Genomic DNA, 72,089 nt, shown 5'->3' on the forward strand with positions numbered 1-72,089 from the left:
ATGCTACTTAGTTTGTTACATTGCATTATTACTTCAAGTGATTTAAAAAAATATATATTTGAGGCATATTTAAGAGGCGCTAGTGTTCTAAACTGCTTCTTGCAAGAACTGACGCATCGATGCATCAGATTTCTTGCACCTGACGCAAATCCCCTAATGACACCATGGATGCACTGCATTTACAATACAGTGCTCTATGGCGCAAGGATTCACAGATCCGTCAGAAATTCTGACTCGTCTTCTGGCACTAAAGTGACACATTGCTGAAGTTAGTCGTAAGACTGACGCAACTCCAGCAATGCATCAGAACACATAGGCGAGTCCCATGTTAAAAGCCCTGCATCAATTTTTACTCCTGGTTCGAGAAGGCGTAGGTATTTTTGACGCAATCAAGTTGTACAGTCACACAATGAAAAGCTGTATATTTATGTGTCAGTCTTACATGGCTATGGCTTTTAACATGGGAACACCTACCCTGCATACATTATACCTGGCACAGGTATAATGTGATGCAGGCCTCTACAAACTGTCACATTGGGCACAATGTAAATGTGGAGCAGTGTGGAGCTGTAATGAAAGGTCTCAGATCTCCCCTGGACCAAGGTATGTACCGTCACTTTCCCAGGGAGAGAATATCAGTTTCAAACTTACGGAACATATACACAGCACTTCCTAAGGTGGGCAAACTTTCAACACTCCCCCAAAGGCAAGGCAAGAAAACAATCCCTTCTCTAGAGCAAGATATAGTTTGCACATCACTTGCCAGGAGTAGAACAACTTCCTATAACACAATTACCTGCTAGAAGGGAATTCACCCATCCTTCTACAACAGAATACTTGGCCAAGAAGACTCCACACCTCCTGCTTCAAGGAAAAGACGAATTCAAACATATGGAATATATAAATTTATTAACACAATACTTCAATCACGGGCAGGCCGAATATATATTGATCATGGCAGACTCTCACATATCAAATAACCGATTGAAATACACAATCAAAGCAAACATATATGTATGGATATAAGAATCAGAAAATAAGAAGGAAAGGAGAGAATCAGTAAAGAATCAAGAGACAGTTAGTGGCAGAGACACCTCACCTACTGCTCCATCATTTCACCCCACTTCGCTCAAGGGGAGTCCATTGCTTGAACCGGGTGAAGCTCAGAGGTGACACCAGCCTCCACTCTTCCGTGACAACACGTCTGCTCCACGGCGTGAACTTCCACCAGGCCAGTGTAGGCTCCCATTTTTAATACAAATTCAAACACAACAAAGCTTCTAGCAAGCCTCGCCCCCTCGTTCTCATGAGAGCCCGTACCAGCCTGCTCCAAGGCCACTGCATCGGTTGATCAGGCCTTTGCTATGACTCCGAGACAAACCATGTACATTCCTCTGATAAGAACCAGTTCTCTCTAGTCAGTAAAGTGCGAAAAAAACAGGAGAAGAGCAAAACATGTCCTTCCCACCTACTGCTGCTTCGTGCAGGCACAGAAAATAGCTTCAGTCATGAAAATGGAGTTAGTTAAGCCATGCACACAAAGGCCCAAAGCAAGATGGAATCAGAAAAGCAAGGATGACATGAAACCATGTCAAAGGCAATAGTCAGCACTGCCATAAAGCAAGGTAAAGTCAGAAATCAGAATGACATGAAGCCATGTCAAAGGCAATAGCTCAACACATAATTCACATAACCCAAATAACACTATAGACTTCATCCCTCAGTATACAACATTGAGCACATGTGTGCACCACCAACCACAACACTGCACCTCAACATCCCATGCCTTCTATTCTTGGACAGCAAGATTACAGGACAGAAGAGAAGCAGGCATATGCAAACCCATCCTACATTAAGGCTAGGGTAACATAACACACTTAAGTCAGTACAAAATGGTGGTGGTCGAGGGTCATCATAGGGTGTCAGACCACAAAAGTGGCTCATTCACTACAGGAGCACTGATTGTGTTGCGGCTGCACCAAACAAAATGACACTGTGGCGGCGCTATCTCCATGTAAATATGCCCCTTAGTTTTTAAACAAGAATTTAGAAACTTTTAAGAATTTCCCACTTACCAAGGACGTTGCCATGTGTGTGTGTTGAGAGACAATTAAATCGTGTGTAGAGTAAATAACCAACCAGTATAGTATTTTACCATGACTCCCATCTCATAGACCCTGTGCTATGATGCCACGTAGGCTGCTCGTGCAGCATCAGTAAACGCTTTCTGAGACTTGAGCCTCCAAGTGCCCAAGCACCTCACCAATACGCGTTGCAAGGTATTGCTTCTCTAAGGTTCTATCTCACCCTCTATCTGCATCACAGCAAAATTGCACTCTTCGCTCCTGCCTCGCACCCAAGCAATTTCACATGTATATTGGCTTTTTAGGCTTCCCAAAGCACAGCTGACAACTGTACCAAGCCCTGATTCAGTTGGACATACGCTCTTCCCTAATGTGAACAGTCAAGTTGCTATCTTGGAACTGCCAGGAACTCAAGCACCATGTTCCCTCTTAAACCCTCATGTGTATAATTAAACTTAATTTCTATCGGGGAGTGGTCAGAGAGACCATGTGGGAGAATTTCTACCTTAGACACATACCAGATCAGATGCTGACAGAAAAGTAGTCCAACCAAGAGGATTGGTATCAGACTGAACAGAACACGTGCATCCGATCTCCCTGGTGCCACAGATGGCACACATCAAGGAAGCCATCTGCCATGGTCCAGTCAGAGATGGCAGCAGAATTCCATGTACTGGCGGGTTCATTCCCCTCTGCATCTTTGTCCATAACTTTGTTGAAATCCCAACTGTGATCATCGAACCCCTGAGTGCTTTTAGCAACAGGTTAGTAAGGGATTGCAGTATATATTGAGCGTATGTGGGCAGTCGATAGACACTTTAAAAAGTCCATGTTTTCCCCTCGATGGAGCCAGAGATCTTTATGTATATCATGTCTTGCGTCTGCTCCGGACCCCACGGAGTACACCAGGACACAGGTAGGGATCGTCACTTACTTTATCTAGTTTCTTTGTTGCTATGCTCGCAGGCACATCCTGCTCTTCCCTTATCTCCTCCTACTGCTCCATCCCCCTTTCCTGACCGGAAGTGGTGTCCCGTGGCTGGCCCCTCCCTTCACCTTTGTGCAGGGTTCTAGTGCCCTCTGCACCTTGCTCCGACATCTCCCCCTTTTGTGGAAACGAAAAGAAGGACAGAAAAAGAGAGAAAGAAAGAAAGAAAAACAAAGGCAGGACACGGGACAGAAAGAAAACACTGTCATTACTGACACACTCTCATCGTCCTTGTTTGCTTTGTCGCTAGTGGTGGTGGCTTGCTGCCCCCATCACTGTAGTTCCTCAATAAGTCTCTTTGGCTTTCTGCTTACTCTCGTTGGACAGGACATTTCCGTTCCCTCGTTTGGTATCTCTTCAACCTGGTCTCATCCCTCATTGCTGTGTGGTATCCCTTCTATGCTGTCCACAGCTTCCTCTTTGACAGATGTTGCATTGCTCTTTGGCGCTACCTCTCCATTTTCCTAATCTGGTGTCCTGAGTCCCTTGAAGTGTGAGCTGTTTCTGGTGCTACGGTAAGGGCCTGCTGCAGCCGTTATCATGGGCCCCTTGAGGATTTTTATTGTTAGTGGTTCACTTGAGAAGTGTTTGTCCGATTTTCTTGCTTGCCCCGTTGACGCACTAGCTCTAAATCTCCATGCTTCAGCTTAGATGCTGTGGCATGTCGCCGTGCATCTGTGTACTGTTTAATTTCCCCCTTTGACGCTTGATCTCTTTCAGCGATGCTGCTGTGTTCAGGTGGCGCTTTCGCATCCAGCTGGGGCAATCTCGTCCTGCTTGTTCTACCCAACACCAGTTCTGCTGGGCATCGTCCTGTGGAATTATGTGATGTGTTTCGGTAGTCTCGCAATCTTTGGCACAGTGCTTGGCCCACTGAGATCTGCGCCAGTTTGGCACATTGGGCAGCCTTCTTGACGTTTCCCATGAATCTTTCAACTATGCCGTTTGTTTGTGGCCACAGAGGTGTTATTTTCCTGTGATGTATTCCCAGGTATGCCATGAATCTGCAGAAACTCTTCTCCAGAGAACGGTGGCCCATTGTCTGTCTTCATTGTTTGTGGGGAGCCCCACGCTGCAAATATGTCATCTAGTATCGGCAAGGTGGCTGTGGCTAACGTTGATGACACTTGTCATACTATGGGGAATCTGGAGTACTCATCAATGACTACTAGGAAGTAGTTTCCAGTGGCTCATAGAGGTCAGCTGCCAATGTCATCCACACAGCCCCGGGAAGGTCGGACATGTGTAGTTGTTCTGGCTTTGGTGGCCTTCCCGTTATTTGGCATAGGTGACAGTTCATTATTGTGTCTTTCATCAGACGACCCAGACCCGGGAACCATACTTTTTTCCTTAGCCTCTTTTTGGTTGCCACTATGCCCCTGTGTGACTCGTGGGCTGGATTCAACATCTGCCGCTGTAGCGTTTTTGGTAGTATTAGCCTTGTTCCTTGAAGTTTCTGACCACTCCTCTTGCATTTGTTTGAACGCTAATATTTCCTTCCTTCTTACTCCATTGCCCATTGGGCTGCTGTTGTTTACATGTCTCCACCTCTGATGTTGTGTTGTTGTTTTGACTGCTTGTAGTGTGCCATTGCCTTCTCTTGCTCCAGTTCCTCAATTGTTATTGGAACAGGGGTGTTTTGTCATAACACAAAGTTTAGGTACTCCTCCGCCATGGACGTGAACTTTTGGTTCCCGTGGTAGAAGATGCCGTGACATGTAGTCTGCGGGGTTGTGCTCCTTTCTTGGTTTAGGCATTATCTTGAAGTCATAGTCCATGAAGTGTATCCCCACCTCTCAATGTGTTGTGAAATTCTTGTGTTGGGGTTTCCGTATAATGGTACTAGTGCCTGGTGGTCAGTCACAATGGTGAATGTTTTCCCATATATGAACATGTGGTAGTGCTCACCCGCCCATACTAATGCTAAACTTTCCTTCTCTGGTTGCGAGTATGCCCTTTCTATGTCTGATAGGCTCTTGCTTGCATATGCGACAGTTTGCCTGGGCGAATTTCTTCCTGGTGTATGTTGTGCAAGAATGGCCACCGTGTTGGCATCAACAGTGAGCTCGGTGCATAGCAAAGGATTGAAGTAGGCAAGGTGGTCCACTGCTGTGAATGCATGTTGGATGGCTTCAAACGCCCGGTCACATTCAGTTGTCCAGAGAAATTGCTGGCCCTGCTTTATTAGTTCCCAAAGTGGGGTGCTCAGTGTGGCAAAGTCCTTGATGTAGCAACCGCAGTAGCTCACTAAATGACCTCACTTCTGCTACGTCTGCTGGAGGTCTTGTGTTTTGCAGCGTTTCCACTTTGCTAGGATATGGCCTCATTCCTTTCTGTGAAAATATGTGCCCAAAGAACACTAGTTCTCCCTTTCCAAGCTCGCATTTATCCTCATTGAGGGTCAGACTGACGTGTTCCAGCTGGCTGCAGACTTCTCATAGGGCCTTTGTCATGCTCCTCATCTGAGCCTCCGAATACCAGAATATCATCGCTGTAATTTAGGTTGTTCTTCGCGGGCCTTATCACCTGTCTCATTGTCTCTTGGAAGATTACTGCTGCAGATGATATTCCGAAACTGAGTCGCTTGTAGCAAAAGAGACCCATGTGAGTGAAGAATGTTGTGATGTATTGTGATCGCAGATCAAGCTCCAGTTAATGGTACCCTTTGCATAGGTGTCTAGCTTTGAGAATCTACATGCTCCAGTGAGACAGCTGTTCATGTCATTCAAGTGAGGCCCTGGGTGTCTTTCCCACTTAATTGCCATGTTTGGGATGCGCATGTCGACGGAGATGCAAATTATTTTGTTCTTTTTAGGTACAACTACTACTATTGAAGATACCCATGGAGTTGGTCCATCTGCTGGCTCTATGATGTCTTGCGCCAGTAGGCTCTTTATCTCTTCTTCCACTTGTGGTTGCAAGTGTACAGGTACTCTTATGTGATGCTGAGCTACTGGCTTGATTGCTTCATTGATGTGCAGTGTTATTTGCGTGTCTTTCAGTTTCCCTAGTCCTTGTAGAATTGATGGGTGTTCTCCCAGAATGTTGTGTTGCTCTGACATGTGATATGTCAAGACTAGGAGACCCATCACCTGCGCAGTGACTTTGCTTAGGTGATACAGTGCTGGGATGTCTCCGCGTAGGACATGCACTTATTCATTTATCAACATTTCTTTGTATGTTAGTGTCCCTACGAACTTCCCATGTTTTCCACCGGTTTCCTTGAGCCCCATGTGAAGACATCAACAGTGGATGGTGATAGCGGCAGCTTGTGTCTCATCTTTTCCTATTCTGACATGCACATGATGTTGCACATGGCACCAGTGTCTAGTACGAAGCTTTTGGTGTGGTTGCCTACCACAATGTCCACCGTCGCTATTTTCTTTATCTGTTGTTTGTCCATTAGTTGGATGTGCTCGGGGTGTGACCCTTTGTTGGTACGTCTGACATCAGATACAGTTGTTCTGTGACCTCGTGTGTATTTGCTCCATCTTAATTAGCTGACGGACTGTGGTTTTGTGTGTCCATGTGCCGTGCGTATCTGCTTGTCGTTGTTCATTGTTTTGCTGGTCTTCTTCTCTCCTTGTTGAATTGCCCACTCATGCAGGCACTCACAAAGTGAAATTTCCCTGTTGCATTTCCTACACTTGTGACCCATGGCAGGGCAGGCATCAGTTTCAGCGCTCCGTCCATCATCTCCTTGTGTTTGCTTTTTTCGCCCTAAGTTGGCAGCGTATGCCCAGACGTGGGTCCATTGCTCACTTTGCCAGGGAAACATCCTTAACATTGCAGTCAGTACACCGTGATGCTGTTACATCGCGGTTGTAACAACGAACGCGATGTAACCACGCTATGCCATTACAACGCAAGTCTTTACATCGACTTGCGCTAGATGGCGTGCTAACATTACAAATAGTGTAGTTTACTATCCCAACACCTTCCCTACTGTTAAGTGGACTGGATTTGGAATAGTAAATTACACTTTTCTAATGTTAGCACGCCATCTAGCGCAAGTCGATATAAAGAATTGCGTTGTAATGGCATAGCGTGGTAACATCGCAGTTGTTGTAACGACCGCGATGTAACGGCACGTGTTGTACTGACTCGCGTTGTTACGTCATACATCCACTTTGCCACTGGATTCAAGCTAGTCTGGCTTATGAAGGGTGTTACCCAGAAACCGGTCCCAGGATGCTTGTTTCTAGTTCAGGGAAGACCTGGCTTGGCAGTTCGGGCTGGAATGTTGCCATGCGGCACAGGGTCAAGACTGATTTGCATATAGCTGGGTCTGAACTGAGGTGGCGAAGTGAGCTAAAGAACAATGATGGATTCAACCCAGATCTGAGACTGGGGGTGAGTGTCTGAAAAGTTTCAGCGGTCCGTCCATCATCTCCTTGAGTTTGCTTTGTTCGCCTTAAGTTGACAGGGTATGCCCAGACGTGGGTCCCTTGCTCACTTTGCCACTGGATTCAAGCTAACCTGGCTGATGATGGGTGTTACCCTGAAACTGGTCCCAGGATGCTTGTTTCTAGTTCAGGGAAGACCTGGCTTGGCAGTTCGGGCTGGAATGTTGCCATGCGGCACAGGGTCAAGACTGATTTGCATATAGCTGGGTCTGAACTGAGGTGCCGAAGTGAGCTAAAGAATGATGATGGATTCAACGCAGATCTGTGACTGGAGGTGAGTGTCTGAAAAGGTTTAGCACTCCGTCCATCATCTCCCTGTTTTTGCTTTGTTCCCTTCCTATCTTAAAGCATCTGTATAGGTCTCTCTGTTGGACCCATGATTTGGACCAGTTCATAAAACAATAAACAGATTTAGGACCTTCTCCCACCCAATATACTATTTCTGTGTGCTCCCCCTCTCTGTGTCCTCCACCCTTTCTGCTAAGTATCTGGTGCTCTTCATTTTGTTCACCATGTGTCTCATGGACCAGATAGAGTATTTGACTGTTGAGGCATGCCCTTCCACTTCTGTAATGCAGTTCACATTATTGCAGAGGCCCAAGCAGATCATGGAGACATCTAGGCAAACTTCTTTGTTCCTGTTTTCTAGAAAATTGTGTGACCTTCTGATGGCTTGTAGGATATTGTCCATTGTTACTCTAGCAGTATCCATACCATCAGCTAGTGCAGCCTCAGAGGGTTTTATTGGTATGACTGCTTACATCTTGGTGTCAATTTCGGTTCAATCTAAGTCTGCGTTGTGAAGGTGGCCACATCATTCTTGACTAGAGAGGCTAATTAGAGGAATTAAAATTTTGCCAACAAGGCAGTATTAGCACTGATAGGAGAGAAGGAAAAGCATTCAGCAGCTGGGGCTCAAAGGGGACTCCTGTCACTTCCCTCCGGTAATGAAACAATAACTCAAGTAGGCCTAGTCCAAGTGAGATAGCATTTCAGGTTAGAGCAGGATGAGTCCCAAAAGCACCATAGTGACATCTGTGCAGTATTCCAGGTGATGGCCCGGTCATGAAGTTTTTGGACAGTTACGCCCTTTGTTGAACCCCCCCCCCCCCCTAGAGTCACATTCATGTATTTCAGTACATACCTCTTCTTCCTGCTCAGTCGAGACAGAGAGGGGCCTCATCCTGTCTCACCAGGGGCTACCACCCTGTGGAATTCAAGTAAGTACCTCTTGTTCTCAGGGGACAGCAACATGAGACCGCATCACTTCCGGGCGATAACATCACAACTGTACTTGTAGTGCCACCCCATAGTCCAGGAGCAGCTCACCTCTCAAATGGCTTCTCTAGTATATAATTGTTCACTGAAGTCAGGCCGGTGCAGATGGCTTCCTCCAGCAGTTTGATGGCCAGACCACTGATGCAGCAATTTTGTCCCAGATGTTAGACGGACATCTGCATTTCTTACAATTACCACTTTGTCCCACACATGCCTCCACTCCAGGTCATCCACATTAAGCCCCCTTCAGATCTGGGTCTGCCACTTGGGGAGAGTCCCCGCTGCTGGCGCTCTCCTTTTCCCTCTACCACTCCTGGTGGTGATGTGCACAGGGCTCGCTCCACATAGAGGAGGGCTCCAAGCACCACCAAGGCACTCCACAAAGGGCCTGAGTCTTGTTGCTCCTCAGTGTATTGTGCAGCAATTGTCTGCGCCTACTGCCTCAAGGCCTATGTTGCTTGTCTGTGGCTTGGGCAGCACCCAGCCTCCAGGGCTATGTGAATCTGCTGGGTTGTGGAGGCCCCTACTGCCCTAATGTAAATGTGACATCTCTCTTTGACAGATAGTGACAGACCCCTTATCTCTCCTCTGGCATCATTACCACCCCATCTTCAATCTATGTTGGCACTGGGCATGCCAGGTTGAGTCAAAACATTTTCTGCTGAGCAGGTAACGGATCGGGCACAACCCAGGATTAAATTGTCCCTTATGATGCAATCCAGGCACCACCAGTGCAGATTGCACATTTTTGATGTTGTAAAAGCAGGATAATTATGGATGTGGGGAGCTTTGGGATTGGACCCACTAAAGCAGGTTCGCCATGTCAAAATACTGTGGTATGATCATATTCTGCCATGTGCCCACAGTGATTTAGTACAAAACCACTCAGCTTGTACTTTGGCTTTTATGCAAGCCAACCATCTGGCTTGGCGTAGTCCTAGGCAGTCTACCTCCTTCTCAGCAAGACTGAACAGCAAAGATGATCTACCCAGTCCTACAGTATTGGTCCTAACCTTTCTCTAATGTTTAATGAAGGATAGCTGACACGTATCCCACTTGGGGACTGTGTTTCCTGGGAAGCCACGCAACATCCCATGAACCCTGGCACATAAGAGCTGTTTTCATATGAATCTACTGTCTCCCCAAGGAACCAACTCATACAGGATTCACAACTGGGATGCTTGGTGGTACTTAATAATGTTAGGAAGGATCCTTTCCTGGATTTCTTTGCAGTAAACATTACAGACAAAGAAATCCCAAGCTTCCTACAAGCCCAAATTAAGGAATTAATTGACCCCCAAAACGTGGTCATATCTTCTTTGAGTATGAGTGGGAAGGGCCTGAAATTGGTATCCCAACCTGGGCAGCACATTCATTTTAATGGTGGCTATCACACCCTGATAGCGGAGAAGTGTCTTGGGTAGTTAGCATTATACATTTTCCTCAGGGAGGACTAATATATATTCCTATATATTTGATCTTATCCTTTATCCTGGAGACTTTGGAATTAAGCCACCTGCCCCTTTACTGTCGGGCTCAGGCTAATGTTTAACATCTCAGATTTATTCAGGTTCACTTTAAATCCAGAGATGGTACCATAATGTTGTATAATGCCTAAGCCAGCCGCCACAGATTATTCTGGTTCTATCATTGTTGTAAGATATTATCCACAAAGAGAAGGATTTTGTGCTATTCTCATCCAAAGGATGCCCTCTATTTCCCCACATTATCTAATCCCGATTGCCAGTAATTCCACTGCTAGAACAAATAACAAGGTGAATAGATGACATCCCTGTCATGTTCCCATCGCAAGATAAAATGTGTCTGTCTTGACCCCATTGATTATAGTTTTTGCTGATGAAGATTTGTAGTTGGTGTCTACTAAAGTTTTCATATTTGGTCCCAGACCCACAGTGTTGAGCATAGGGCTCATGAAAGACCAACTGATGAAATACCTTTTTGTCATCCTGGGTCAAAAAGGCAGTGGAGACCTTCCTTCTACCTGACTTTTCAATCAGAAAGAAGACGCATCTAACATTTTCCAATGGCCGTCTCGCTGGTATAAAACTCAATTGGTCTGGCTGGATAAAATAGGGTAGGCGGTGGGCTTTTCTATTTGCTAACGCTTTTGTGATAATCTTCACATCAGTATTTAGCAGCGTCATTGCCCTATAGAAGGTGCATGAATCAATGGGATAATTTAATACGTATAACAGGGTAATTCTCTCTTCTGTCATGGACAGCATGAACATTTTGGACTGTAGAAAGAGTTCAACAGTTTCACATATTGAGGAGCTATGATAAGGTGGAACTGTTGTAAAAGCTCTTTGCTAACACATCAGTGCCGACAGTCTAATTGGGCTCCAAATGTTTAATCGCTGTTGCTACTTCCTTCGTAGTGATCGGAGCCTTTAGGGCGTTTCTTAACCATAGAGGTAATGATGGCATTCAAACGGTTGAGAGGAAAGTTTGTTGGGCTGTTTGATTAAATTTCCTCTGTGTAAAGACTCTTACAATACTCCCTAAAGCTTTCTCATTTTGCCTGCTTGCCCCCAGTAACCTGTACCTCAGGAATCTTTAATGTTGGTGTGGGAGAGAAGTGTGAAAATATGGCTTCAGAGCAGTGGCGGCTGGTGACATTTGAAAGTGGTAGGGCGTAAAGCTGGCCAAGCCACAGATTTTTATTACAGACACTATGTAGTTCGCTTACATGCAGTTCCGTCACTGTTTAATGCTGGTTTTTGACATAAGCTATTTGATGTTCTGAACGTTTATAATGAATCCTTTACTTTACTTGCTCTAGTGTTTTAAATAGTTAGTTCCTTTTGCTTGCAGCAGCCGTTCCAAAAGGCAAGGGGCAATATTAAATGACATCAGCAGTACATTTAAAACAATAAAAGGCATGCATCAACTGAAAATATTGAGGTGTGTTGCTGTACAGAGAGCCATGCAACCCAAGGATAGAAATGGAATTATGTGTCTGTTTTTGTACATAGCCTGTCTGTTTTTGTACTGTTAACGTAGCAGTTACTCTGTAAATATATAAATAAAATCAACCAAAAACAAACTAAGCCATCCCTTTGAACTCCGGTGCTGCATGTACTTAAGGAGCCTGCGAGGTTACTACGGTCACATTGGAAATTCAGCTTTGTGTTCCAGCGCTTAATATTTTACTGTTTCCACACGCAGGGTGCCAGAAAAACCGGATATGTTGTGATATATAGAAGTAAGAGGGAACAACTGTTAAAATGAAATTTCAAAACAGGAGGTTTTTTTTAAGGCTGGTTGTAAGAAAACTGCAGGGCATTGTAAATGTCACTTTATGCCGCTGTTAGGTTATTGGCTTCGGATTGTATTTTCGTTTTTATGGAACGATGGATCAGACTAAGGTGTACGAATATGCGGTAATTCCTCTCAGGACATACTATAACAGCTGCTGTTCCTGTGTGCAACAAATGGTTTCCACACAGCAGTCAAGTAATATAGGTAGAGCTGGACACTTCCAAAAACTCCAAAGCATTTAGATTAGACGTTTAGGTTACACATAGGAGCCAGAGCATTACATCAGTGCTGTATACCAGGTTAGTTCAACCGCCTTTAGAGTTTTTTAGTACATTCTCAATCCTGAGGACGTTATGGATTTTTAATTTTCCGTGAAACTTTTACAGCGAAAATAATCTGAAGTGTAGCCCATCCTAATTACTTAAGCGTGTCCTTGGCTAGATTGTTGTGTATTACAGACCAACCCCTCACTTTTAACTCGCTGGCTTGTAATGTAGCACAAAGTATGTCACGTTATGTATGCCACACTGTGTGGGAGTTTGAAATGTATTTACCGTCACGCACAATGAGGGAAAACTGAGGAAGCGGGGTGCCGTTTAAAAACCAATAAGAACGGTAGAAGCACATCTGCAGGCAGGCCAGGAATGTCCAAATCCAATCCGCTGTGCCTGGCGGTGCACTCGGCATTCACTCCATGCGCTCCGGCTCCTACAAAGTGTTTGTCTATCCTACTCATATTCAGAGGATTTTCTCATTTCACCCAACAACAGGAACTGCACAGCTCATCCTCAGATAAACTTTAATGTAAATTCCTTGCAGAGTCTGAACAGAAAGATTAAACTCAAGCCCATAACACTAAAACGTGGACCCATGGGGATTCCCAGTGAGCTCTTTTATCTGTGATATGCACGGTCAGACCTCTGAAATGGCGGACGAGGGGACATGTCCAATTCCAGAGAGCACTTTAGGTAAAATAGCGTAACTCCATGTCAACGCCAGCTCCACCAGCATCCAGAAATACGAGCAAGAGGCACCCTGCACTCCGAGAAGTAAAAAGGAGGTTTAACCATCTGGGTTGCTACCCATTTGGGATGTAGTGCCACGATTTTAGAAACTGGGTCTGAGGATGTTCTTTGCTTGTTATTGGATTGGCGGAAAGGCACTAAGCTTGCGGTGATTAATGTGTATTCTAGACCCGTGAATTTATGTGTGGAATCTGGGGTCATTGATGTCTTATCAAATGTTTTAACTAAGATCCCTGAGGGTACAATGTTTGTTATAGCTGGCGATCTTAATTCTCATTTTGAACCTCTCCTGCGGCTGGTGGACCAAATAAATCAAGAGGAGGATGAAATAGGGCATATCCCACAGGTGGTTGGCCCAATGGTTATGTCTTGGGCCCCCCTGGCCGTTCAAATTACCTCCCTAATGATGGCCCATTCGATTAGGGCCTGTAATGGTCGAACAATCTCGGACAATCCCTCAAGGCCTACGTATAATAAGCCAGGAAGGGAGGCTAGACTCGACTATATTTTTGTCCAGTGCAAGGAGTGGAACAGAGTATCTGACTTTGCGGTGCTACCTAGGGGGGAGAGTGACCATAATCCCCTGATATTGGATGTTACCTTACTAGGTCTGTGCCCTGGTGATTCCTTGCCACCACTTAAATCTGTGGCATCGAATAGAGCTATTTTGACCAACAACAAACGTAGAGTCAAATGGGCTAAATTGGCTGGTAATCAAGGGGAACTTTCTCAAGTATATGCTAGGGTTGGCCCAGCCCTGGATGATGTACTTATTTTTATGGAGCAGTATCCTTTCCCTGATTTCTATGGAAAATTGGCTGATGTTAATAAAGAATTATTCACCAGCCTAGCTGATATATTCAATCCAATCGTTCCCTGTACGAAAAGGACATGTAAATGGTCCCAATGGTATAACAGGGCATGTAGATTGGCTAAGAGGGACTTGTTGGATGCACTAAAAAAGAAAGCTAGCAGGGATGTAATCCAACACAAGAGACAAATTTATCGGGACTTAATACATTATGCCAAGCTTGAGTGGGCTACAGAAAACTGGGTTAGGCTAACATCTGCCCTTCAGGCTAGAGATTCGCGGAGATTCTGACTCATCGTATCTAATGGCACAGCTGAACCTGACGCAGCAGTTAAACCAAATATTGCCCCTGAAATATGGGAAGAACACTTCAGTACTCTCTATAGGGGGGATTATACCTGCTTGGACCCCCCTTTGTCTGAGTTTCTCCTGTGCGATGCTGCTGGTCTAGAGCAGGTTAACTTTGCCCTAAGCGAGGTTCAACGCGCTATATCTATGCTTCCCGCGGGCAAAGCACCTGGGCTGGACGGGGTTCCTGGTGATTTGTATAAACATGAACCCAGAGTCTGGGCACCTTACCGTACAACATTGTTTAATGCAATTGCCGGGGGTATGCCAGTTCCCTCTATATGGCTGGGCGTAGAAGTTGTCCCTATCTTTAAAAAGGGGTCGCCTTTGCTGCCTGGTAACTATAGGCCTATCAGTCTGATAGATGTCGCTCAGAAACTCTTTTCAAGGTTAATCCTAGACCGTCTTCTGGACTGGATGGAGGAATCTGAGATTCTGAGTCACTATCAGGCGGGATTCAGAAAGAGCGTTTCAACAATTGATCAGATCTTCAGATTGAGTATGCTCTTCTGGAAGACAGTCAAGGTGGAGGGGGGTTCTCTCTATACTGTTTTCGTTGACCTGCGTGCGGCCTTTGATCTGGTCCCACGCACAAAACTTTGGACTGTGTTGCAGGAATTAGGCCTCCCAGCACCTCTTTTGCAGATTATAGTACGCCTTCATACTAATAATTTGGCAAGGGTCAGATGTGGGAGTGAAGGAGGTTTATCATCTAGTTTTACCGTTGAAAGGGGGGTAAGGCAGGGGTGTGTCTTGGCACCGACCCTGTTTTGCCTCTATGTAAATGGACTTATCTCCCATCTGAACGGGGTACCAAATAGAGACGCTCCAAGACTCACTGGCACAGGGATCTCAGCTATTATGTTTGCTGACGATACCCTGTTACTCGCCAAGACTCCCATGGGCGTCGAACGAGTCCTGGATGGTTTTGTCTCTTTCTGTGCTGATCGGGGGCTAGAGATCAATACGGCTAAAACAAAATTTATGATCTTCAACCCCCCTAGGTCATCTCGTCCCAACCCGGTTATTCATGGTATCAGTCTTGAGAGAGTCCACACTTTCGAGTATCTGGGATTGACTTTGAATGAAAAGCTGACATGGTCTCATCACCAGATAAAATCAAATCTAAAGTTAACACAAAAGGTGGGGGGTATCATAAATTTATGGAATAAATCCATGACACATCCCATTGGTTCGCCACTTGAAATTTATAAAATGCAGGCGCGTGGGGCAGTAACATATGGTAGTGAATTGTGGGGCACCAATTGTGCCCCTGAAATTCTTATTATGGAAAATAAGTTCCTACGGAACTTGGCCGCTCTACCATTGAGCTCACCACTTCTCCCCCTCAGGCTTGATCTGGGATTAAGATCAGTAAAGGAGGAATTAGGTATGAAGCCCCTAACTTTCTGGAGGCGACTTTGGGTAACCCCCGAACTTTCGAGTTACCGGTGTGAATTTATGGAATTATATCAACATACAGCTTTATGGAAAATTCCATGGTTCAAATATATAAAGGATGAACTATCTGGGTTGGGTCTATCGGCCCTGTGGACAAATCCGCAAGAGGCCTGTAGTACTATATCCCGCAAAGATTTGGTTACTTTGTATAATGACCGTAATTTGACTGCTTCCTTAGCAAGTGATACACTGGGGCTAATGTCTACTACTTTTTTAACAATGAAGGACTATTATAAGTTGGAGACAGTCCTGGATGACATTAACCCCATTGGCCTTAGGAAATTATTTCTCCAATGGAGACATAATGCTTTGCCAATTAGAGCCCTTACTAGTAGCAGGCACCCACCTACTTCTAAAAATTGTCCAGCTTGTACTGATGAGCTGGAGAATGAAGTTCATCTACTGTTTTTTTGTCCATCCTATGCGAAATCCAGGAAAAAGTGGATTATTCCCATTTGCAGAAACTGGGGTTTTAGGCATCACTTGGATGCCTATCGATTGTTGAAATCTGATTTATCCCCTCTAACCGTATTTGCTGTTAGCAAGTATTTAGCTGCTGTGTGGAATATTAGACAAAATGAAATTTCATTTCTATTACACGAAGCCCTTACTTTTGGCAAATATTTTTGTAGATGATGTATTTCTTTTGATTTTTTAGATGTTAATTATTGTGTAAAGTTTTGGTCTTATTTGTATTGTATTTCTTTTATGACTTCACGAAGTCGAAATAAAGATCAAAGAAAGAAAAAGGAATTATAATATGAGGGTCGCGTGCCATGCTGCAGGTTTTCAGGGGACAGCTCGCCTGTGCTGGAGAGCGCGCTCTTATAACGTCAGTTGGCAAACAAGGTAATGTGCAGGACGAGTTGGACACAAATAGGCCTTGTTCCCCGCGATGATTACCATTATGTTCTTTCAACATAATGATAAAGTGTTATCAGTCGCGGGCGGGAAGAGGGAGGGGGGGGGGTTCGCGCGAGTGTGGAGGGAGCGGGACTGTAAGCAAAATAAAAATGTAAACTTACCTTGCTTGCTCCCACTGCTTCCTCCGGTTGGAATTACCGCCTCAGCTCCTGCTGCTCCCGGCCGGCCCAGCCTGCGCTTGACCAAGGCAGCCTCCCTCCCGCTCCCCTAAGCCAATCACAACGCTGCAATAGCAGCGTTGTGATTGGAGGCGGGCGGTACCCGGCCGGGTGCCTGTAGGCCAGGGAGCCATTTTCTCTATGTAGGCTAGGAAAAGAGGGAGTAGGCACCTGCGCATGACTGGCTTGGTCGCCCCTGGGGCCAAACAAGCAGTCAGCATTCAAAGACATTGCGTTAGCCATGCCTCCCCTGCACTCGAGGAGGAACGCCCACCCGCCCGCCCCCAACCAGGCACTCCAGGCACTTCTGCTTTCTCGTAGTGGGAGAAGCAGAGACATGAAATGGTAGTTTTCCCATTACATGTTTCTGCTTCTCGCACTGCAAGAAAGCAGAGGGGACAACGCCCCTACACCCCTATGGATGGGCCGCCACTGCCCTAGTGTTGCCGGAAGGGAATATATCTGCAGAGCTGTGGTTTCTGAGGACAGACTGATTGCGACAGCACGAGCGAACTTCAGCTTTAGAATTAAGGTAGTCTGCAGTGTCCTTAAAAAGGATCGGTCTGTGCGTGTTTTATAGGATCACAGTAGGAAACAGCTCATCTTCTGGTCAGATACTATAAGATTAAAAAAAGGACGGGCTCCTTTAATTACAACAAAACATTAAACTACTAACAACCAATATGTCGGACACCAAAAACTAAACTGCACTGCCTCTTGAGTGACAGGCGTGTTCCTCATCCTTTCAGCTGGAAGGATGTATGCAGAGCGGGCCACGGTGGATGTATACTCGTGTCCCGCAGCTTTCCCACACATCTGTGCAGCCGGCTGTCAACCCACCGAGCTATCTTGGTATGCGTGCTCTGCTCTCAAGTCAGTGCAACAAGGAGGCATCCTGTTGGGAACTTGCCAGTGTGATGTGATCTTTTAACTACAATCTGAACAAACAAAAAAAAACTGTTCTCACGAGTTTGCAGGTAAAAATAGTTGTTAAGTATGAGAGCTGCAACACTGCAGAAACAGAAGTCCAAGCAGATGAATCTGTCTTGGTAATGTACATATGCGACTCAGTGAATACGGCAAGACGTACTAAAAGTAGAAATTGCACCCAGAAGAATATCAAATGTAAACCTTTTTAAAAGCCTGGCTCACAATGTAGTTTGTGTTCTTGTGTGATTGTCATGCACAGAATGTGAGAGCTAAATCAGGACAGCTAAGGGAAAACCTGAACCTCACCAAAATAATCCAGCATTATGACAACAAACCAGAGACCAAGTTTAAAATAACTCTAGGGTGAACTGCACTGCGCCTGAAGTTTAATTTGTAGATGGAATGCTAGAACTTACTGCAAACTTGCGCTGCTGAACGGGGGCCTGGCTGTCATCAGAGTGCCATTTGGAGACATGTCTCATGTGCAATTATGTTTAATTCGGCTCACAGGAGCCTATTGCAATGCAGAAATGTCCTTGCACGGTTATTCCACATGCAGCTCTACAGAAGTGATGATTAAATAGTAAAACCTGAGCACAAAGGCTTCATTGCGTCGAGTGAGTTAAAAGCTTACTGCACAAAGTGGCAATCGGCATGTTAAATAATACCTTGTGAGTAAATGGAACTCAGAAACAATTGCTCAAGTGCATCCTTGCGTGCTCCTGAACGCATGCAAAAAAAAAAGGCAAGCGTGGTCCCGTAAGTGAAAGAGGACCGTGCTGCAGCTGATCTCTTGTCTTTATGGGGCCATGTGTTTAAACACATGGCCCCATAAAGATAAGAAATCGTTTGCGACGAACGGAAAGCAGGCGAGCCCGTCCAAGTGGGACGGCAGAAAAAGCCAAAGGGAGGTAACACACACAGCTCTTTTCCAATGGCTGACCACCGTTTAGCATAAACGGTGACACCAGCCAATGGAAAAGAGGGGCAGGGCTTAAAGCCCTTTACTGAAACTCCTCCAAAACATTAAATCTCGCCAAGCGAGCTGCGCATGTGCGCAGGCACGCTATCTGAGACCTAAAAACGTACTTATAAGCCCAAGCATATGGTGCCGTGTGTACACAGGGCCTGTAAAGGACTGCAGCCCATAGTGTGCAACCACTAAAGTGACAATGCAAAACATGAAAGCAGGCATGCCACCAGTAACCTGGATATGCAGATTTAAACTGCAAATTTGACTTGTCAAAACAACTCCTTTTCAGAGGCCAAAAACCTCCTTTTAGATATTAATACATCACCCCAAAGTTAGCCTTAAGTGCAGATAAGGGAGGGTACATGATATTTAGGAGGACATGTAAAAGTTTAGAGCAAAACATGTTGTTACAGTGAAAAAGCCTAAAAAGCTATTTTCACAGTAGCAGGGTAGCTGTTCCATAGGAAAGCATTTGGAGTTGATGTTGAAATTAAACCTTTTACAATAGTTATGACAAATACAATGCAATGGTAAAGTCAAGTCGGATTTTAAATAAATATTTTAGAAAAGGTAGCTTTAAAAGTTGTCTTGAGCCTGCCTCATGCCTCTAGTAGCCTATTTACCTGAGCTTCCAACTGTCACTCAGGAGCTGAATGGTTCCTTGATTAGGTGTGAAGTTGCCCCTGACCCGAGAAAAAAAGTTTGGGTGTGGAGAGGTGTCCTGTTCTTCTGACAGAATAACTATCTCAGCAGTGCCTAGGATCTTAAGTATCCTCAAAGGGGCCTACCCTATAACAGGCAGATGTAGCTAACACCTGGGCCTGTCCCCTCTAGTGTCCTGTCAGCCAGCCAGGCACTAATCTCGATGGGAAAGAAGCTGCCCCCCAGAACCAATTGTGAGTGACCGCATGGGAGGGTTTGCTCATTTCGCTAGGCACTCCTCTAATGTGCGCACAGGAGCTCTGCACAGGAAAAAGGGTTCTCCAATCTTGGCTTTAGGTAGAGAGGGGCACTGTGCGATTGTTTTCAGTAGGGCACACAGATACTGCTGTAAAGAGTGTAAAAGCTGAAAATCTGTAAGAATAAACAAAGATGAACACACACAAGAGTTTGAAGAGTGGCATCTTTATTTGCAAAAGAACTGCAGTTGAGACAGCTCGCAGTGAAGACTGCAGAGAGATCTGATTACACAAAGAAAAATCCGCCCTTATATACAGTTGGGGAACCTTCAGACATGTTAATCATTAACATAAGCACCGTGTGTGAGCATTTCACAAATATGTATACATGTACATTTGCTTTATGCGTGATCACAGTGACGCACATGATCGTGCTAATATTAGCCAATTTTCTACGCTACTGCCTCCTGACCCACAGTTTGAGCCCGTTATCTTGTTTCAATTAATAAATTAACAATTTCATTCAATTAATGACACCGTTCATGAAAACGCTTAGCAGTCGCACATTCGCTTGTTTTATGTATATTTATATATATTATGAGAAATGTAAGATATCTCCTTGGGCTTTTGTGAAAATAGTAAAGTTTTTCTTCGTTCTCGTTACAGATTCTTCCCCCCCTCCTTCTACTCGTTACAATATTACAAAATAACAGGCCCTGAAGAAGATGGCTTAAATACTAAATTTTTCCATTGAAACGTACATCGACCAGTCAGAGTGGGACACCCCAGCTCTCAGCACAGCAATTGAGGGTCGATTTCATCACCCAAATATTTCCATCTGTGCATGCAGTCTGGTTCTGGGGTGTAGAGTGTGAGTGCATTGTGTGTAAGGGATGTGGTTGTAGAGTGATAAGAGGTGTAATTGTGTATGAGGGTGCGTTGAACCGTATTATCCAGTTAGCTGTGAATTCATAGGTGCTGACATTTATTGTGTTGTATATATTGCATTATTCGGACAATGAAGATTGCTACATCTTTGTAAAAATTGTGACACTAATTGCTAAAAGTTATGTATTTTTATATAAAATGATATATCAGATAAATAAGAAAAATGAAATAAAATTTGAGAGAAATATCAATTGATTTTGTGAAGAAGAATGTTTTTTATGCTCTACTATTGAGCTTTGAGAAGCCATTAACTAAGGAAATATAGGTCGAGAGGGATTACACTTTCTTTGTAGTTTATATTGCCTTTCCCCCCTGTTCCCTGACCTTCCTAGTAATTTCTCTTTTGGGGGGTATCTCACTCATTCCGGAATTGCAAATACCTCCTGAACCAGTTCATCTACTTATTGCTGCAGTGGCATGGGCACTTGCAGTGACAGGAGGACTTGCAAATACCTCCTGGATCTGTTCATCTACTTAATGCTGCAGTGGCACACTTTTTGCTATTCAGCGTTGTTTAGACTAATCACTCCCTGATGAATGTTTTACACATACCTTTTATGTGAATGAACTATTACCCCTTGTGGTAATGTGTGAAATATACCCTAGTATTCTATCCAAAGCTTCCTGTAATTCTATGCTGTTCAAGTCTCGCATCATTTGATATTCTAGCTGGTCATATACTTCCTGAAGGTAAGTAAGTGTGTCTTCGTTGTTTACCTCACTAGTATTCTCGAAGTCAAGGAGGGCTGTCAAAATATCCGTTAGACTGATTATTACTGCAAGAAATTATCCTATGTCCTGCAGGAGATCAGTTACTGGAGTTACTGACATTTCATCTCATTCTTCTTTGTGGACCTTAAATTGTATCATTTTTCTTCTTTGATCAGTTCTGGTGTTGGCATGTGCTGCTGACCTGGGTCTTTGCTAGACGCCGTCTCAGGTGCTGCCCTCTTGATGTGGCTGGCGTGGATCCAGGATGTGAGATTGGTGTACTTTACCGCTGTCTGTGTCGCGAGCAGGACTTGCTCCGGGCCCTTCCAGCAAGCTTAAAGACAGTAAGACCTCTGGAATGACTTGATCAGAACGCAATCTCTGGGTTTATACTTGTGCCCCTCGACCTGCAATGGTTCTGGAAGGGTCCTCTTCACCTGCTGGTGGATAGAATCAAGAATGCGTGTAAGTGACATGCAGTTATCATTCAGCAATTCATTTGTCATCATCAGCAGAGCATTTTTGTCGGACACTCCCCACACAACCATTAGCAGCCCAGTGACTATTTCATGTGCACTGAGTTTAGTCTTGGCATCTGATTTTTGTTTTTTTTTAAACATGTTTTTATTGCAGAGTTATAAACAAGGCATCCATTAAGTCAACCTGTACACGCATGTCATCTCAAAGCACATCCGTCGTTATAAAAATGCACACAGCCATTCAGCCCACATCCCGGGGGCCGGGCGGCGTACCAGTACAGTGACTCAGAGTATCATGGCGAACATCTCATAGAGATGTCAGGTCAACAGCATATTATAGTATCTGCTTTTATACCCATCAAACTCCCTCCCCAAAAACGCCGCCAAGTATAGTCAGCCACTCAGAGTGGTTGGCACCAGTATTTTTCGTGTCTACAACATCAGGTCCACACTAGTGCCCTCCCGTGGTAGCAGTTCCTAAGGCCTATCGGTAATCACATTATATGTACCCAAGGAGCGCTGCTGTGGAACCCCCTTCCCCTGTAGTCATCAGTCATAGATCCTTTCTGCAGGCGCTCTTCGGATCACTACCGCAATACCCCATTAACTCCCCTCCACCCTTCCCACCCCCCAACTGCTGCTGATGTGGGTTATAATTGTGGGTTCTGACGCTAAAGTTTGCCATTAATCGGGTTTTGCATTTGGTCTCCCAAGCCTCATGGAACCCCGCCCTCCGAATGTTCGTGTTCTTCGCACTCCAGCAGGTAGTCTTGCAGAGCCTGTACTATCATCTCCCAAGCCCTCGCCAACTCCAAGCCCTTCTCGTTACCCGCCTTGGCAGCCTGTCGCCTTCTGAGCACACTTTCACATCTAGACCATTTCAACAGCTCATTCATCCATCTCCTAACTGATGGGCCCTCCCTGGATTTCCAGTGCCATGTAATCTCTCTCTGGGCCAACATGAGACCTAGGTCAATGAATTTGCTCGTTACTTTTGTCCTTGCCGTATGAGGGAACCAGAGCAGTAGACATGTCGCCATGTCGAACTCTACCTCCCGGTCAGTGACTGCGTTCAGAAGCTCTCCTACCTCAGCCCAATACGTCCCTAGCTTCGGGCACCCCCACAGTAGATGGTCTAGCTCGGCCCCAAGCGCTAAGCATCTCGGGCATGCCGCATCCTGCACCTTAAAGTATCGTCCAATCTTTCCCGGGGTCAAATAGGCCCTATGTAGGATGAAGAAATGTACCTGCTGAAAACGGGCATTCCTGCTAGCCTTCCACTTCCTTCGCTGAATATGGCTCCAGACCGTGTCCGGAATGGGTATGCCTATGCTTTCCTCCCATTTCTCCTTCAATGCTGTGAGCGGCTCCATTCCCTCATGTAGCATTCTAGAGTGGAGGCAGGTCACCGCTTTAACCGATCCCGCTGCCATCACCACGTACTGGCAGGCCATGGTTGTGGTAGGTTCCACCAGCCCTTCCCTCCAGTGCTTTTGTATCACCGCAATCACCGCCGCATGCAGGAGGTAACTCCCATCCGGGAGGCCAAACTGATCCTGCAACACCCCGAAGGGGGCAAGCACCCCGTCGACATAGAGGTCCCCTACCATCTGCAGCCCTAACTCTTCCCACTCCGCCAACGGGGACCAGTCGCCTCCATGCGGCAACGCCGTCAGCATCCCCAGAGGGATCTCCGGTGCATACGGTCGTGCTGCTTTCGCTCTCTTCATGCTCCTGTTCCAGCACAGCCGAAGAGTTCTCTCCTCTATGGATAAGCCTCTCAGATCCAGTTTCTGTTGCATGACTATGTAAGATAAAATGTGTCTCTGGATACCAGTCCCCCTCTCTTGTTCCGGGCCTCTAAACACTTTAGCAACGTTCTGCGTTAAAACTTGTAGCTGTGCCGCCAGGTAATATAATTCAAAATCAGGGTTAGTCTTGGCATCTGATGTGCTCCTCATGCTCATTAGGGCAATTGGTAAGGCATCCATCCAGGTCAACTATGTGTCAGCACACACCTTTGCTATTTTATTCTTCAGTATTCCATTTTTCCTTTCAACTGCACCAGCGGCCTCTGAATGATAGGCAGTTTCTGCTGTATTCCCAGAGCTTTGCATGTCAACCTTATTATTTCACTCCTTAAGTGTCTGTCATTGTCTGACCATATTGTTTTTGGGACCCCAAAACGTGGAATCAACACTTGGCTGTTGAGATGGCATCAACTGTTTTTACTGGATATGCCTTTATCCATTTTGAGCACATAGACACCACCTCCAGGATATACCTATACTTGTTGGTAGGTGGCATTTACAGATAATCAATTTGCAGGGCTTCAAATGGCATTGTTGGCTTCTCAAAATGGCCCTTGGGTACTGGAGCAGTCTTACCCACATTGTGCTGTGCACATACTATACATTTTTTTACCTATTTCCTGTGCTATTTTTCTTATGTTCTTATTCAACCAGAATTTGTTCATGCAATTCACTATGGCATCCCTGCATATGTGGCCCGGGCCATGCATGGCCAAACACATGGAGTATACCATTCTATCTGGTAACATTTATTTCTCTTTTGTTTCGTTCATCCAGCATCCTTGAACAAATGACCCATTCTTGGACCAGCTCGTCTGTGCTTCCGCTGTTGCCCCTTGCTGCATTAGCCTCACACCTTCAGTTGTTAGAGCTAATGAATTCCCTTGTTTAGGCAGCTCTTGGGCTGTTAATGTTAGTGCTGAACAATTTGTGCTGTCTGTTTTGCTGTTGCATCCTCAAATGCATTTCCCTTTCCTACTCTGTCTGTCACCTTTTTGTGGGCACTGCATTTAACTATGGCCAATTTATTTGGGAGTGCCAGGGAGTGAAGTAATTTGGTGATATGTACACCATGCCGTATTTTTGTTCCTTGTCAGGTAATAAAACCTCTTTCCTTCTAGAGCCTCCCAAAGGAATGTGCCATATTGAATGCATATTGGCTATCTGTAAATATGTTAACACACCTTCCAACAGATAATTCACAAGCTTGTTTCAATGCCACAAGTTTCGCTGTTTGTGTGGACAACTCCGGTATTTTACAGGACTCAACTACAGTGTTATTTTTTACGATTGCATAGGCTGCTGATGTATAACCATCCTCTGTTCTCAGGCAGGACCCATCCACCCATAATTCTCCTTCAGCCTTTGCATAGGGTGTCTCAGTCATATCAATTCTACCTTTCGTTTGTTCCTCAGTTACCAAAATACAATCATGGTCTTCATTCAATAATTCATCAGTGGGAACAGGTAACAGGGTGGCAGGTTTCAAAACAGTACATTTGTGAAGTGTAACATGTGCTGCAAACAAAAATATCTAATACTGCGAGAGCCTGGCATTTGTGAGGTGCTGAGTACGTGTTTTGTTCAATATTAGCTCCACAGCATATGGAACATACACGTCAACTTCATGTCCCATTATTATGCTTTCTGCACGTTGTAGTGATAAAGCAGTTGCAACAACTGAATGTATAGAGGAAGGTAAAGCCTTGGCTACAGTATCCAAGGTGGCAGAGAAATATGTGCATGGTCTTTTGTGGTCACCGTACTGCTGGCAGAGGACCGCAAGAGCATACCCGTCAGATACATGAACATAGAGTTGGAAAGACTTAAAATAGTCTGGTAGGCCCAAAGCAGGAGCAGAGCAGAGAGCTTGCCTAATGGCAAGGAAGCTTTGTTCATGTTCTGGCAACCACTGAAGGGGTTCGGGCGTGTTCTTGTGAGTCAAGGCCAATAAACGTTTTGAAAGCAAAGAATAGTTAACTATCCAGTGCCGGCAATAGCTAGCCATGGCTAAGAAGTCTTGCACCTGTTTTTGGGTGCGTGGCACTGGTGTCTGTAGAATCAATGTAATGCACTTATCCTCCAATCTTCTCTGCCCTTTCACCAGGATGTGTCCCAAATAGGACACTTTCTGTTGAACAAATTGTATTTTTTGTCTGGGGAAACCTTGTGACCACCTGCAGCTAGAAAATTTAACAAATTGATGGTGTCAGTGGTACATTGTTCCTCAGAGGTACTGGCAATTAGTAAATCGTCAATGTATTGAATTAACACAGCATTGGGTGGCAGATTGAATGTATCTAGTTCTCTTTTTAAGGCCTGATTGTAGATACTAGTGCTCTATGTGAATCCTTGAGGATTACGTGTAAAACCATTAGTCTGTCCATTTACGGAAAAGGAGAACAGATACATGCTACCCTCATCTACTGAATTGAGAAGAAGGCAATTTTCAAATCTACCACCGAAAATTATGCCATTTCCGGTGACAATGTTGACAATATTGATACTACATTTGGAACCCCCGGGAACTGTGGCACTACAATCTTGTTCATTTCTCTGAGATCAACTATAAATCTGTAACTCTTCATCAGTAATCTCATCCCCTCTTTTCAAGACTGGTAAAATCGGACTGTTGCAAGGACTGCCTGTTGTTTCTTTCACAAATCCCTTCCTGTAGTTAGTATGATACTATAACCTGCAGCCCTTTTAGACCTTCTGGAGCTATCTTGTGCTGTGGTATCATTGGTAATTTCACATTCTGTCTAACTGTAGTTGATACAGGTGTAATGTTTATTCTCTCAGTGTTGTTCTTATGTTTTGCCCAAATCCTTAAATCTATCTGGTCCATTATTTGTTCTGCAATGTTCCTTATTCCTATTGACACAAAACAGTTACCCATTGCCTCTGAGTGGCCCATCTACTTCCAAGAAAACTCCATCTGCCCTACACTTAATTGTTGCATTCATCTTCTTTAACAAGTCCAAACCCAACAAATTAAATTCACATTTGGCCTACAGTGTATTTCAACGGTGCGGACATTGGGCTTGTTACAGGTATGTTAGTGAATACCGCTGACTTATTTATTTTTCCAGAGAGAGGAACATCTGAAAATGTTTTCTTTGTCAAGGAGGAATTTGTGGACCCTGTATCTATTAACAATTCCACAGGTGTACCTTCAACCTTGCCCTTTACAAATGGTTCAGTGGGATCTACATGGACTACCATCCACTATATTAACTCTCTCGTGTCTCCCTATTGTTCATAATAATCCCATTCCCCTGAAGGCCCTTCCTGATATATTCCATCATAGGGATGGTGTACCTGTATTTTTGGCATTTCTGCATTATCAAATATGTTTGTCTGGGTGGAATATTGTGTTCGGCCAGGAACTGAGTCACGTCCTTGTTGTTATTATCCAGGTCTTCCCATACTTCTTACCCGGCCTCTTGATCTTCCCATCTCTCCTCCTCTTTGGGACTGTTTTGGGGGTGGGGCATTGGGCTCTCCACTGATCTAGTTCACCACAGTTAAAACATCCCTGTGTGTATCTGCTTATTTGTGTTGTGATGTTGCTGCTGTACTGGGGGACCTGAAAATGACCTTTGTGGGCCCCCGCGTCCTCTTCCGCTCCTCCTGCCCCACTGCCCACGTGCACCATATTGGTGCACCTGCTAAATTAAAACCTTCGTTTTTAGGTCCTTTATTTTGTTATTTTTAAATTCTTAATCCTTTTTCCCTAGCATCTCGTAGTATTGTGCTAACTGTAGTATTTCTGTCAGTGGCTTGCATGACCATGTTGGGTTGTATTCTAGAACCCCTTTCTTTATTGCAGGCTTTAAGTTGTTAACAAAGCAGGAAACACGTGTACTTTGTGTTGCCTCATTTTCACTGTCTAATCCACTTAAAACTGTGAACACCTTGTGCATTCTAGCGAAAAAGGCAGACACTGTTTCTTCAGTGTTCTGGACACATCCATTTAATTTGGGCCAATCTATTGTTTCCTTAGTACAAATATATTTACTTTGGCCATTAGTTTAACAGGCAATTTTTAAATTACCTCTGGATTGCCCTCCCCTTATTTCCTGTCTGCTCGTGTTATTTGTTCCCAGTTTATTTCTAAATTGTCATCATCTTCTTTTCCTACTTTCCCCCGAATGTCTGGTGGTAATATTATAGAAAACATTGGTTCTATATCTTCCAGGGTAAGGGTGCCAACTCTTAGTATTATTTCTGTTTGCCTATACCATTCTTTATCCTGTCTAATATCGGGAAACTGGAGGGCAAATCTGTGCAACTCAACATTAGACCATGGTGTGTGAACTTTATTAGTGGGTTTCCCTTGCTGACCTCCTGGCACTTCTCTCAAGGGCATGGTTAAGTTAGATGAAAGAACACAAGATTTCGATGACTGTTGTTGTGCGCTCTCTTGTTTAGCTTTTTTCAGAAGTTCACATTTTCTTTCTACTAATATTAGTGTGTCTATCCATTCATTTACTATCTGGAGTGCATCTAGTCTTTCTCTGTCTGATGCCCCTACATTGTCTAATATTGCTAGTAATGTGTTTATGTTATCACGGGACAAATTGTCTGCTTGTTGGTATCCGTCTTTAGCAGGCCAATATTTGCCCCAATTTTTAAACCAGAAACATTTCTTTTTATCTAAACTTTCCAAAGCACTGCGTTGGAGTGCGTGTGTGAAATCTGTAGGGAATTGGCATTTTGTATCTAGCCATAAAGAGGTCCCATTTTTCATAACATCTCTTACCCACTCTTGTACCTCATTCTGGTCTTTCTACGATAATTTTAATTGCAGATCCTGTTTACCTGTGTGAGAACCAGGTGTGGAGAATGCATCTTTTTGTTGGATAGGTGTTGTGTGTTTTTGTTCTTGTGATATGTCTACTAATATTGGAACTTGTGGGGATTGCGGACTGTATGGTGGTGGGGTAGTTAATAATGCTTCTATTACTGTATTCTCCTGGCCTGGGAGAGCATTGGGTAACATGGGGTAAATATCTGGTATAGGTTTGTGAACTGTGAAACATTTGTCTTTCTTGTGCATTATTTCTAAGTGTAACTTAAGGCTTTTCCCCTTATTGACATAGGCCCCCAACCATCTTCCAGCTGCATATGGTCGTCATGCATGAAACGTGTCCCATTGTAATAAACTTACTTTCTTCCCTTTCTTTTTTCTTTCCCTCAAACATTCTTCTAAATAAAGCAATTTATCTCTATCAAAGGTACCATACTCTTGCCATTGCAAATCAGGATTCTTTCTGGTATAATGAGTCCACTGGTCTAGATGAACAGCAGCAGTGTATCCCTTTTTACGTACTACATACCAGGCTGGTGTACCGCGGGGAGGCGTACTTTGAGGGGTATCTAAGGCTGCTCTACGCCCTTTGGCTGAACAAAAAATAGTTTACTGAGCATTTCTTTTTTTCCCATATATTTCATATTTTATATATATATGTGTATATTTTTTATAAAGTACACTAATCTCTAGGGGGTATCTAATACCATACACATGTAACAGTCCTACTTGAAAATTCAAAACAATACTCCAAGAATCAAAAAGAACATATTCCCAAAAATACACTAGAAAGACACTGTTGCACAACATAAATTAGCATATGCATTTAATCAGATGTCATTTAGAGCTGAACACTTAGTCATGCTCTATCTTGAGGCAACCACCCACAGCTCCTCCTGAGGCAACCACCCATGGCTCCTCTTCTGTCCTTGAGATCCTAGTGACCTGTTACAGAATGGACAGCCTTCGTCAGGCAACTATCTTAAAGGCGCCCTCAGACCTCCCCTAGGGATCCCTAATGAATCCCAGTGCGTATGGTTCAGATATGAGAGAAACAACATACAATAATTGAATTGGGCTCAGTGCATTACACACTGTCTACCTGACCAGTTACGCTGTTGTGACTGTTCTTCCATGGGAAAACAACCTGATGGCTCAAAAGGAAGCTGTCGGATGTCACAGGCTGGTCAACGGGAGCCCTGTCACCTGGGTTCTACAGGACACGACGTCCAATCAGCTGATGCGCTCACTGAGACTTGAAGGCCTCCGAAGGGTCCTGAGACTGCAGTACATCAAACCTCTGCAGAGATCGACAGTTCCCAAAAGAGTTACAGCACCAATTTGTAAAAGCTGAAAATCTGTAAGAATATACAAAAACGAACACACATAAGAGCTTCAAGAGAGGCAGCTTTATTTGCCAAAGAACTGCAGTTGAGACAGCTTGCAGTAAAGGCTGCAGAGAGATCTGATTACACAGAAAAATCAGTTGCTCGTTCTTTCAGTTCCCTACGCACAATTTCCTCACATGATATTTGCCATGAACAAACACTTTATCAAAGCAGGAGCAGAGCAGTTTTGCATGTTCAAGTTTAAAAAAGTTATTTCTGGCGCGTGGTCTCGCGCCGCGAGAAGATGGCTGCTCGTTCGTGAGCTCCGCTTGAGCGCGGAGATATTCCTGAAGCTGCAGCCTTCGGCGCGACCCTGGGGAGACATTCGAGGATGAATTCAGGCTGCTGAAGGGTCGGAGCGGCGAGTGCAGTCGTTCCGACCCGGTTTAATGCATTCCTGGACCGGATTTCAGTGGTGGTGTGCCTCCCTCATCGGCAGGTGAACGACGGCCGCCATTTTGTGCCTGCTACTCGTTTTTTGCTCTCTGCTCCTGAGGTAACTGGCGTTTCCAGCTTCAAACGCGTGGCAAAGTTTCTTTTTCCTCATTATTGTTCTCTACTTACTACATGAGTCAGTCTTTCTCCTCCAAGCTCCGTGTTACATACAACCATGCCTCGCAATAGTGGATAATATGTTTTTCTGCTCCTCACCCCCTGCTAAGTTGCAGTTTGCATTCTTTAACGTTCATACGGAGTTCCTTCAGAGATGTTCCTCGTGGTGATTTGACATTTTCTTTACTATGTGACCTAGTTCTCCTCACATGTGTCTATCTTGTATCACCTGAGCGCTGACGGTTGGTGAGGCTCTTCACTGCACATGCTAACTTTTTTCATTTTTTTTATCTGAAGTCCTGTTGAAGAGTGCTGTGTTGTCATCAGGCGTATGGGTAGGCGGAAGTCCTTATTGAAAATCACTTCTCGCCCGTCCTATCTTTTCAAGATGGCTAATGAAGCTTCAATCACGTCACGTGCATTATCATCGGGTACCAAACCCAAGAGAGCCAAGAATGACCCTCCCTCACCTATACTATCCTCTCAAAATCCTGTTTTGGACACTATTTTAGATGAAGTGAGAGGTCTGAAATCCTTCATGGCCACGACTAATGAGAAGCTTCAACTAATTGAGGATAGATGGATTACTATGGAAGCTAAGGTATTTGATATGGAACAGCGTATCAGTGATGTTCAGGATGTCTCCACTAAAATTCCAATTTTAGAGCAGGAAATCCAACGTCTTAAGCTTCACACTGAGGACCTTGAAAATCGTAATAGACGTAACAACCTGCACCTTTATGGCCTGCCGGAAAATGTTGAGGGTCCTGATTTGCTTCTCTTCCTGAAGAAGTTCCTGACAGAACTCTTAGGTATTTCTCCTGACCCTGCCTTAAATATTCAACGGGCTCATAGACTTGGTCGTCTTCAACTAATGCTTCTAAACCTAGAGGTATTATCATGCTGTTTTTGGAATTTACTGATTTAATGCGAGTCCTTTCGGCAGCCAAAACAAAGCGTCGACTTACGTGGTCAGGTCACAACATCTTTATATCACAAGACTTATCTGCTGCTACCAACGCAAGAAGGAAGGAATTTTTGGCTCTTCATCCTCAAATGAGACAGTTGAATATTCGTTATGGCATTCTCCATCCTTGTTTGTGTAAAATCACACATGAAGGCTCCACTCGTTCTTTTGAGGATCCTCTTAAGCTGAAATCGTTTCTTCAAAATTTGTCTTCTATGTCTACAACTGGCTCTTCCTCTCATCCTTAGTGTCATCCCCTCTGTTTACTATTTTTATTAATATGGCTGTATCTTAGTTTTCTATTTTTACATTTCTCTCTGTCGTTCCGTCTCTTGTCGGCGCTGTTACGCCCCTTGCATTTGTTATTGATCTTGTCTTTTAGATCTGGATATTTTTCCTTGATCTATCACCTTTTACTCCCTGTTCTATTTTCTCTTTCTTTTCTTGCTTTGATGTGTTTTTCCCTTCTTTGTTTCCTTATCCATTTGACAATGTGCTATTTGCTGCATGTGTTCGTTGGATCGGTCTGTTGTATTACTGTATATTTTTCTATGTAGCTCATTTTTGGTGTCTCTCTTCATTTTTTAGCTACTGCCCTAAAGTGTGTCATCTCCTTACGTATTGCACCCTCCTGCTCCTCCGTTATGTGTAATTTTGTCTCGTGGAATGTTCGTGGTCTTGGAAATCCCGTTAAAAGACAGAAGGTACTTTCTCATTTATCCAAATTAAATTCTCAAATATCTTTTATTCAGGAAACACATTGTACTGAAGCGGAATCACTTAAGTTAAAAAGACAATGGGTGGGTCAAGTTGTGTTCTCTCCTTCTTCTAGTAAAAAAGGGGGTGTGGCTATATTGTTTCACAGGTCTTTGTCTGTACAAATTGTATCTACACAAAATGATGCTGATGGACGATGGGTAATGGCCAGAGTTGTTGTGCAGGGTAAGGATTTGGTCTTATTGAATGTTTATGGTCCGGTTAAACCAGACCCCAAATTTTGGAATAGCATCAAGGTTTTACCTTCTTCCCTTGATTGTCCTAATGTTGTTATTGCTGGGGATTTTAACCAATGGCAATGGCAATACCAATGATCGACAATTTAAATCTAAGTTTCATCCAGACAAATCCCACAAAGCTTTTCAATCGGCCGTTGCCTCTCGCCCATTGTTTGATGTTTGGAAGACCTGTAACCCTGATTCTCTTGAGTTTACTTTCTTTTCCAATGTTCATCATACACGTTCCCGGATTGATTATATCCTAGTCAGTAAATCCTTACTCCCATCTATTCAATCCTCGGAAATTGGGTCAATGTTTATCTCTGACCATGCACCAGTTTTTGCTGCTTTGGACCTTTCGTTAATCTCCCCAAAATTTAGTCGCTGGAAGCTTAATAATGTTTTGCTTTCAGATTCTGCTTTTATTTCAGAGGCTACTTCCTTTATTAAAGAGTTTTACATGTTTAATGTCCCCTCAGATACCTCCATTTCCAATAATTGGGATGCTTTTAAGGCCTCCTTTCGAGCGTTTACTATTTCTTATGTTTCCAGGAAAAAGAAAATTGCTCGGAATAAATATTCAGCTTTATTACAACAGCTTAAATTGCTAGAGCATAATTATTTCACATCCAAATCAACTTCGACACTTCGGGCCTTATGTAGGTGGGCTTGCATTTACCACTTCATAAATACCGAATCATACCGATTCGGTATTTATGAAGTGGTAAATGCAATGTAGGTAATGAGTCGGTAAATATTACCGATTCGGAAAAATTCGGTAATTACCGAATCGGTATTTACCGATTCGGTAATGAGGCATACCTTCCCATTGATGGGAAGGTATGCCTCATTACCGAATCGGTAAATACCGATTCGGTAATGGGGGAGCACATGCAAGGGTGGCAGGGTGTCACATTGACACCCTGTTGCAACCCTGATTCGGCCATGTGTGTACATGTGGCGCACATACATGCCCTAAGGGCATGTATGTCTGCCACATTGCACACTTAAACGTGCACAAAAATGCTTTTTGTCACCTATTCGTCATTTACCACCAACCTTTAGTTGGTGGTAAATAACGAATCCCCACACCCACCACACACTCCCCCTACATCTCATTTCATGATTCGGTATTTACCGAATCGGTAAATTTACCGAATCGGTAATATTACCGATTCGGTAATTTTACCGATTCGGTAAATACCGAATCATGAAATTCTCCCCCTACATCTCAAAAGCCAACATACCGGTCGGTAACGGTATAATTACCGAAAATCGGCCGTTACCGACCGGTATTTGGCTTCCTACATGAGGCCCTTCATGAGTTAATTAGGGCCAAATCTGAGCTTAACAAACTTGCGACTGTTGAAGCCTGTAATATTCTCCTTAAAATTAAATCTAAATATCATGGTGGCCAAAATAAAGCTGGTAAGATGTTGGCCAACTACTTAAAAAACAAATCTGAGCGTAAAAATATTGTTCCCATCCTAAATGAATCCACTGGCCGTCTTGCATCCTCAGATGATGACATTGCTGCTGTCTTTCATGATTATTATGAAACCCTTTACTCTGATGACACGAATCCTTCTACTCAAAATTTAGATATTTTTTTTTCAGGTCTTCCCTCTCCTCCAGCCTTACCCAAAGAATTTGATTCATTTGAAGGTGCCATCACTGCCCAAGAAATTACTACTGCCATCAAGTCTCTAAAAAAGTCAAAAGCTCCTGGTCCGGATGGCTTTTCGGTTGAATTTTATTCTACCTTTGCTTCTATTTTTGTCCCTAAACTTTTGAAACTGTTTAATTCCTTTATTGAGGATGCTAAGGCCTCTGGATCTTTTATGGATGCTTTAATAATTCTAATTCCTAAACCAGACAAAGATCACTCCCTGTGTAAAAATTATCGTCCAATTTCATTAATTAACTACGACTGTAAGATATTTGCGAAGATTCTTGCTATTCGTCTTGAGGGTCTTCTTCCGTTACTGGTTAAGACTGATCAGGTTGGATTTGTTAAGGGTAGATTAGCGGCTGACAATGCTTGAATGTTCGCAAATATTATCTCTCATGCATAAAAATTCAAATCTCCTCTTGCAGCGTTATCCCTCGATGCTGAAAAGGCTTTTGACCGTATTAATTGGCAATATATGTTTAGAACCCTCCAATGGTTTGGTTTTGGTCCGACTTTTATTTCCTATATTAAGTTACTATATTCTTGTCCACGGGCTAGTATCTTTGTAAATAATCACTTTTCAAATTTTTTTTCTTTGTCTCGAGGTACACGTCAGGGTTGTCCTCTTTCCCCTTTGTTATTTGTACTTTGCCTTGAACCCTTCCTTGAGTGTATTCGTGTCAACGCTCATATATCTGGTTTTACCCATAACTCCTTAGAAATGAAATTGTCAGCTTATGCCGAGGATGTTTTGGTTTATATGTCTAATCCTCTTACTTCCCTTACCCCTTTCTTGGATGAGGTTCGATTGTACTCCAGCATTTCTGGATATAAGTTAAACCTCTCTAAGACAGAAGTTTTACCTCTGAACTCGTCATGCTATCAATATATGTTTAATGATACTAATTGTGCATGGTGCCCTACAAAAATTAAATACCTTGGTATTTGGTTTTCTGCCTCTCTACCCACTACAATTCATTATACGTTTGATGCATTAATCACTAAACTTCAATCTTTGCTTCTCACTTGGTCTCCACTTTATCTTTCCTGGTGGGGGAGTTTAGATACTATTAAAATGATGATTGTACCCCATGTCCTCTATACATTGTCTATGTTGCCTATTCGCATTCCTCTCACCTATTTTTCGCAGGTTAACTCCATTTGTGTGAAATTTTTATGGAACAAAAAGCACCCACGTATTGCTCTTACAAAACTTAAACGGCCTAAGTCTGAAGGTGGAGTCCGTTTTCCCGATTTAAAACATATCATTCAGCATTTCTTATTAAACAATCCTTTGCGTTATCTTTTGATTTTACTGACACCTCTATACCTCATTGGATTGTCTTTGAACGTTCCTTCTTGAAGGATTTTTCTTTTCAGAATGTGATTTATATGTCTAATTGTACTTTCATATCTAATAACCCTATTTTAAAATATTCCCAAAATTTAATGTATAATACATTCATCAAGGATCTAACTCCATTTCAATGCTTTTTATCCTCTACTATTTGGTATAATAAATTTCTTAAATATAAGGGCAAGTCATTCTACTACAAACATTGGAAGGAGAAGGGTATTATTTTTGTACATCAATTAATTCTCCAACGCTCTGTTACTCCCTTTCTTGACTTGCAAATGCGTTTTCATTTACCTGCATCTTCTCTAAATGAATACCTTTTAATTTCAGCTGCGTTACAATCTCAGTTAGCTCTTTTTGACCTTCCTGCTTCCCTACCATCCCTTACTCCCCCGACACCGTTGTACAGTCTATTTCCTGTGTATAAACCTAAGGCCGCTCTTGTTTATAAAATATTGTTGTTGCATCTAACCGAGAAACCTATATCTCCTACTGAACTTGCTTGGGAAATAGATTTATCCCTTTCATTTTCTATTTCTGTCTGGGATAAATTAGGGTCTAAGTTATTTAAAATTTCTGCTGCTGCCCGTATAACTCAATCTTTGTATTTTATCTATAATAGAGCTGTTATTACCCCTGTTTGCATATCCAAGTTTTCCCCTTCTACATCTCCACTATGTTGGTCCTGCTCTAAGCATATGGGCACTTTGAGACATCTACTCTATGATTGTTCTAATGTTTTAACGTTTTGGGAGTCTGTTTGGTCAACTTGCATGCGTATTTTTAATTGTAATTTGATTTTATCATTTCATAATTTTTTTTAGGTTCTTCATCACTTGATTTGGATGACTCCAATTCTATTTCTTTATTGTTCGACCTTTTTATTGCATTGGCGTTTAAAGTCATTCTATCTTCTTGGAAAGACAATTCGAAAATATCTACATTAATGTGGTGGAATTGTATTTGCGATGAACATCGCATTGCCAATGTTTCTTCTTCTGCTCTTTCTCAAAAAATTAAATCTGATCTTCTCTGGTTGCCTTTTACATCCTATCTCTCTTCACATGCTCCGATGCCTTAATTTTGTATTTTTATTTTCTTGGTTTCTATCCTTCTTTCTTTTTCTTTTCCTTTTTCTCTAGTTCTTTTTCTTCTCTTTTTCTTTTCTTTACTATTTGATTATTTATGGTATTTTGATATTAATTGATTCTTTTATAATTTGTGTATAAGATGTTTATTTTATGCTTGATTGTATTCTTATGGTATTTTGGTGTTTATTTCTCTTAAAAACTCAATAAAATACTTAAACAAAAAAAAAATCTATTTCTAAGAATCAACTTGCTAAACTGGCTTTTGTACCAACGTATAGGACAGAGAACCATTTCTAAGAATTGAGCAAGGCCCAGCAACTGACACGTACACTTTATATTTTCAGTTCATTCATTTCTTGCAGAATTTCAGACAGTTTATGTTAACTATTTGTATAACATAGAGCTGTACCTGGTTAGTGAGCACATATTATTTCTAAGCAGCTTATACACAGAAATTAATGCAAAACTCTGGTTCACTTTAAATTAACCATTCACCAATGGAGCTAATTTCTTTTTTTAAATCTTTCACAAGGGTTACCCTAGGGAACGTTTTTGCTATTGGTCAGGTAGGGGGCAGGAGCCATCCCCACCCACAGGTTAGTGCCAGGCATGAATGTTGCTCTGCTTGGCACCCTCTTCAGAACACTGCTGGACCTATGGAAGACAGACGTCCTGCACCTGTTGCTGTGACTTATAAGGAGAACCCTAAATGCTGAACCTGCTCCCACTTGTATCCACAAAAAAGAAGTGGACTTTAAGGGTCAGTTGGCTGACCTCCTGTTAGCTACAGGGGCACAAAAGCTGTAAGACGCCCCTTTTCCTGAAGAGCCCGGCTGATCAGTTTCAACTGGACCTGGCTGGACGCTGCTGGTGGCTTCTGTTGAACCAAGTCCTGACCCTCAAGTGCTGTTCCTGAGGTCCTGCAACTCTTGGCTTGTGTACCAGTATATTCTTCCTGCCCAAAGTGCAAAAGCTGGGATTTAGAAACGTTTTTCCAACCGATAGGAGAACAAAGCTGATGATGTTGAATCATCGGTCGGATGCAACTTGCTGGTCTGTACGAGTGAAGAGATCTGACTTCCAGAAAAGTTTCTAAGCGCGTACCTTAGAGGGAATTACCGCTCAATGTATCCCTGTTCTGTTCACAGCAGTATCTCCATTGTACATCCATCAAATGTATATCACTGTCTCTGTCCCAACCACCTCAAACCCCAATGGTGCACTGCAGTTTGCTGGATTGAGATGTAATATATAACTTATCTCTCCTTGAAAAGGATTTTCTGTTGTGCACATGTATTCCAGCGCTGCAAGTGTCGAGGACTCATTGAAACTAAACTGTGGGACTTGGAGAACGAACCAGATCTGAGCGACTCTTCATATCAGGGACCTTCTTATAGCCATGAAAGGCAATCATGCCAGACTCATGCATTTCATGTGCTGTCTAGACGTGCAAGCCTATGTGGCCTGTGTGCTTGCAGAGGTGGACAGACCGGGACGATTGTTGGCCCACTTTATACGTCCTCAAAACACTGTGACCTTCATCCATGTCATTCATGATAACACCGATACGGAAGGGTTTACGCGATGTGACATCAACAAGACGTTTGTTCATCATTATAAGGACCTCTTATAGCTAAACCTGTGCTAGACCTCACACTTTCCACCACTTCCTCGACGGCTTAGACATACCCCACATCACACCAAGTGAGACATTGACCCTAGAAGCCCCAAGCATGGCTCAGGAGATACAACTGGCGATTCACGCTCCTGTTCACTGTAAATTTGCTGGCCTGGATGGCGTTTTACCCTGCCTATGAAACCTTACTGGCGCCTCGCAACTTTATATATGGAAGTTGCACAACTGGGATACCTTACTTCGACAATGAGTGAAGCATTAGTCACTTCTATACCTAAACCTAACCATGATCCCACAAATGTCACATCTTATCGTCCTTTATCAATTCTTAGTACAGATTATAAGATCCTTAGCAAGATGCATGCAGATTGCCTACTCTCATACTTACCAATACTTATCCATCCAACCCAAAACATGTTTGTACTACAGCACATCACACCAGGGAAGAGGTGTGGCACTGCGGCCAGGGCGACTGACGCTGGAATCTGGGGCTCACGGTTCGATCCCCGGCAGCAGGTCAGCCCAGCACCATGTGGTTATGGCAATAGCTTGCTTAGTCTTCCCGACAGCCCCCAGCGCCGGGATGCCTTCGGGTAGCTGTTCGCGCTTTACAAATAGTGGATTTACTTTCACAGCACTTCGGTTAATACACAGTAGTTATTTCATGTGATGGACCAAGTTTAGCTTACATTGCCAGATTCCGCCTGTCTCTCTATTGACCTTCAACAGGCATTTGATACACTCATTTAAGAATATATGATTGCATTGTTGAAGCGCTGCAGTCTTGGTTCCAAGATTATAGTGTGGATACAAATATTATACTCTTCTCCCACAGCCAGAGTTAAACTGGATGCCTTATTTCTGAGGTGTATGATATCGCCCATGGCACGAGGCAGGGGTGTCCACTTTCTCTCCTGCTATTCGTGTTGGCGGTTGAACTCCTGGCTATTAAGTTGCAACACTTGGGAAAGATTGGGGAATACCACTAGGGGCTGATACACATATCACTTTATGCAGATGATATATTGCTGTTCTTGAGGGATTCATGTATAGACCTCACTCTCCTAATAACACAGAATACCTTTTATGCCCTCCCTGGCATACGATTCAAACCCACCAAACATTTATATTTCAGCAGAAGCGCGACCATCCCTCACTTGATCATATTTGGCACTGACAGATTGCACTGGGCCCCACACTTCTTCGAATACTGTGAAATTAACATATTTCCTACCCCTGCAAACCTCCTTGAGGGCAACCTAGGTGCTGCGATATGGACCACTTGGTTCCTAGTAACATTCTGAAACACCTACCCCTAACAATAATGGAGCACAAAGCCCTTTGCACAATAGTGGTCCTACCAGGTTTATTATACTATTTTTCTTATTTACCGACATTAATACCAGCAAATCTGTTTTGGGACACTATGTCTCCAGAGGCCAGAGAGAACCAGATATCTGGGCTTATATTATGCAGCCCAACTGTATTGGCCAACTAGCCCAACTATATTGGCTAGTTGGACACCACTTAACTGAGACTGGTCTCACAGCGGACTAGATAAAAGATGGTGTACTACACACTTTGTTGTCCCCTTCCAGGGCCCCCTGAAAGGGAGCCGTGGCTCCATTGTTGGAGATAGCATGCACTTGTCTCCATAATGCGTTACAATACACTAAGGAAATGCTTACGCCCTAGCAATACCCCTACTTTGATTCCCGGCGCGATCCTCTGCCCTTTCCCTACTTGATCTACAGGGAAGTTGGACTGACTACTGTGGGAGACTTATATAAGAATGGTCTCTTATTAACCCTGTGCGTAAAACTCCGCTCACTGAGTTTGCAGATTTTTGGCAACTCCGCGTTCCGCGTAGAATGTGGAATTGCCGGAAAACTCCGCAACGGAGCGTAGTTTTTTGTGTGTTCGCGTGCCCAAAATGCGTTTTTGCATACTTGGGGGCGACTTACCGGGTGCCTGCGATCACCAACGAGATTTCTTATCCATTCGCGAACGCCATGAGATTTGCTAGCCAGCCGCCCGGTCTCGCTAGAGTTTGCATTCGCGAAGAATCATTTGGGGTGCGCCATCGGAGTATCAGCAGAAGTTTTGTGAAGAACGTGGTCCTGAGCATGCAAAATCTGCAATCTGGAGAAGGTTCTTTCCCGAGCAGCATCATAAACCTTGTCGAAATGATGATTTGGATTAAGAAAACTTCTCAGATTGACATTTGGCTGTACTTTTTTGTGCAAGGAGTCGTTATTCTTTTTTATTGAAGAGGAAGGAAGTGTCCCAGAGTCTCCAACTTCCTGTTCCTGTCCAGCAGGCTCCTCCCAATGATTTGTCCATCCCTGTTCACTTTTCATTAGGTTTTGGAGCTGGAAGGATCACTCTTTGTGTCTGCTGCATCATATACCATTGGAATTGAGGACTTTTGAATTTGATATTTCAACAAGTAAGTTTGAAAATTGGTGTTTGTTTGATTGGGGCATTACATCCACATTTTTTGTACGTTTCATTGTTTTTTAAAATTTATTGTGGTGGGTGGCCTGTAGTTTCAGAATGGGCCTAGTTGTTTCTTTGTAAGTAATTGTTCTTTTTTTTTTATAAAGGAAACATGTTGCACAGTTCACTATATTTTCTCCAACTTTTGAAATCAATTTGCAATATTTATTTAATTTACTTAACCAGTAGTCTGCCAATAGGCCTTTGGTCAGTCGGTCCAGAGCTACTCATGGGTGCATGAAACCACTGTTTCTGTGGTGTCTGTTGAATTTAAACATGGATGGCATTGGATTGAAATGCAAAAGGTGTTTTTTTGGTATTTCACTTTTTTTCATGTGTGTTACATAAAGGCCTTTGTTGGATGTGTGTGGTTGTTGTGTAACTTGCAAACCTTTTTTTAGCTCTGTGGACTTTAGTTTTTGGCATTTTTGCATTAAAGCTGTATGTTGTTGTTTAGCATGCCTCCTTTGTCTGGCCAATGTGTGATTGTGTTTGTAATAGTGGGCCAGCATTTGCCTTGGCTTAGCCTCCCCATGTGGCTAGGGGCCATTTTGTAAAGTCTGTGTTGATATAGGCCTGCTTGAGTTCATTGTTTTCCAGGCCTCCTGCTTGTTGTGAGTGACCATGTGGCTGGTGGCCATTTGGAGTGGTAGGAGTTAGTGTACTTTTGCCATAGGCCTGCATGTCTTTCCTTTGTTTATCTTGGCTTATTGCTTCCATCCATTGTCAGCTCCCTGAATGCTGCATCCCACGTGATGCACAATGCTAAACCGGGTTAATTACATTTGAATTTTTGTTGTTCTTCTTTCCTATCCTTCCTGAGTGTACTGTACAGTACACCAACTATGAAAGCCCTTGTTGTTGTCAAAGTCTCCCAAATGGCTACACTGTATTATGTTTTTCCAATAAATAAGGTAATAAATGTAATATTATTAACACTAACAAGTGTTACCTCACACTAAGTTATATATTATATTTGTTTGTTTGCACTAGTAGTAATTGAACCATAACAATGAATGCCACGTTTCACTGATGTTCTTCTTGCTTCTTTGCTTTTAGGTGCACAAAAGAGGAGGAGACCACATCACCCATTATACTGCCAGACAGACATCCTGCTGCACATGACATCACGTGATGTGTGACCACAGACATCACTTCAACTTCTGCCACTGTGTGCTGCTGACATCTTCAAGATGGCCCCAAAGAAAGGTACCAGGTCCAGTACCAAGAACGTTGCCAGTGAGTAGAAGACCGTATGTCACCCAAGACCTTTTGTGAGAATCCAAAAACTGCGCCTGTAGCAGCGGTGTCCGGAGAGCAAGCTGGGAGCAGCACCACCGCATCCGTGGACCCACCTCACCAACCTAGACCCAAGCCCATGTCTGTTGCAGAGGTAGCCAGTCTAATCACAAGTCCAACACCGACGAGCAGTTATGTTGAAATTGACTTATCGTTATTGCAAAGTAGTACCCAATCAATTCAGGAAACTCAGATAAGTGGGCAACAACAGCCACAACCACCCCCAATAGTAGTTGTTCCTCCCGAAGTCGGGGCAGTTCAGCAGATCAAGCTTTCTGCAGAGGAAGAAGAAGAGCAAGCCACTTTTTCAGAAGATCCATTGTCTTCCAGATCCCCAGCAAGGAAAAGGAGGGTTAGTCCATCAACTTCTTCTGCAAGGCCCCCTTCTGATGATTTAGACGCCACTTGGAAGCCACCTCAGTCTGACAGTGGGACATGCCACGAGACAAGGCATGGGAAAAGGAAGGTTCCAGAAAGCCTTAGAGTTATGGAGGTAGATGTAGAAGAGGAGGATGATGACGAGCCTGTCATCATGGACATTAGTTCCGCACCAGTGGACACCAACATTACCCCATCCCAAATTGCTGTGAGGGATGTGGCACGGATACCACCAACATAGATTATACCACCACCAACACCACCTTCAGCTTCCATATTTCACCGCCAGTGACCTACATACTGCAGAGAGTCAAATGTCACGCCCACCTACTAGTTCATCCGACATTGCAAGTGGCACCAGCAGAGCCAGAAAATTGACCTCCCCAGTTTGGGACTTTTTTTCGGATAGCAAGAAGGAGGTAAACATTGCTATATGCTCCATTTATGGACAAGGTGTTAGTTAGGGTAAGCTTAGTACAAACTATAGTACCGGAGGCCAAACAACCCATCTAAGAAAAAAACATTTGATCCAGTGGGAGGCGCACCTAAGCGGCCAAAAAATTGCACCCATTGTTGTCTTTAGCTATTACTCCTGAGGCACAGCCGGGAGCAGGGACTCTGTGAGTTAATTTTGTGATTTTAATTGTGCAACTACTAGCGTCTGTTGTATTTTTAAAGGGACATAGGCACCATCTCCTCGCACAGCGGGCAGAACGCTGACGCGGGCGGGTGTTTCCCAAGGACCGCACGTCATTGGCCGGATTGATAGGCACGTCCACTGTCAGCAGCCACGCCCCCTATCTGGTATAAAATGCGCGTTTGGATCGGAGCACAGCATCTTTAGCTATTACTCCTGAGGCACAGCCGGGAGCAGGGACTCTATGAGTTAATTTCGTGATTTTAATTGTGCAACTATTAGCGTCTGTTGTATTTTTAAAGGGACATAGGCACCATCTCCTCGCACAGCGGGCAGAACGCTGACGCAGGCGGGTGTTTCCCAAGGACAGCACGTCATTGGCCGGATTGATAGGCATGCCCACTGTCAGCAGCCACACCCCCTGCCCCCCCCCTCCACTTCCTTAAAGGATGTGTCTCTGCCGGAAGCGCAGCGGACGAGTGCAGCGGGTGCGCCGCCTGCGCGCCAAAGGCAAGCTCGTCTGCGCTCGTCCGCGCCGAGACCGGGCCTAGGGCTATCCCCCCTGCCCGATCGCCATTGAACCCCGGTGCTCACAGATATAGTAGGGAAGCACTGATGCTGCTGGACCCACTGTCTGGCAGAGCCCACTGCCCACGCCTAGTCCCTAACCTGGTGTCCGAAGATAAGAACCCCTGTCCCAATTGCTCTGGGCATCTGCCACATATTAAGCCCCTCCCATTGGAATCACTATCTAATCAGGGTCAGACCCTAGGCATCAGACCTTTTTCCTTGAAGCATAGGGAAAATAAGCACCCCACCAAGGGAGAATTAATCAGTGGGCTATTAAATGTTAGATCCCTTCCGAAACATGCCACGGAAATACAGCTGTTAATCGAATCCAATAACCTAGACATCTTATTCTTAACCGAGACATGGACTACGGTGGGAGCAGATTCAGAGTTAGGGCCGGCATGTCCAGTAGGATACAAGATTACTCATAAACCCAGGCCCACGGGGTGAGGGGGAGGAATAGGAATCATCTTCAGGGAAGAGCTAAATATTGTAACTCTGTGTATCGATACTGTTTCATGTGCCGAAATTCTCGGGATATTGATCAGACATGACTCAGGCCATTGCATCACGGGCCTAATCTGCTATAGGACACCGGGGCATTTCAATGCAATGCAACAACAGGAACTGATCACTGTCATCAATAACATGGCAATATCACATAGCAGGCTACTGGTATTGGGAGATTTTAACTTGTGGGATAACGACCAATCACACACGGCCTTACATAACATTATACAATCCTGTAACAACTTGGGTCTAAAACAATGGATAATTACCCCCACACACAGGCAAGGGAATATACTGGACCTGATATTCGCTGCCGAAGATCTCGTCACGTTGGGACTAACACTACCAGTAGACTGGTCAGACCACCATCTTGTAATATTTAACATCCATACTCTGGCTAACACAGAGTTAACAAACACACAGACCAGGACCTTCATCAGCCGTGATTGGAAGGGTCTGCTAAAAAGGAAAGAGGAAGGGAAGTCCGATTTCTGTCAAGTTGGGAATTCGTTTGATTTTGAGAACGACATCACCACCACCTACCATCTATTATGTAAAGAGGTAACCAGGCAACTTGATGATATTGCACCACTGAAAGTTATTAGAAAAAGAGGGAAACCCTCTGCGCCCTGGTATACGGATAAACTGAAAGAACTCAAAATTGTCTGTAAAAAGGCGGAGAGGTGTTGGAGACTAAACTATCTAGAGCAGGAGAAGTTGACCTGGAGGCAGACAATTGGGCTTTATAAGAAGGAGATTAATATTGCTAAAGCAAACTATTTCGCAGACTTAATACTTAATAGCTCCAACAAATCCCGTGATACCTTCAGGATAGTGAAAGAGCTGTTTCATCCTGAATGTGCCAACAGTCAAATTAGACCCTCACAAGAACTATGCGATGGTTTAGCTTCCTTCTTTCAGGAAAAAGTCGAGGGTATGAAGGATGCTTCCCCCCCTCCATTGCAGGGCAACAGTATCAACAGGAACAGGGAGAAGAGCGAAGGAAATATAAGACCCTTCACTCCAAGGGTTACCTTGGAGAATTTTGAAACCCCGACAGAACTAGAATTTGCAAAGACAGCCTTTAATGTTACATCAGGATCACCGCTGGACCCCCTTCCTCACAAAATAGTAAAAGAATTTGGGAACGAGTTCTTTCCAGCACTTCGACAGTTGTGCATGCAGTCCTTCAACACAGGTACTGTACCAAAGGACTGGAAATTAGCAGTTGTCACCCCCCTGCTGAAAAAATCTAATCTCGACCCGAGCTGCCATAAAAACTACCGACCTATATCACTCCTGCCATACCCAATTAAGATCATGGAACGGATGGTCAGCAGAGGTCTGGCCCTCTTCCTGGAAACTAATAACATCTTGGAAGAGGAGCAATTTGGCTTTAGACCAGCTCATGGAACCGAGTCAGCCCTGTTGACGGTATTGGACGACCTACGAATGAGGGCGGACAGGGGAGAATCAGCAATTCTAATCTTGCTTGACCTGTCCGCCGCTTTCGACACGGTGAGCCACGACATTCTGCTGACCAGATTGAGGAGCATCGGAGTTGGGGGAGCTATGCTTGGCTGGTTTCACTCCTATCTGACAGATAGATGGCAGGCAGTAGCAATTCCTCCGTACCAGTCAGAGTTTGCTCCAGTCCCATCCGGGGTCCCACAGGGGTCTGCCATCAGCCCAATACTCTTCAATGTTTATATGCAACCCCTGATGGGCATCATCAAGACTCACGGCATCAGCGTGGTCAACTATGCGGATGACACGCAGCTGATGATCTCTCTTGACGGTACCCAGGCAGACTCACTCGAGACTTTTCACACCTGTATGCGAGAAATGGCTTCCTGGCTCAAACAGAATTCTTTACAATTCAACAGTGACAAAACTGAAATAATGCATTGCAAAGTAGGCAGAATCACTAGAAGCCTACCCATGGACTTCTGGCCTCTGGAACCAGGGGAGTCGTTAACTCTGGTAAAGTCAGTAAGGAACCTCGGAGTCAGTTTTAATGAAAATCTGTTTTGCTTTAATAAGAGGACTGCGCAAGCTGCTGCCTCTTCTACCAACACAGGTTAGAGCCACCATAGTAGGAAGTACCATCCTTAGCCGCCTAGATTACTGTAACTCCCTACTATTGGAATTCCCTGCCTACCTGATCTCCAGACTTCAGAGCATCCAGGCAGCTGCGGCTAAACTGACTCTCTCCCGAGGGCGAAGAGCCTCCACCACCCTTGCCTTGGCAGACCTTCACTGGCTACCTGTACACCAGAGGATCCTTTTCAAATCTTTATGTACTGTCTTCAAAGCAGTACATGGGATGGGCCCCCGTCCACTTCAAAATAAATTTAAGTGGTACGAACCCACCCGGTCCCTTCAATCCTCCTCTTCCAACCTTATTGACATCCCAAGGATCAGGAAAGCCACTTGTGGTGGCAGAGCCTTCAGCATAGCGGCAGCACATCTGTGGAATAGACTACCCATTGACATCAGGAAAACAGATGAACTGATGGCCTTTAGAAAAAAGGTGAAAACCTGGCTTTTTCCTAAAATTTAACCACCTAGACTCACAAGTTATCCCTCCTGCTTTTCCCCCGCTGCACAGAGTTCTCAGCTTATGTACATAGCGCCAGGATGCCCGTAGGGTTACAGAGCGCTCTATAAATGTTATAAATAAATAAATAAATAAATTGTTGGAGGGGATGAAGAAGTAGAAGATCCAATCACGGTGGAAGGTGAACAAGAGGGAGACATTTTCTCTGGTACACAAAGCAGCCCTGTCGCCAGCAGTGCAGTGGTACTGTCCAAATCCTCATCAGCAACATCACAATGGCACAAGAGTAAGACTGAGACACCAAGAGGTCCAAGACAAGAGAGTATCGCAATGAAAAAAAGTACATTGAGCCTAACATCTGGCGTCAAGAATCAGTGGCACCAGAAAAGAAAACATTCCTGGCTGCCATTATCATAATGTTTAGGCTGGACGGGCAACACGAACGCAAGCACCCAATGACACGTTTGTACAACGTGAAGCTGGCTAAAATGTTAGCGCTGGACCTCCTCCCTTTTTCTTTTGTGGAAGGGGTGGGTTTTCTTGAATTTGTGGCAGCCATCTGCCTGAAATGGAAGGTTCCCAGCCGGTCCTATTTCGCCAGAATTGCTGTTCCAGCACTACATCACGAAATGCTGGAATTACTTGGACAAGCTTTGCAGCAGAGTGCTGCTCACACTATCCACCTGACAACAGACATGTGGACCTGTTGCCAAGCCACTGATTAAATGTGCATCACTGCACACAAGATCTCATTTGTGGGGGTTAGAGAAAAAATATCTGCAGGTGTTGGCGCTGCTGAAATTTTTAATGCCACTCAGAAACATGCAACTGTAACCATGTTCGCCATGGAGAAATCTCATACTGCTGCAAACATTTTCAAACACTTTGACAGCAAGGTCTTTGAATGGCTGCGGCCAATAGAGTTTAACATTGGTTTTTTTGCCACGGACAATGGGCGTAAAATAGTTAAGGCCATGGCCGATGGTGGCTATTTCAGAGTCCTGTGTTTGGCGCACTGCATTAAAATCATTGTTCAAGACTTTCTGAAAAAAGAAGACCGAGTCAGCAACTTACTGACCACCTGCAGAAGAATATACACACATTTCAGTCATTCTTCTAAAGCCCAGAAGCAGCTGAGGATCATTCAACGTGATAATAGAATGCCAGTTTAAGCACTCATCCAGAAGGTGCCAACATGTTGGAACTCAACTTATTACATGCTTAAACTTCAGTTTGAACTATACAGACCAATCAATGAATATGTCTTGCAAAGAGGGGATGCTACTGTGAAAGGCATGATCATTGGGATGGACCAATGGGGCCTAGTTAAATGCCTGACAGAAATGCTATTTCCTTTCAAGGTCTTCACACGTGAAGTCAGCAAGGAGGACTGTACTATTGGCCAAGCTATCCCATTGTTTCACATGCTACAGGAACAGCTGAAGGGTGTGTCTGCAATGTACGCAGGTGTGGAGGAAAAAAGAATCATATGAGTTGGTGGAGAGTTTAACCCTTCGCTTATCTGAAAATACAAGGGTGCAAAGAGGCATTGTGTCATCCAACCATTACATTTGTGCCACAATTCTGGATCCACAGTACAAACCATTACTGCACACTTTCATTCCTTTTTTAGACGGGGATGTTGCCAACTACAAAACTTGGATAGCTGTGGAAGCCAGTCAGCTAGAAAAAGAATGGCCGGGAATTAAAGGCCCGCTCCTTTGGGGCACAACAAGTACTGCAGGGCATCCAGCTTCAAGTTCAACTTCAGAGCCTGAGGGCAGTGCGGTTAGCTCACAGCAGCCAAAACCACCAACAACACCGAGCAGATGGTCCAGGCATATCTGGATGACCCAACAGAGGTCTACTTTAATCAAAACCTGTATTGGTATGGGAAAAGGCGCCAATGGCCAGTGCTTAGCAGGCTGGCAATAAACTATCTGGCTTGCCCTGTCACAAGTGTCTCCTCTGAGCACGTTTTCAGTGCTGCTGGTGCCGTTCTGACAGTCAGAAGGACAAGTCTCTCACCCCAAAACATGGAGAGGCTAACCATGTCAAAATGAATCACCACTTTATACCACCGGATTACACCATACGTGAAGTAGCACAGCATAAGGATGATGACGGCGACTCAGGTCATGGAAGTAGTGTGTTAGTTGACCTACTTCTGGGTGAACCACCAGAGTTTGAGGAGAAGCTCTACTTCCCTGACAACTAGGCTTTCGAGTTCCTTTCTTTCTTGCTTTGACGCCCAAAAAAAAGCCCCCCAAAAAGAGATAGCTAAGGAATATTATTTACTTTTATTATTTGTGTGTGTCACTGTCTTTCTGTTTCTGGTTCGAATCGCAACAAATCCTTCACCACCGTCTTACTCTTTTATTGCCGGATTGGAGTTGCAACTGTGTGCAGTCAGTGAAGAAGTAAGTCCACTCCTCCGAGTCCTGACTCACCCTAAATCCATTTCCCTCAAGCCAGACATTGGATGGAGAATAGTACAACAAATGTGAAATGTGTGCCTGCCTCGAGTCCTTCCAAAGAACCTGATTATATATCTATCCTCCTTTCCGAGCCTAAAGGGACTGCCCCTGAAGAACAGGTAAATGATGCGCTGCACGCTGACTCTCAGTGATTGGTGTTTGTGTTGTGCATGATGTCTACTAGTATTTAATCTCTACACACAAAAAAGTGACTCAAATCAATCTTTCCCTTCTTGTTGTTCGATTACAAAATTCTTGTACTACTGCAGGCCGATCCATTGCATTTTTGATTCTGGACTCACTCGGGACACTACAGAGTTGGACACCATGACCATACCATACTCGCAGTCAGACAGTAGGATCGGAGATGATCGATGGAATAACTCGGGGCGTTTCATGAAGTGGCCTAAAAGGTAAACAACAACACCAGACCTTCATGTCTGTGTAGTGGTGGAGGTAAGTGTGGTGGTGTGACTAACAGCGGTGCATTGATTTTGTTACTTAATTTGGAACATGCTATGTTGCTGTGTGTGTATGTGTGCACAGTGCTGTCTGGCTCAAAATCTAAGCTAAGTGGAGGTTGGGTGGGCAGGCGGCCTGCTCCTATTGTTGGAGGCAACTGCTGGAAACAGAGTAGACATGATTTAGCCATGCCGCCTCTTTGATTTTTGAATGTCCTTTTTACTTTTCCATCTACACTTACAGGCCAGCCTTTACCCTGCGCTATACTGAGAATAACAACTCACTCTTATCTTACCAAACCGCATCTGCCAGGCAGGCACCCAAGATTGACGGATGGACAGTCCAAGGAAGGACCAAAAGGAATGCCGTGATGCAACTCCCAATTTGAAAATATTAGTATCATTTCATTTGATTCATTTTTTCTCTTTAATCATTACTACTGTGTGTTGTTTATGTTTGCTTATATTTGACTCCTACAGATATTTTAAAATTTTCTTTGGTAGCTTTAAAAGGAAGCCCGGTACAACAGAACATAAAATGTATGTAACTTGGGTCTCTCTGGGGACAGACAGGCAAGGCAGTTGCATAATAATAATTAATAATATACTGCTGCTCTGTACGACTAGCCTAGTACTACTCATCAAGTCATTATCATGCATGCATTTCCTTTTTCTCACTTAACAGATTTATGATGGTCGGCTGCCAAGATTGTGTGTTGTCCATGTGTAGTGTTTGTCAAAACCTTTCCTTCCAATCCCCCTTCACAACCATTCATCAAACCCTAATCCTCTTCCCACGGGCTGTGTGATTTATATTGAGGTGTGACTAAATTAAATTTACACCAATTATTGATCACACACTTGCCTGGGCGGATGTGGTGAAAGCAACACTAACTCAAGGCAGGGCGAGGATCTTCTTCTGCTCTAAGTATATATAGTATAGCCCACACTGGCAATATTAGATTGCCCACACATACATGCACAGTATTCAATATTCTTTTTTTTCTAGAGGAACACAATCCATCATAATAATATAATTGGATGCCAGCATTGAGTCATCAATCATCCTAGTTCCAGCACTAAAGGTTACGAAGCCGCTTGTCCGCTTCATCATCATAGCTCGAGTCGACTTCAGTTTGTAACTTGTACTAGGCTAGCCCTCCAGGCATTGTGGTTTATTTTACTTTAGCATTGCTTATCATCATCATGGTTTCTTGTTTGGCAGTCTTCTTTTGTACTGTACTTCTACTAATGGTTCCCGAGTCTCCCTCAGGTGACTGACTGTCTCATTTTCTTTTTTTGCAAATGCTACTGTCAGTGTCTACTACTACTACCACCATGGCACCTTGGGAAACCAAACCATCACCATGCAGCCATCGCTTCGCCTAAGTATAAATAAACATCAATCACAGGTAAGTGAAGATGCTTGGGGAAGGCATAATTAATATGGAAATTAATTAATTAATTCACACACCCACACCCTTCTGAGTCCGTAGGGGTTTTAGTTGCAGACTGCATAGACTAGGAGGAGAGACTGACAGTACTATTAGGACAAGTCACAAGTGAGGGTACCGCATCTATCTGTTGGCGTGTTACACTATCAGCAGATTATTTCAATCAAAATCTGGCTGCGGCCCTGCTGCAGCAAAGAAAAGTGTGAAGTAAAACAGTAACCCCCCACAAAACATATACACCATATGTAAACTATAAATAATGTATTTCCCTAACAAATAAACTAATGAAAAAATCCCACAACACCTGACCCACCCCTCTCCCCAACTAATGTCCATCATAAGAGTCCAATGTCCATAAACCCCAACTTTTCACCACCACCCAATTCCCACCCGCCAAAAAAAAGATTACAAAAGGGGCAAGGCGACAGAGTTCTAGCAGCGGGCTCGCTGGATCTTCCTTTCCAGGGTGTTAATCCGCTCCTCTAGGCACGCCATCCGAGGAGCATGCAGCACTTAAACGCCTTGCAGTTGCATGTACAGAGGTGGGCAGCAGTGTTCAGAGAAGTGCAGCAGGTGACTGCCAGACCACGGCACCTTACCACCGGAGGCACTGGGGGTAGGCTGGCTGGGGCCCAGGCATTGGAGGAGGCTGCAGCTGCTGCTGCCTCCTCCTCCACCTCCGCCAGAACCACCAGCTGCCGATATTCCGCACGGATGGCTACCAGCGTCTGTTATTGAGCCTTGGCGGCTAACTCCTTCCTGTTTGGTTGGGAAGGAGTAGCTATATCAAGGAAGAAAAAAGACAATTGTAACCAATACTCGTAGCAAAACAGTAACACAAAATTAATTATACACATAGAATTATAGTGGCACAGTAGCACTAGCAAGCACAGTACATAACATTTGTGGTATCCTCCCATTTCCTCTGCCTCTAACATTTGTGGAAGTTTCAGGCATTACTAGGCACTATGGAGTAGACAAGTCTTCTTATTCTCTCTCTTGTTTAGCTAAATTAACCTTGTAGGCATCCCAGCTCAGTCAGCTTGTGCCTTAGAAAGACATATTTGTGTCGCAGACTCATGTTATTTACTACTGTCTGCAGGTGGGGCAGCTGTAGTCTACAACTTCACAATTATCTTATTGTTCTATTATGGCCATAGTCTGTTACATCAATGGCAACTGCTCAATTTCACTTTCACCCTGACCACTACAACAAGGCAAATAATATCTCATCCAAATGATTGTATGTGGGACGACGTGAGGTACTATTGATTAATTGTGTAACCATGCAGCCAATTGGCCACCCATGGCTGACAAGGTCGAAATGACATAGGTAGGGAGTGGTTTTCAAAGTAAACATGGCTATCATTTTTCTAAATCTATCAACAAACCTTTCACCAACAACATACATTTGTTATTTAAACCACCACTCATGCGTCCTTGCTTGCCTTTGAGTTAGACCCATCAAACCCCCCCCGGAGGATTCCTATCATCCATAGAGTTTCACCCACCCAGGCAGGCATCCTTTCTTTCACCTTTCACCCTTCCTTCAACCACTCATGCATCCTATCAGCCACCTATGCATCCTGTCCCCCTTCCTTCACCCACGCATCCTTCTCTGCCAGTCATATATTACATGTCACCCCTCCTTCCTCTTTCCATTCTTCTTTCCCTTTTTGTTCAACCCATCCATCAAGGTCGATTGACTTTTAGTTTTCTTCCTACACATTTCCCAGCTGAGTTGAAGTCCGATAGAGGAGGCATTAGTTACTCAACTCCCGCCGCTAATGCTAGTGCTATTGCAAATGCTAAGTAAAAGCCTGGTTCTCTTCTTCACAACAACTTAGACTCTCTCAACAGTACAGTGTACATCCTTGCAGCGAGTGTGTATTGTCAATAAGTAAGGAATATAACTTACCACAACCCACCTCTGCAGCTGCCGCATCTGCTCACTCCTAGCTGGCATCACCTTCCCGCTGGCCCTGGCACTGGTGGTCGGTATGCCTAGAAATAACATAAAACATTTTTAGATACCATATACACCTCCCCCTATTTATTTTTTTCACTAGCAAGATTGAAAAATTCAATGCATACATACACCACACACATCACTAGTAGAAATTGGGTACTAGAGTAGACAGTAGTATTCCCGCCTCTCCTATCAAAAATAATAAAATAATTGGTTGGGCATTTTGTTGGTGGCAATTTTCGAAAAAGCCTCTCAAGAAGAGGACAACCCAAAGGACTGGACTCAGTGGCTATAGCTATTGGTGAATCTGAGTTTTAAAACGTTTTAAAAAGAAAGAGTGGCCAACTGGGCAAACAATCGGACATGAGGTGTCTCGAGTCTCGACTCAAGTCGTCTCTCTTGGTTGGAAAATATAATTGTGCCTTCCTCCTCCATCCTCATTCTTCCTTTCTGCCATGGTGCACGGTAATCACAATCAACTGCTGCGGCTAAAGTAGTAATAATAATAGTACTAGGCCTAGATGAGAAAAAGTAAAAATACACCACTTTGGGTGTCCAACGCGACCATGATCTTATTTACTGATTGAGCATGAGAAGAAAAGTAAAAGAAAGCCTTCGAATCTCAAGAAACATGCGTAGAATACCTTAGTTGGGCATGCAATCTGCAAAGCAGAGTAGTAGTACTAAAGGACCAATGTGTTCTCTGAGTCTTACATTAGTACCACTACTAGGCCATCCACAAAATATAAGGGGAGAGGGAAAGCTGACTGAAAAACCAGAATAAATTATAAAGCAAGCTACAGACAGAGTAATAATAGTAGAAGTACAGAGTGAGAGGCAGTTAGATCGATATTTAAAAAAAAAAACAGACACTAGAAATATAATACTTAAGGAGTAGGTAATGCAGGGATAACAAGAATTTAGAAACAGATAGATCGAAGAAGATATGGTAAAAATTAGAATTAGGAAACAGAAAGGTGCAGTAAAAGTTAGGGAAATATAAATATTATAACAGGAGGACTTACTGGGGCCAGCAGCAAAGCCATCTGTAGAGGAGCGATCCTGGCCCTGGGAGGCACCTTCAGCTCCCACCTCAGCAGACCCAGTCGTCTTCTTGCCCCTGGATGCTGATCATGTAAGACATAATAAAGAGCCAAAAATTGATTGGTGTGAAACAAATTATAAATATTTTTTTTAAACGCAAAAAAAAAATTGTTGACAGGAAACAACAATTGGAATAATATTGACCTATGCAATCAGATCGACTAGTAGCATCGCGGTCGCGGACAGTCCTATCTCTTTATTATTCCAGTGTTCCTTTCCGATTCCAGAATCCTAAACCTAAGTACTACCTATCCCGCCTATTCCAAAGACTTTGGAATGAATTGCCAAAACTTATATTTGCTTTTTCTAAGTTGCGATCTCATTCACAATCATCAATGAATCAACCCCCTTTGACAGGCCAATTGTTCACTAAGTCTGCATTTCCATTTATTTTAGTCCTCAAAGATGTATAGATGGACGCATGCATATTGCATACAACAAATTGTTGGTTGGTTGCTAATGTCCTGAGTTGCTATATTATTCACTCATTAACAAACTACAAAAGGTTCTACTAAGGACTGGAGTCAGCAGCACATGACTGAGGACGCATTACGCAGACCACTAAAACATTACCAACTAATACTAAGTAACTAACTATAATAATAACTACCCACCACCACTATTTAGTGACAGGACAAAGGAAAGAGTCTCTCTAGCATTACCTAACTTAATTTCTCTAACCTCTCTTACATAATCAGCCCAAGCGAGCTCAAAGTTGCAAACAAGTAAGATTAGTAGCGCCGAGTACCTGTCTAGAAGAATAACAATCACATAATATAAGATTTTTAAACGTAACTTACCTGCTTGTAAGCAACAGCAGCATTCTTGCGATTTGGGAATAAATAATATTCGCAATAACACAGAACAGAACACACAATAGTAATATAATTAGTAACTCACCAAGCCCCACGACCTCAACACCTAGCTGGCCCAGCAGGTCCTGCTCCCAGTCTAGGATGTCGGACCACCAGTGAGTCAGCTGGTTGTAGGTGTGCCAGACCTCAGAGCAGAGAAGCACTGCCCGGTGCACCCTCGCCCACCAGCGATGATGATCCTGGATCCCATAGCCAGAACCAGGCCTGCCACCTGCTGCCAAGGTTAAGGGGAGGTGGTGTTTCACGAAAAAAACTAGGGTACCACCTCCACTTCTGATAATAAGGCCCGGGCCTGCACCCCTTCCGGGTGCCACCTTCCACAAGGAAGGTGGCTCCTGGTCGCACTACCCTTATCCATGGCCTGGCAGTTCGGGCTGGACTGTTCCCATTGGGCGCAGGGTCAAGACTGATTTGCATATGGCTGGGTCCAAACTGGAATGGCATGGTGAGCAAAAAAACAATGGATTTAGGCCCAGATCTCTGTACTGGGGTGACTGAATGACATTGTTCTGCATTCTGTCCATCAATTGTTCTTTTTGCAGTTGTCACCCTGAGTGGGACGGATATGCCCAGACGTGGGTCCCGTGCTCTCCATGCCACTGGAGTCAAGTTATCCTAGCTGATGAGGGCTGAAAGCCCGAAACCGGTCCTAGGATGCTTGTTTCCAGTCCAGGGAGGACCTGGCCTGGCAGTTCGGGCTGGATTGTTCCCATTGGGCGCAGGGTCAAGACTGATTTGCATACGGCTGGGTCCAAACTGGAATGGCATGGTAAGCAAAAAAACAATGCATTTAGGCCCATATCTCTGTACTGGCGTGAATGTATGACATTGTTCTGCATTCTGTCCATCAATTGTTCTTTTTGCATTTGTCACCCTGAGTGGGACGGATATGCCCAGACGTGGGTCCCGTGCTCTCCATGCCACTGGAGTCAAGCTATCCTGGCTGATGAGGGCTGAAAGCCCAAAACCGGTCCTAGGATGCTTGTTTCCAGTCCAGGGAGGACCTGGCCTGGCAGTTCGGGCTGGATTGTTCCCATTGGGCACAGGGTCAAGACTGATTTGCAAATGGCTGGGTCCAAACTGGAATCGCATGGTGAGCAAACAAACTATGGATTTAGGCCCAGAGCTCTGTACTGGGGTGAATGTATGACATTGTTCTGCATTCTGTCCATCAATTGTTCTTTTTGCATTTGTCACCCTGAGTGGGACGGATATGCCCAGACATCTGTCCCGTGCTCTCCATGCCACTGGAGTCAAGCTATCCTGGCTGATGAGGGCTGAATGCCCAAAACCGGTCCTAGGATACTTGTTTCCAGTCCAAGGAGGACCTGGCCTGGCAGTTCGGGCTGGACTGTTCCCATCAGGCGCAGGGGCAAGATTGATTTGCATATGTCTGTATCCAAACTGGAATGGCATGGTGAGCAAAAAAACGATGGATTTAGGCCCAGATCTCTGTACTGGGGTGAATGTATGACATTGTTCTGCATTCTGTCCATGAATTGTTCTTTTTGCATGGTTCTGGGAGGGGTGGGGGGCAGAAAAGAAATTGTAGAAGTAAAAAATAAAGTCAGGAAAAGAAGTAGGGAAGTAAAAAGAAAAAATAGCAAGTAATAGAAAAACAGAACAAAAAACACAGTAAAAGTAGAAATAAAATGCAAAATACTCTCTTAAAAAGAGAGAGGGATAGATAATAAAAGAAAGATCAGAAAAAAAGTTTTGGAAGCAAAGGATTGAAAAGATTTGAGGGGATTCAAAAACAGGCCCCATACAAAGTGTAGAAAAACAAGATGGCCGTGCCCATTGGCGACCGCGTGGTGAAGTTCACTCGATATTTCCCCCCCGAACACGCAATCCGCGTTGCCGAGCGTCAAACGTCTTGCGAGCATGCGGAACAAGCAACTCTGCATGCTCATGGAATCCGCGTAGCGTTGCGGAGTTTTTTTACTGCTTTGCGGAGTTTCGCGGAGCGCTACTACACAAACTCCACCCGGGCTTATCTCTTATTAGATTTTCTGGATCTGATTGATTGATTCACTTACTTTGCCATCTTTCTGCAGATCTACATACTGGGGCTGGAGGTAGCGGTAAGCAATAGTTCCCCATGGCTGGAATGCCCTTTTGAGTCTGTGCAAACCTACTAGCATGTTTTATGGGTTTTCATCAGCTCGTCTCTAATATCTTACCATAAAGAGAAAGGCTGGAAATTTACTCCTGACAAAGGCAAAAGTAAAACTTCTTCTTAGGTTGGGGAATAAAGTGGTTGTGGAAAAAAGTGGTTGGTGGGAAAGGGAACTTGTTACTGCTCAAAAGATTTTCGCATGAGCAAATCTACACATGCATATTTGCTCGTGCTAAAATGCAGTTCACAAATATTTCCTAAGATTATGATATCCTGACCTACTCCAGTAAAGTCTTGTAAATTCATGTGAAAGCCATACATCTGCACTAATACAAGGACATATACCATGGTGGTTTTTTAGACCAAAAATATTTTTGCTTTTGCCAATGTTTGTTATAATGATCAGTGCCTAGCAGCTCCAACAACAATAAAGTTGTACGAAAACCATGTCAAAACAAGACTCGCATTAACCAAACCAAAAGGCTGGTCGTGAATGTCCTACCTATTGGCTTTGCCAATGCTGGTTTATTGTCATGTTTTCTATAATTTGGTTGAAATTGGTTACACTGATTTCCCATTATAAATATTTTTGTGGAAATGCTAGCATGAATCAACACATTTTACTAAATGATGCTTCAAACAAATGGTACATAAAATTTCTCATTAGTTTAGCAAAACGTTTTGTTTTCTAGTTGCATTTTTTTAGGAACATTTTATTTTGAAAGGACAAAATCATCAATCTTGCTTTCAAGGTTTTGCATATATTTGCATCTAATCTGAGACCATCCTGGAAGCATTGTAGTAGACTCATATTATTAAACTTTGCAAACATACATTTAAATTTTTATACTGGACCCACTGTCGGTAATGTAGTCTGAACTTATAACATTTCCTTAGAGTGCTCACCCTATGACCCAAATAATAAAGGCTTTCTATTAATGAACCATAAATACAAGTTCGAACAGCATTACCATATGGACACAAATATTACTTTAACTGCAGACAATGCACTTCCCTGATCCATAATATAGCACTGTAATCTGGCAGCCAAAGGGTTTGTGCTACAGAGAGTTAGGCCACTTATCCCAAGGGCAATATAAACATGAAAACGTGTTGTCCTTGAACCCAAACAATATGTCCTGGGCATGATGACCTTCCACCCTGAACACAGATAGTCCAGATTGCATACACAACTGGCATCCTGAAGCCCTGGAACCCAACTCTCCCTCAGGGCCGGACTGGGCCCCGAAACCGGCCCTGGCAGACTGCTCGGCCGGACACCCTGGGGGTGGAGGGGGGGTGCGGCCAAGCTGTTTGCTCGAGCCGGTTTCGCCGGTTTTGTTACAGGGGGCCGATATTGCAGGCCTCCTGTAACAAAAACGGCCCCCAGAGGGCCAAAACCAGCCCCCAGCCTAGCGGCCCACCAGGAAATCACCTGGTGCCCGCTACGGCCAGTCCGGCCCTGCTCCCCCTAGATCTAGTATTTCTAATTAGGGAGATTAGAAGGTGACAACATGATATGGTCTGTTGTAGAAGTCTTGGATGAGTAAACAGGTGCCGAGCCTATAGCTTCACATTCACAGGAAAAGGTGAGTAGAGAGATCTGTCCCTCTCCCAGTCTAAAAGGAATCTGCCTCTCTAAGGGGCATATTATCAAGCACGGTGTTAAAATTATCGATGCTTTAGCGGCAGAAAACTGCTGCTAAAGTGGCGATAATGGGCTTGATAATATGCCGCAGAGAATTCCCATAGAAGCCCATGTTGACACCAGAACATGGGCTTCTATGGGAATTCTCTGCGGCATATTATCAAGCCCATTATCGCCGCTTTAGCGGCAGTTTTCTGCCGCTAAAGCGGCAAACATTTTAACGCCATTTCTTGATAATATGCCCCTAACTTTGGGAACATCAATTAAAATAACTGAAGCTTCAGAAACATTCTTATTTCCTCTCTCACCACCATGAACCAACCAAATTGTTACTTGAGAGGAGCATCTTCATCCTCCCTTAAGTTTCACATTGCACCGAAACTAGCACTGTAATATGCAACTTTGAACATTCCGCCATCCTGGAGTTAACTCAGCTGTCGATATGAACTTCAAATACACGATTACACATACACAAGTATAACTTTTAGTATAAGGGCAAAACATGAATAAATGAGGACATGATTACACGTTTCAACTGAACATTCGTGCACTCATATATTAACCTCTAAACCCATAAGATAATGACATTTCATTAATACATTTAAATGCTTCACACAAGTTAAGGAAATTAAAACACTATGGGCCAGATGTATCAAGGCTTTTTGCGTTCGCAAATGGGCCGAATCGTAGAATCTGCTTGTTTGCGAACGCAAAAATGTGTTTTGCAATGTATGAAACTTTTGCCATTCGCAATATGGGTAATTGCAATTTTTTGCGATTACCTAAATTTCGAATGCAGTTAGGGAATCGCAATTTGCGAATCCTTAAATGAAATGCATGAAGCAATCGCTAAATGCGAATTTGCATTTAGGAATTGCAAATTACCATCAACTTCAAGTTGATGGTAATTTGCAATTCCTTTCAAAAATGCACAAAAGTGTATTTTTAAAAGTGCCATGTGGCATGCACACGTGTGTGTGTGTGTGAGCCATATATGCTCACTTACCTCATGTGGGGATGCATCAGGGGTGCCCATAGGCCCCCTAGCACCCTTGGATTTTCATTTGCAAATTGCGATTTCAAATTTGGTAATCGCAATTTGCGAATGCACTCCCATTCATTCCTATGGACCTACAGGCCCATAGGAATGATTGAGAATGCATTCTCTAATAGCGAATCGCAATTTGTGATTCACTATTAGTGATTGTTAAGGAATCGCAAAAAAATTGTGATTCCTACATCCATTGCATTTTGCGATTCCAAAAAAGCGAATCGGTAAAATTCGCTTTTTCAGAATCGCAAAACCATTTCTGCATACATCTGCCCCATGGTGAATACAATGTCAACTATGAGTATATCATTGCAAATTGTAAGAAATAAAACTGTGGAGCCGAAACTCTGCTGCTCTAATTCCCCCTCTGATGGCCATGCTCACCATCACAACAACACATGAATCTTATGTTATGAGACTAGCTCAAAAACTTGATGTTTTCAATAGTTTACATATAGAATTTTCCAAGTGTTTCATCTCATCATAAAATCCACATGAACTCACCTCGAACTCTACATCCTTTCTCTTTCTTTTTATTCCCCTTTCATGCTGGGCTTTCCCTTTTGCTTTTATGCACTTGTACCACTTAAAGATTAGAAACAAACAAATGGCACAAATGGCAATGATTACACGGGGGCTCAAAATGAAGCCCAATATCCCAATTCCTAAGTTTCCAAACCACTTGCCTATAGCAGCAAGCCCATTTCCAATCGCAATCCTAAGCACATGTGGCTTCCAACTCCTCTAAGTCTCCCTTTAAGTCTGTAATGTTCTACATTTGTTTCTTCACCTCTTCACTCTTATCAGCACTGCTGAACTTTCATCATCTTACAGACTCTGCCCTCCTTTGCAAGAAGGATATCTAGCACAAGACTGTTCTGCATCACCATAGGTCTTGTAGCTATTATTTCAGTGTCCGTGGCCAACAATACATTTGCTGTACTGGTAGCTAACTTATCAACAATAGTGTGTTAGCCTTGGCCACTCACCTGCAATGCACAAGGCCACTGCAGAAGCAATGACTGTCCTCAAATCGCCTTTGTGCACATCTCTCAATATGGCTTTACAAATCGCGCTGGCAGTTGTTCCAAAAGGGGAAGGGAGGTTGAAAAAAGAAAGAAAAAAATCCCTTGGGGAGAATGGGATTCATGGTTGAGAACATGATTCCCTTGTGCTTGTTATCTGCAGTCTTAAAGCAAGGAACATAACAGATCAGCAGTGTGAACGCATCTTTCCTCCCTCACAATACCCCATGGTATAATTGGTTACAACGTGACACTCACTTTTCAGGGATTTCACTCCCTCACAGCGAGGTTTTCCTTTACTCAGGAGTGATACCATGTTTCAAGATGCTCCAGTATTGCCAATGGAAAGCCAATGTAACAAGTCTCTAGTTTGGTCAATGTCTTTCTGTCTGCCAGTGTTAAAAAGAGATTTTGCCGTGTGGCTAATCAATGTCTCTCAGTTTGTTGGTACTTGTAACAATGTTTCATTCACACATTTCGGTCAAACACTTGGAGCGGAATGTTCCTAACCTATTTCTTGGGTCGAATTAGATTTCCAAGACTTACTCCAGTCTCGAGTGTTATGCTAATAGTTTTTAGTCTAAACCAATCACTTAGATATTGATATGCACTGACCTTGAACTTGGTTGTGGCTATAAATCAAAGTAATAGCCTTCTCACTTTCTATGCAGGACCGTGGAGCGCCGGATGGGGTGGCAGGAGTTCGCGGAAACGAAGACTGCAGCGGGAAGATTGGAATCGAGGATGAGAGATCACGAAAACGCGCTGACTGTGGTAAGGAGCTTGTCCTCTTCCTCTCAGGACAACGAAGCCAAGCATCTGCATACGGTTAGCCCGTGGTTTTTATACCCGCCTTCAACAAAATGGCCATGAGATTGCATCAAACAGTGACTGTAAAAACGCGGACCAAGGAGTAAAGCACACGGGAGTCCCGGGGCTTAACATAAAAATATGGAGGCCATGAGAGTCTCTCAGAAGGGAGGAACACCCATGGGTAAAACATAAGAATTGCTCACATGGTAGAGAAGCTGGGGCCAAGGAAGGAGAGCACAAATAAGGCATGTGGCGGGCAAGGGGGTGAGCAACAACACCCACCCCCCAGGCAAACAAACAGGAGGTGACTTAGAGGGATGGTGCAAATAAAACTGCCATAGTAAGCGTGGATCATTCATAGCAGATGCAGGCTCCCAGGAGTGCTCCTCTGACCTGTAGCCTTTCCAGTCATTAAATAGTACAGTTTCCCCCGGATCTGTTTGGAATCTAGTATTTTGCAGACCTCGTACTCCTATTGACCCTGAACCTTGCTAGGGGGAAAGGGTTTTCAGGCTGTATGCGTGGTTGCAATAAAAAAAACATGAAACACAGAATGCACTTTGTACTCATCTGGCAGTGTCAGTTTTACTGACACTGGATTTATCACTATGGGCACCAGAAAGGAGCCAGTAAAACGTGGTTGGAATTTTTTCGAACCCATCAACAGCTAATTATTTTGTTGACAACCAAACTAAATCGCCTACTTGATAAGTAGGGTTTGCAAATCGATGTTTATAAGTTTGGACTTTCATCCAGGCGTTGTAGTAGCAGAGATTTGTGATCATGTCTGTAGTATATAGGGAACAGTATGCAAAAGGCATTGTGACGTGAAAGGGTTAACTAGCTTAGGCAGCGTTGATGAGTGAAAACGCGTGCAGAAATACCTTGTACCACACAGTGCTAGCAGAGAATCTCGTGACACTTGCTTTGCTATCTCTACTAGACAAAATTTAATGTGCTGCCAAGGTGCCTTATTTATGGTACCAGGCCACGTTGAGCTTGCGCTGCTTGTTTTCGACATTTCATAGACAAAGCTATCTTCGATGAAGCTCTGTTTATAGTACAGTGTGGCAGCCATGTGGATCATGGGAGAGACATACCGTTGAGGATGTACAGACCTAGAGAGGGCCTGGGGGGATGATTAATGAGTGCCAGGGAGAGCAAAGTTGTAAATACTGATAACAGTGCAGAATATGCAAGCAGGGAAGTGACTGTGGTGTGAGCCAAATTTTTGTATTTAAAAAGGAGGGTTGCCTTTGCCTCAGTGAAGCTCACAGGCGGACTTGTACATTAGCTACCATCTCCCAGCGCCGTCACTTCTCAGTTGCTGTCTCCCAGAGAAAGGGATTGGAACGGGATTCCCAGCATTGTGGACCGTTAAGTACAGGGGGTTGAAGGGCATGAATGTACAACGTTATCTTGATTTGTCAGAGTCTTAATATTTCACTGTTAATTAACCGCATTGTAATTGATTCCAGACTGGGTGTTTCACTATCACTGCGTTAGCATTTCACTGTCTGCCATTATTAGTTGAAAGGTTCTATTTTCCTGTGCTACAGAAGTATTCTTGTGCGTTTGATTTACTGCATTGTGACCTGCTGCTTATTTGTGCCATTACATTATAAATGCCTTTGAAACTCTTTTGTTAATGTATAATCAACAGGTATTTTGCCATAACTGTGATAGCATTACGCAGTTTGCTTATATATAGTTCTGTGACTGTTTTGCCATTATTAAGCTATTGAGCTAAACACCAGAGATTGAAAGGCTAGATTTTCCTGTGCTGCTCACAATTATAGAATTACTTTTGTGCTTTGACCCACTGCATTGTGAGTGAGCTTAGTCTGTTACCAGTGTTGCATTATAAATACATATAACCATTCTGCCAGTGTACAACTATCTTTGCTGATATATGTATCCATGCTATTGATTTATTAAAGCTAAAATTGTATCCACTATTTGTGTTGCTCCTCACTGAGTGTCCTTATTAATTTGTACCTGATTGATGAAGCTTTGTTTGGTTTCCAGTGGCCAGTCCAATACAATGTCTTTCATGGTGCGTGCTAGAAGAAAATAATGAGCTTGGACAGAGAGTGAATGGGCGAAAGCCGGAGGGATGTCTAATGGAAGCATTCTAGAGTGATACCCTGTGACACAGAAGAACATGGACTATCCAGTTCCTGCATTAACATTGTTATTGTAAACAAATTTAGCCTAGGGGAAGAGCTTTGTCCCACTCACTGGATAAAGTTGTTTACAAACAGCATACAATCTGGTCCATGGCCTGGTTGACCCTCTTTGTCTGGTCATCAGACTGGGGATGGTAAGCTGAGGACAAATGGAGTTCCATACCCAAGGATGCCTAAAGACTGCGCCAAAATTTGGAAACAAATTTATCGGACACTACGGCTGTGGACAGATTATGTAGTCTCATAATATAAATGATAAATAAATCAACTAAATCTTTGGCAGATCTTTGGCACCTTTTGTACCCTTTTTGAAGGGTACAAAATGTGCCATTTTTCTGAGTAAATCCACCACTACCTAGGCGCCAGTGAACCCATTGGAATTTGAGAGGTCTCCTACAAAGTCCATACTTATGGTATGCCAGGGGGCCAGTGGAATGGGCAAAGGGCATAGCAGACCTGCTGGGGCTTGTCTTTTGGCTTTGGTTCACGCACAGGTTGGACATGTTTGAACATAGTACTTTGCATCCTTGGATAAAGTCAGCCACCAGAACCATCGTTTACAATTTTCTGGGGTTTTGGGGAACCAGGATGACCAGCTAAAGCGGTGTTGTGTCCCCACTTCAGAACTTCCTGAAGTTACTTGGGAGTTGGACTGAAAATGTTACGATCATGGTAACAGACACCATTTGAGATTGAGATCTTTTCTTTAGTTAGCCAAACTTGGGGTTTTATAAGATCATAAACTGTAAGTTTTGTTGAAAATTGGTTAGAGAAATAGGGGCCACCATCTTATTATCAGGTATTAAATTAGGTAATTGTTTCAGAGTTTAATGCATGGATGAGCAACCCAGACGAGAAATAATGTCAGCTGTTAGTTGTTCGCCCCTGGTCTATAAGTTATAATGAAATCAAATTCCCTGAAAAAAGAGGAGCCATCTCGTCTTCCTAGGAGAGAGTGCTTTTGCTTATCAAAAAAACAAAGTTTTGGGGATCAGTATAAATTGTCCCAGTGTGTCGGGGTCTTAAGACATACTACCTCCATTCTTGGGACGCGATTTTGATCGCTGATAGTTCACGTTTGAGGATGGTATAATTCAGCTCCACTGGAAGGAGCATTTTGAATAGAAGACTATTGGACGGAGACAACCAGTGGCAGGACCTTACTGGGAAAGAACCCCTCCCAAAACCACCTGTGAGGTATCAGCCTTTACGAAGATGTGCTTAGTGGGATCTGGATGACACATAACTGGAGCAGATGTAAATTGCTCTTTTAGAGTTTCAAATGCTTTGCGGGCCTCCTCAGACCAGTAAAAAGGCACCTGTTTCTTTAGTAATCTGGTGATTACTGCTACTATGTCTGAAACATGCACAATAAAGCATCTATAAAAAGTTGCGAAGCCCAAAACGCTCTGCAGCACCTTCATGGAAGTTGGGGTTAACCAATACAAGATTGCATGCACCTTTTTTATCTATTGTGATTCCTCTTTGGGATAACGGATATCCCAGGAATTCTACTTGAGAGGCATGGAAAGAACACATCTTGAATTTCATGTACCGATTATGCTCACAAAGCTTTTGTAGGACTGCCCTTACATGGATTATATGGTCTGTCTCGTTTTGGACAAAAATAAGGATATGATCGATATAGACAATGACAGTAACACCCAGAAATTCTTGGAGAACCTTGCTGATAAAAAATTAGAAGGTGGCGGGGCGTTACAGAGTCCAAAGGGCATGACTGTATATTCGAAGAGGCAAAACTTGGTTTTGAAGGCAGTCTTCCACTCATTGCCCTCTTGGATTCTGATTAAATGATACGCCCTCCACAGGTCCAATATGGTATAGATGTTAGAGTGTCAGACTTGATCCAGGGGTACTGGGATCCATGGAAGAGGGTATTTGTTTTTGATAGATGCTTTGTTTAGAACATGGTAATCAATACATGCCCCAAATTCACCGTTCTTCTTGGGTACGCAAAATAGCAGGGAGGACACTGGAGATGTGGAATAGCGATCCAATAGGTCATCCAAGTATTGATGCAAGTGCTTGGTTTCAGGTTCTGTCAAGGCAAAAGCTTGCCTACTAGGTAGAGGGACTCCCATAATGAGGTCTATGCACAGTTATAGGACCTGTTCATTAAATACATCCTAGAAGTCCTGGTAACACTCATGTAGTGCAGAACTGGGTTCACTAGGTTCTTAGCATCCTACACTACAAATCATAGGGGTGTTCAAGACTGCGGCGACTTTGTAGTAACAAGCACATTGACAATATCATGAGTCTAGAGTCACTGTTTGAAGGACCCAGTCCATTTTGGGATTGTTTTGTTGAAGCCAAGGGACTCTGAAAATTGTTCCATAAATTAAAGCGTCAATTAAATCAAAGGTGATGGATACAGTGTGCCCATTGGCACAGACCATTGCTAAAGATCCTGTTTGGTAAGTGATAAGACCTGAAGACAGGGCAGATCCGTCTACTACTTTCATTGGTTCTGATACTGGCTTACGAACTGTGGAGACTCCACAATGTACTGCGGACTCCACAATGTACTACCAGGGTCTGATCCAGAAATTTCCCTGTGGCTCCTGAATCTTGTAATTTATTGAAGGTCTTTCTGATCTGAGACATGATAATCAAGGTTACTATAATAGTAAGGTGTTTAGGTACATCTATTGAAGTATTTGCTAAATGGTAGGTGACCAGAGATGGCCAGTGCTCTTTCAAGTTGGTCTTGTCTCTTAAAGAACAATTGTGTTTTCTGACAAAGAGGTTTCCAGATCTAGCCCTGCTATAGCCTTTTTAGGAACCTTTGGTTTAACGCTGCATTCTTTGGCAAAATGCCCTGACTTTCCATAGTATAGGCATAAGTTTAACTTTCTTCTATGGTCTTTCTCAAGCTGAGTCCGAGGAGGACGGATTCCCCCTATCTGCATGGGTTATGGAACCTCTGGAGTTTCGACTGTCTCCTTTTTCTCCTGTTTCATCAGAGCAATCCAGGGGTCTGCCTGAGAGTGCTCCCCTTTTTGGTCCGCTGATCAGTGATCAATTAACTCTGAGCAGTCTGTGGGGGGTTCTACAATGTGTGCTATCACATCCTTTAGCTCGTCTCGCAACACCCAGTTGAAAAGGGATGTAAGTTTTTCTTTGGGCCAGTTGGCTTTAGCCACAAGCCGATTGAACATTGTCAGTTAGGATAACAGGTCCCTGGTACCCGGGCACACATGAGGCAGTTCATTATCACTGGCTTGTACCAATACATGCTTAGTAAATAGTTTGCTGATGGCCTCCTCAACCCCTTCTATGCTCATGACTGAATGGTTCCGCCATGAGCATAAGTGTCAGTGTGCTCATGACGGAACACACATTAAAAAAATCCCTCTCCTGTAAACAGCAGAGGGATTCCTCATTTTTATGTTTGCTTTGGGAGGTGGGGAAGAGCTTCCCCAACCTCCCAAAGCACACTGGCTGTTTTTATTGTAATGACGATCGCACGCATGGCGCGCTGTCGTCATTACAATGAAAACTAAACTGAAACTTAGTTACAGTTTTACAGTTTCGGTGCTTGTGGGGCCCTAGAGCACTGAAAAACATGGGAGAGGTATTGTTAGAAAGGGAGAATCTCCCCTTTCTAATGGTACCCTTCCCTAGTGGATCCCTGCATGGGGATTGCCCCACGAAGGCAATCCCCAAGCAGGTATCCACCCACTAGCCACCAGGGAGGGAGGAGCGGACCCTTGGGCAAGGGCCTTTGCTCCCCCCTATAAAATAAATGCCAGACAGCCTTTCTACCCCCCCCCCCCCCGGGAGCAGATGGGGCAGTAGTCCTGAAAGCAGCCTAGGCGCCAGGGATTTTTTTGTATATGCCCGGGGTGGAGGCCGCCCCACCCTGCCCCCCCCAAAGAAGCAAAATACTTTCTGCCCCCCCCCCCCCAGGAGGCAGATGGGGGCAATAGCCCCTGATATGCCCATACGTATATACGTTGGGGTGGGGGCTGCCCCGAATGGGCATGCCAATGCCCCCACCCAAATGGTACAGTCTTTTTACCCCCCCTGGGAGTCAGATGTAGCAATAGCCCCTTATCTGGGGGGCAGAAAGCCCACTAGGTACCAGGGATTTTTTTCCAATGTTCGGGGTGGGGGCTGCCCAGAATGGGCATGCCAATGCCCCCACCCCCCAAAAGAAATGCCACAGTCTTTCTGCCCCCCCCCCAGGAGGCAGATGGGGCAGTAGCACCTGATCTTCCCCCCCCCCAGGGTAGAAAGCCCACAAGGCACCAGGGATTTATTTTAATGTATGTAGGGGCTTTTGCCCATATCTGCCTCCCGGGGGCAGAAAGACTGTGGCAGTTTTTTTGGGGTGTGGGGGCATTGGCATATCCATTCTTGGCAGCCCCCACCCCCAAAAAAATTGCCACAGTCTTTCTGCCCCCCAGGAGGCAGATATGGGCAAAAGCCCCTTATCTGCCTCGGGGGGGCAGACAGACCACCAAAAGGTATTGGGGAATATATTTTTTTTTAATTCAGGGGTGTGGGCTGCCCAGAATAGGCATGCCAATGCCCCCACCAAGCCCATTAAAATGCCACAGTGTGTCTGCCCCCCCCCCAGGAGACAGATTGGGGCAGTAGTAGCCCCTGATCTGCCCCCAGGGGGCATCAGAGAGCACACTAGGCGCTAGCGATTACTCTGGCTTTTTTATGCGTGGGGTGGGAGCTGTCCAGAATGCGCATACCAATGCCCCCACCCCCACACTAAGAGCCACAGTCTTTCTGGCATATCGGGACAACTGCCCCCCCCCCCCCCTCGATTTCCACCCCAGGGTGGCAGAAAGCCAACTAAGCACAGCCTTGTTTTTATCAATGTGCCTACCTGTGGATTTTGGGCCCTAGCGCAGCCGACACATAGGGAATCCTAGCAAACCTGTACATTTTTCAAAACTAGACACCAAGTGGAATCCAGGATGGGGTGACTTGTGTGCCTCTCACCCGGTTCTGTTACTCAGAATCCCTTGCAAACCTCAAACTTAGTTTTAAAAAAAACAAATTTTCCTCACATTTCTGTGATGGAAAGTTCTGGGATCTGCATGGATCCACAAAATTCCACCCACCGCACATTCCCCAAAGTCTTCCAATAAAAATAGTACCTCACTTGTGTGGGTAGGCCTAGTGTCCGCGACAGGAAATGGGCCAAAACGCAATGTGGACAGACCACATTTTTTTTGCAAAGTGCCTAGCTGCATAACCCCAAATTTAGCTGAAAACAACACATTTTCCACATATTTTTGTGTGGAATCACCGTGCCGGCATAAATGTCCTACCCCACAGCGTTCTCCTTAGTGTCCCACGTAAAATGATACCTCACTTGTGTGGGTGTCCAATGCAGAATTGGCTAAAAACGTATGTTTTAAAAATTTAGCGCTTAGAATTCTCAGTGCTATACCTTTAATCCCTATGTTTTGGGCTCTTCCCAGTCACAGGCCCTTGTCCCACCCACACATGTGATGTATCATTTTACTCGGGAGACTGAGGGGAACGCTGTGGGGTAGGACATTTGTACGACATGGTGATTCCACCCAAAAATATGTGGGAAATTTGTTTTTTTTCAGCTAAATTTGAGGTTTGCAGTGCGTTCTGGGTCGGAAAACGTTGGGGGATCCATGCAAGCCATACCTCGCTGGACTCCCGCCGGTGTCTAGTTTCCTGAAATGTGTGGGTTTGGTAGTTTCCCAAGATGGCTGCTGAGCCCAGCGCCAAAAACCCAGGTGACCCCCCTTGCAAAACCAGGTTGTTTTGTGATAGGTAATTTTGATGTCTCCTCAATAGGTTTTGGGCCCTTGCCTGTCGCGGGTACTTGACCCACCCACCCGAGTGAGGTACCATTTTTGTCGGGAGACCTGGGGGAACTCTGGGTGGTAGCAAATTTGTGGATCCACGTAGATTTCAGAACTTTCCCACTCAGAAATTTGAGAAAAAAGTGATTCTTTTCAGCTAAATTTAAGGTTTGCAGAGGATTCTGGGTAGGAAAATGTTGGGGGACCCACGCAAGCCATACCTCGCCAGCCTCCCTGGGTGTCTAGTTTCCAGAAATGTGTGGGTTTGGTAGATTTCCCAAGATGGCCGCCAAGCTCGGGGCAAAATACCCAGGTGACCCCCCTTGCAAAACCAGGTTGTTTTGTGATGGGTCATTTTGATGTCTCCTCAATACGTTTTGGGCCCTTGCCTGTCGCAAGTTCTTGACCCACCCACACAAGTGAGGTACCATTTTTCTTGAAAGACTTTGGGGAATACAGGGTGTGTGGAATTTTGTGGATCCACGCAGATTCCAGAACTTCCAACCACAAAAATATGACAAATTTGTTTTTTTGACAAATTTTGAGGTTTGCAAGGGATTCTGGGTAACTGAACCTAGTGAAAGCCAGACAAGTCACCCCATCCCGGATTACCCTGGGTGTATAGTTTTAAAAAATGTATAGGTTTGCTAGGTTTCCCTAGGTGCCGGCAGAGCTAGGGTTCAAAATCTACAGCTAGGCACTTTGCAAAAAAAGGGTCAGTTTTCACTGTAAAAATGTGGTGTGTCCACGTTGCGTTTTGGGCCGTTTCCTGTCACGGGCACTAGGCCTAACCACACAAGTGAGGTACCATTTTTCTCGGAAGACGTTTGGGAATGAGGGGTGGGTGAAATGTTGTGCATCCACGCAGATTCCAGAACTTTCCACCACAGAAATGTGAGGAAAAAGTTTTTTTTTTTATTTTACCAAGTTTGATGTTTGCAAGGGATTCTGGGTAACAGCACCTGGTGAGAGCCAGACAAGTGAGCCCATCCTGGATTCTCCTGGGTGTCTAGTTTTCAAAAATGTATAGGTTTTCTAGGTTTCCCTAGGTGCCAGCAGAGCTAGGGTTCAAAATCTACAGCTAGGCACTTGCAGAAAAAGGGTCAGTTTCACTGTGAAAATGTGGTGTGTCCACGTTGCGTTTTGGGCCGTTTCCTGTCGCGGGCACTAGGCCTACCCACACAAGTGTGGTACCATTTTTCTCGGAAGACTTTAAGGAATGAGGGGTGGGTGGAATTTTGTGGATCCACGCAGATTACAGAACTTGCCATCACAGAAATATGTGGAAAATGTGTTTTTTGCCACATTTTGAGGTTTGCAGGGGATTCTGGGTAGCTGAACCTAGTGAGAGCCAGACAAGTCACCCCAGCCGGGATTCCCCTGGGTGTCTAGTTTTCAAAAATGTATAGGTTTGCTAGGTTTCCCTAGGTGCCAGCAGAGCTAGGGTTAAAAATCTACAGCTAGGCACTTTGCAGAAAAAGGGTCAGTTTTCACTGTGAAAATGTGGTGTGTCCACGTTGCGTTTTGGGCCGTTTCCTGTGGCGGGCACTAGGCCTACCCACACAAGTGAGTTACCATTTTTCCCGGAAGTCTTTGGGGAATGCCGGGTGGGTGGAGGTTTGTGGATCCACACAGATTCCAGAACTTTCCACCACAGAAATGTAAGGAAAATGTGTTTTTTTGGGAGAAAGTTTGAGGTTTGCGAGGGATTCTGGGTAACAGAACCAGGTGAGAGCCAGATAAGTCAACTCATCCTGGATTCCCCTGGGTGTCTAGTTTTAAAAAATGTAAAGGTTTGTTAGGTTTCCCTGGGTGCAGGCAGAGCTAGTGTTCAAAATCTACAGCTAGGCACTTTGCAAAAAAAGGGTCCGTTTTCACTGTGAAAATGTGGTGTATCCACATTGCATTTTTGGGTTGTTTCCTGCCACGGGCACTAGGCCTACCCACACAAGTGTGGTACCATTTTTCTCGGAAGACTTTAAGGAATGAGGGGTGGGTGGAATTTTGTGGATCCACGCAGATTTCAGAACTTGCCATCACAGAAATGTGTGGAAAATGTGTTTTTATGACAAATTTTGAGGTTTGCAGGGGATTCTGGGTAATAGAACCTAGTGTGACCCAGGCGAGTCACCCCATCCTGGATTCCCCTGGTTGTCTAGTTTTTAAAAATGTATAGATTTGCTAAGTTTCCCAAGGTGCCGGCAGAGCTAGGGTTCAAAATCTACAGCTTGGCACTTTGCAAAAAAAGGATCCGTTTTCACTGTGAAAATGTGTTGTGTCCACGTTACGGTTCGGGCCTTTTCCTGTCATGGGCACTAGGCCTACCCACACAAGTGAGGTACCATTTTTATCGGGAGACTTAGGGGAACACAAAGTTGTAGAGCAACTGTTATTACCTATTGACTTTCAATGCATTTCTGCCTTCCAAATGTAAGACAATGTGTAAAAAAAGAAGTCACTTTGAAAAATGACCTATAATTCACATGCTGGTATGGGTACCCAAAATTTCAGAGATGTGCAAATAGCTACTGTTTCTAAACTCTATATTTTGTTCCCATTTCAGAAATACATAGGTGACTTTCATGCCAATTTTTCCCTGTTTATATTTTCCCAAATAAATTGCTATATACCCGGTA

The sequence above is a fragment of the Triturus cristatus genome, chromosome 2_2 (assembly GCF_964204655.1).
Source record: "Triturus cristatus chromosome 2_2, aTriCri1.1, whole genome shotgun sequence".
Taxonomy (NCBI): domain Eukaryota; kingdom Metazoa; phylum Chordata; class Amphibia; order Caudata; family Salamandridae; genus Triturus; species Triturus cristatus.